The following is a 63,660-nucleotide window of genomic DNA, read 5'->3' on the forward strand; positions in this document are numbered from 1 at the left end:
ATCTAAAATATACCTGGAACTCAAAATATTAAATCCCTCAACAACAAATCCTCAAAGAAACAACTGCCCAATAAATAAGTGGGCTAAAGACTTAAAGAGAAACTTTTCTGAAGATGAAAGAAGGATGGCCAATAGATACATGAAAAAATGCTCAACCTCTCTGGCCATAAAAGAAATGCAAATCAAAACAACATTGAGATACCACCTCACCCCAGTTAGAATAGCTATAATCAAGAACTCTGATAACAACAGATGCTGGAGGGGATGTGGACAGAAGGAATCCTACTGCATTGTTGGTGGGAGTGTAAACTTGTTCACTTTGGAAAGTAGTATGGAGGTTCCTCAAAAGATTCCACATAGAGCTTCCCTATGACCCAGCAATCCCACTTTTGGGCATTTACCCAATGATCACAAACAAGACCATACTAAAGCTACCGGCACAACTATATTTATTGCAGACTCCGTTTCTGATGGCAGCAGGCACTGGATTCCCACCCAGGGTCCGGAGAAGAGAATGGAAGCCAGCAGGGGGCAGCAGAGGCTCAGGCAGGTAGGAAGTGTGTGGGTCCAGCACCACCTGCCTCCCTCAGTCTGAGTATTTCCTCCTCCGTCTCCCTCTGACTGGATACAATTCTCCTGACAGATGTGCTAGAACACCCGAACTTTCTGCATGTCACACAGTAAGTAGGTGAGTTTAGGAAGCTCTCCAAGTGTTGTCACTTGAAAAATAGAGAATATTGTACTAACTCACAAGATTAAATAAGTAAATCTCTGGGAACTACTCAGAGCTGTGCCTGGCACATAGTAACACTACAAATACAGCAGCTATTGTTCATAGTGTCATTGCTTATTGAGCACTCAGGATAGAAAGATGGCGTGAATAAGATGAATTAAGATAGGTTTGCACAGAGAAAGCTGGCAGGATCATGAGAGGTAGATAAGGAACTACTGCCTAATTCTGAGAAGGAAAAAAGAGGCAAGTGGGGGTATGGACAGTATCTGGAGGCTGAAGCAATCCAAAGCAGCTTCAGAGGAGGGAAATGGTTAAGGACTGAGATATAGAGACCTTCTGAGTAAAGAGAACAACACATAGAAAGTTAATAGGTGTAGGGAACTTTGAGTTTGAGTCCTTCCATTTGGACCACAGTGCTAGACGCAAAAGAGAATGTAAAAGGGAAGAGAATGGAGAGGTAAGTAGGGTCCAGGTCATGGCAAGAGTAGAGGGTCAGGGACTTAGGGCTTGGGTCTGTGATCTCCCAATGCACATAATCCCCACTGTGGCATACGGGAATAAAATGATCGGTTATGGGGCCTGAACTCTGAGCCTGGGCACAGTCTCTCAGCTCTTCAGCTAGCACCTTGAGCCACAGCACCACTTCCGGCCTTATTCTGCTTATGTGGTGGTGAGGAATCGAACCCAGAGCCTCATGCATGCACGGCAAGCACTCTACCACTCAGCCACCTTCCCAGCCTGAGAAAAAAAACTAACATTGGTATTCAGTTGCGTTTAGGAAATCAGTAAAGCAGAGCTCTGGGTGTATCTGTGAGGCATTTTCAGAGAAGATTAGCTAAGTGGGAAAGAGTTGCTCTGAATATGGTTGAGACATGGTCTTGTTTACAATTCAGACTGGCCTTGATCTTGCAGTCTTCCTTGCCTCTGTTTCCTCAGTACTGAGACTACAGCATACACTACCATGTTCATCACATAGTAGGCGTAAGGGGCAGATCCTGGATTCAAAACCTGCTTTTAATATTAAAGTCTATGGTTTTAACTTTTAGAGGATACAGTCCTTATCATCCCTCCCCGCCCCCCAATCCCATATATTTCTTTGAAATAAATTCTCAGGCATTGCGATTCTTGGGACCAATGAATAAGGATTGGGGTGTGTGTGTGTGTGTGTGTATGGTTTGTCACTTTGTTTTTCCAAATGAAGGAAACTTTGGGAGACTCTGCAAGATAATGACAAATTCAAGTCCTATGTAACTATTTGTGTTCAAGGCTTTTCTGAGACTTTGTGTACTTCCTGGTGTTCTGTGAACCACATTATATTTTTTTCCATTATTGTACTGGGCAATGAAGTCTGGGAGCTCTACAGACAACCAGCAGTTCTCTCAGCGTTCTGATCAGGAAATACCCATGCCCAACAGCCCCAAACAGGTTCTTCCGGTATTTCCATCTCAGTGAATGTCCAGTGAGCCTCCTTGAAAAGAAACTCCTGGTCCTGCGGGGCACTGATTTCTATGGCCAGTGTGGCTTTCTCCATGCTGACATCAGCTCTGTGCCCTGTCATGTTCTCAGCTCTACCTTGACCACAAGTACCCTGTAGTTGGTAATTTCCAAATTAGGTTACAAAATGTCCCAGGAGAGGTGATTAAACAAAAAAAAAATACAGATTTGGCTCATGGAATGTTAGAATTCTGACTCCAAGAGCCAGTTTCTGGTGGAATCTAGACACAAAATGTGATCTGCTTACCACCTTTAAACCTCTGCATTGAGAGGCTCATGTTTTCCTCCCCAGCCAATGGCCTGTTGCAACTTCCATCTCCAGATTTGCTATTAAAAGTGCTCAAAGTTAACTTGGACACACAGGTACAAAAAATAAATAAATCCGGGGCTGGGAAGGTAGCTAAGTAGTAGAGTGCTTGCCTTGCATGCATGAGGCCCTGGGTTCGATTCCTCAGCACCACATAAGCAAAAAGAAAAAAGCCAGAAGTGGCTGGCTGTGGCTCAAGTGGTAGAGGGCTAGCTTTGAGCTGAAGAGCTGAGGGACAGTGCCCAGGCCCAGAGTTCAGGCCCCATGACCGGACCCCCCAAAAAAATCTATTCCCAATAACATCATTGCAACTCCTCCCTACCCCCTGCCAGTGTAAGTTCCGTAGGGCAGAGTCTCTGGTTTTCATTTCTGTTTGGCATGTAGTACTTAACAAATGTGCACTGAACAGAGGAATAAACTTATTCCTCTCTCAAAGCCGCTATTACAGCTGGGCACCAGTGGCTCACGTCTGTAATCCTAGCTACTCAGGAGGCTGAGATCTGAGGATCATGGTTCAAAGCCAGCCCGGGCAGGAAAAGTCCTTGAGACTATTATCTCCAATAAACCACCAGAAACCCAGAAGTGACGCTGTGGCTCAAGTGGTAGAGCACTTGCCTTGAGATGAAGAGCTCAGGGACAGCACCCAGGCCCAGAGTTCAAACCCCACAACCTATTTTTTTTAAAAAAGGCCATTTTTGTTGCTTGGGATCATCAATAGTCCTGTTGTTCTGACACTTGAACTCAGGACCTCACAGTTGCTAGCAGGTACCATTTGAGCCATATGTCTAGCTAAATATCTGTAGATATACAGTAAAAAAAAAAAGTGAAAACAAGAGAAAAGTATAGAGAGAAAATTTAAATCACTTCTAAGAAACCACTCATGAATCTGCAGCCATTAACATTTCCCCTAGTGACTTTGATAATAAAAGTGCTTCAAGGTAGCTCAAGGTGAGAATAAAAATTACAACTTAGTGATGCACTGGTAGCTCACACTTATAATCTTAGCTACCCAGGAGGCTGAGATCTGAGGAGTGCAGTTCAAAGCTAGCCCAGGTAGAAAAGTCTGTGAGACATTTACCTTCCGGTAACCACAAAAAAGTCAGAAGTGGAGCTGTGGCTCAAGTGGTAGAGTGCTAGAGTTGAATGAAGAATCACAGGGACAGTGCCCAGGCCGAGTTCAAGACCCAGGACCGGCAAAATAAATACATAAATAAATAAGTATTCCTAAAAATAGCTCTTGGTATGGTCCTCATGCCTTCACACTTACATTTCTCCTGGTACCAAGTTACCACCTGCTCTGGTCCACATCTTTTTCAAAGAGGTTAGCGTTAGAATACGGTAAACTTTTTGCATAACAAAATTAATTTTTTAAAAGCAAATCTTGGTCTGGCAGTTGCTCTAGGCTGCTGGAGGAGGTAACTGGTGTCACAACATCAAATAAACAAGCACAATGGGTTGGGTGATGCAACCTTAAAAGAGCTGCGAAGGTTCCCAGCATGTGAGCATCATCCCAGTGATTGAAATGCACGGGTCCTGTTTCTTCTGTGCTGTGTCTCTCTACACCACAGTCCTCTCCGAAGCTCTGTCTTAGTCTGGTCTGCATTACTGTAACAGAATACCTGATGCTAGCTACTGTATAGTACAATTTATTTGACTCACAGTCCTGGTGGCTAGAAAGTTCACATCACCTGGGGCCAGCTCTGTAAGCCTCCTTTTCTTCACCAACAACATAAGAACATGGAGGAAAAGCAGAAAGAAGGATAATTTTGTGCAGAAGGGGCCGAGTATATGAAATGGAGTGGCCTTGTTTTATAGCATATTCTCTTAAGATTTGTCTGCCTGGACTGGCTTTGTCAACCACAATCCTCAGGTCTCAGCCTCTTGAGTAGTTTAGGATTATTACAGATGTGAACCACCAGTATCTGGTGAGAAGTGCTTTTTGTGTGATAGAAATAGTGTGTGAATTGGACACTGGTGGCTCACACCTATAATCCTAGCTACTCAGGAGGCTGAGATCTGAGGATCATGGTTCAAAGCCAGCCTGGTCAGGAAAGTCCATGTGACTCTTATCTCCAGTTAACCATCAAAAAACCAGATATGGAACTGCAGATCAATTGGTAGAGTGCTAACCTAGAGCAAAAGAGCTCAGAGATAGTGTCTAGGCACTTAGCACTTACTTCAAGCCCCAGTACCTGCCTGCGTGCACGCACGCGCATGCGCACGCGCGCGCGCACACACACACACACACACACACACTATTTTCCTCATTCAAGTTTTTGTTTGTTTGTTTGTTTGTCGGTAAGGGGCTTGAACTCTGGGCCTGGGTGCTGTCTCTGAGCTCTTCAGCTCAAGGCTAGCGCACTACCACTTGAGCCACAGCGCCACTTCCAATTTTCTAGTGGTTTATTGGAGGTAAGATCTCATGGGCTTTCTTCACCAGGCTGGCTTTGAACTGCTATCCTCAGATTTCAGCCTCCTGAGTAGCTAGGATTACAGGCATGAGCCACCAGCACCCAGCTCATTCAAGTTTTCTTTATGACATACTTTTTAAATCTTTTCTCCATAATGATAAGTTTGTAACTATTTTTATATCTATTTTGATATTAATATGAAATCATAAATGCATTATTTTTACATTTATTTACCACATCCATGTGGAACCAAAGCTATGGGCTCAGGGCTGGGGGCACAGAGGTAAAACACGAACTTACAATTCAGTGAGAGAAAAGATGGACAATAAAGGAAAGAACTATGCCTAAATGTGAAGTTGCCCTTACAGCTAGTGCCAACAAGTAAACTATGGTGGGATCACACAGAGACAGAGTTTCTAGAAAAGTTCCCCAGAGCAAATGATATGATACTGAAATCTATAGCAAAAGAATCACTTTTGTAGCCAGAGAAAGGACAGAGAAGCTCAAGGCAGAAGGAAAAGCATGAGCTGGGAGCTGGTGGCTCACACCTCTAATTCTAGCTACTCAAGAGGTTGGCATTTGGATGATTATGGTCCAAGGCCAGCCTGGACTAAACGTCTGCAAGACTCCATCTTCAATGAATCAGCCAAAAGCTGGACCATAGACATGGCTCAAGTGGTAGAGCACTAGCCATAAGAAAGAAAGTCAAGCTAGTGCATGAAAGGAAAAGCAGAAGCCAAAGACAGGAAGGAAAATGAGGCAATTTCACAATAAAGAGAAAGCTAATGGAGCAAGAAAATAAAATTAGAGAGGTAGGCAGTCAGACGGCACATGGTCTCCTAAGAAGAGTTAGGGATCTTTAAATATTGATTTTCGGAGCAATGAGAGGTCAGCGGAATTTTATAGGCAAAGGTGAGAGAAAGGAGTGTGACTTGATCAGAAAAGCAGATTAGGATGAGTGACCGATGTCCTACTAGTTCACATAAGGTAATGAGAGCTAGGAGGAGGCGGTAGGGATAAAGAGAAAGGTAGAAACATGTAGGAAGTAAGTTTGATGGAACTGGGTAATGGATTAGGTAGGGGAGAGATGGCAAGTGACTTCTGTGCACAGCTAGGCGAATCCCTTCCACACAGCTGCAATGAAGCTGAACAAAAAATAAAAGATTTTAGGAATGGACAATTGCATTAGGTGGATGAGTATGTATTTGGGAAAACTACTTAATCTTAGGCATAAGAACTGGAGCTGTGAGATTCTCCGTAACACTGCTTTCAGCTCTTCATTCTTGGCTGGGTATTTCCACCAGAGTGAGCCTGGCTCTGCAAACAGCTTCTCTACAAGAGGGGACTGATGTGGTTTGGGAGGGTAATGCTAGGGAAAACCCTATGCTCCAAGTGTGATTAAAAAAATAGAACAACCAAATCCCCCCCAAAAAATACAGTTATGAAGCTAAGTGCCAATGGCTCATGACTGTAATCCTAATCGTTACTTAAGGAGGCTGAGATCTGAAGATCATGGTTTGAAGCCAGCTTGGGCAGAAAAGTCCATGACATTCTTATATCCAATCAACCAACAAAAAAAACTAGAAGCGGAGCTGTTGCTCAAGCTGATCAAGAACTAGCCTTGAGGAAAAAAGTTCAGGGAGTTTAAGCCCCAGGATCAGCACACGCCAAACTAAATAAAAGGAAAATAATGATACAATGCTTAATTTTGTCTTGTTGTGCCGTGGGGTGCCCAGATATTTGGTAAACATTATTCTTGTTGTTTCTGTGAGAGTGTTTTCTGAATGAGATTTAGCATTGGTGGACTAAAGCAGAATGCCTCTCTCCCCCATTGTTGATACAGCCTCAACCAATCAGTGAAAGGCATAACTAGAACAAAAAAGACTCACCCTTTGGCTGGTAACTTCTCTTACCTAACCAATTTGAGATGGGACATTAGGGATTTTGTTTTCTTCTCCATTTGACTTCAATCGGAAACATCAGCTTTGTTGGGGCATCTTGGTCTGCCAGCTCTTCTGGGTCTCCGGTTTCCTTACTGCAGATTTTGGGACTTGCTAATTTCTGTGATCATGTGGTCTGCTTCCTTACAATGAAATGTCTTCATCTGTGTATGTGCATAGATCTATGTCTTCTATTGGTTCCTCTGTAGACCATGGCTTATGCAGAACTCACTGAATAGATAAATTGCATAAAAACATAGAAATGATAACTTCTTCAGTTGAAGAAAACAGATGAAATTAAAACATTTACTAAAAGATGAGATAGTAAAATAATGTCATTAAAAAAAATCAAGATCAGCCAGGCGCTGGTGGCTCATGCCTGTAACCCTAGCTACTCAGGAGGCTGAGATCTGAGGATTATGGTTCAAAGCCAGCCTGGGCAGGAAAATCCATGAGACTCTTATCTCCAATTAACCACCAGAAAATTGGAAGTGGCGCTGTGGCTCAAGTGGTAGAGCGCTCACCTTGAGCTGAAGAGCTGAGAGAGAGCGCCCAGGCCCAGAGTTCAAGCCCCATGGCTAACAAAAAAATAAAAATAAAAATCAAGCTCTATATTTTAGTTGGGCCATTTGGTAGTAATAAATCAATATTGCAACATTAGCATATATTTGTTTTCTTGTTGTAAAAGCTTGTGACATGTAGGACATGTAGCTCAGCAGCAGAGCACCTGTCTGACAATCATGATGGCCTGAGCTCAAACCCTAGTACTGACTGCCAATTTTTTAAAAATAAAGAATAAAATTAAAAAATGGTGTAATGTGCTTGTATTTTAATTCTCTCAGAAATACACAAATGCCTCTTGATTCTATTGTTTAACCACCTTCCGGGGCATGGCACCATTTAACTGTGTGTAAAACAAGCTAAACAAATATGGCCCCTGCCCCTTGGGAAATGCACAAACAGAAAAAGAAACAGAGAGGTTCATTTTTCTCCGAGTCTGCACTTGGGCAAAAGCACAAGCCAAGAGCACCTTGATCAAATATTTACAAGACCATAATCTTCACAGTTAATAATTTTCACATTGGGACTCATTGATATGTAAGGGAGACCTTGGTGCTACAGAATCAATAGGCTAGCAGATGTCAGGAACGTTTGTCAGCAAATATACCAATTATTTTGGTAAAAGATATAGATACATATATGTGTGTGGACCCATACGTGGTATCTTGTTTAGTAATTATTGTTATTTTCTTTTTTTACAAAAAGGAGACAAGAGTTCCTAAGAGAGCTGAGGAGGTTGGGGGTTGGGAAGATAGGTCCACCACTGTGACACATGCAATACGGTGCAACAGTGAAGTCACTGGGCCAGAAATTTCTCAATATTTGCCCTGGCAGAGATAGGGAGCTAGGGTTGAGCTCTTGGTCCCCGGAGACTGGGAGCCATTTTGTTAAGAGAGGGGATGGCTGCAGCTGGCCTCAGGTCTGGAGGGCAGGAGGGCTGCAGGGCAGTAAGTCTAACACTTCTCCTCCGCTGATCCACTTAGAAAATTGAGAGTCCTTCAGGTTTCAGTTCTTCCTGGCTCATCCTGAATGCCCTATAGACCTCTTGGGCGATGGGCACTTGTCCACCAGCCTCTAGCCTCTGTATGGAGAGCATCTTCTATCTACAGATGCTAACAAAGGGTTTGTCCACAGAGAAGACACCAACAGCGGTCAACAAACTGGAAAAAATTGGCTCTGTCTCTTTTTGACCTCTTGATGTTTATCAGCTAGAAAATTGAATATTCCAATTAACCAGGGCTAATTTGTGCATAAGATTTAATCTTTTTGGATCTAAATTCCAATTCAATGAAATAAACTTCTTTGTTAGGAGAAAGTTCTTTAATCTTTTTTTTTTTCCTTTCTCAATACTGGGGCTTGGAGGTTTGAACTCAGGCCTTTGTACTTATTAGGTTAAGCACTCTACCACTTTGGCTACACCTCCAACTCCTTCCCTCCCTCAAGTTCTTTAAACTTTCTGTACTTGGGCTGGGAAGGTGGCTCAGTGGTAGAGTGCTTGCCTTGCATGCATGAGGCCCTGGGTTCGATTCCTCAGCACCACATAAGCAATAAAGAAAAAAAGCCGGAAGTGGCGCTGTGGCTCAAGTGGTAGAGCGCTAGCCTTGAGCTGAAGAGCTGAAGGACAGTGCCCAGGCCTAGAGTTCAGGCCCCACGAACGGACCTCCCCCCCCCCAAAAAAAACTTTTTGTACTTGAGTTTGCTCATTTACCAAACAGGCTTTAACACAGAATCAAATGAAGTAATGAAGTCATTTGAATGAATTAATGTATGGAAAGTGTTTAGAACTTGCAAAAGAATATAAATATAATCAGTATTTGTGGATAAATTATTTTTATTTTTAAGTTTTCCATTTCCTGTTAAAGTTAATAATCATTTTCTTTGTTCAGTTATATAATTTTATATTCTGGTTAGAAGAGGTATTGAAAAGCATCACTGGGTATTTTCAGTTTTCTTACTAAGTTACACTAGATTCTCATTCTTATAAAAATATTCAACACAATTCAAATAATTCAAAGAATTAATACAAGTACAGTATTAATTCAGTGCCTGGCTCAGGTGCTCACCAAATATTGCTAGTATTAGCTACCTTTCATTTGTATATTTTTGGAACATTTACTCTATGCTAGCTAGCAAGGAGCCATCATGGGACAAAAACAAAAAATGAGCCTTCGTAGACTCAACATTCAAATTAGGAAAAATAGAAAAATGGAAAATAGCATACAGAAGGCTGACACAGGAGGATTAAAGTTCAGAGCTACTCTGGGCTGTATAAAGAGATCTTGTTCATCAACAAACTTTCAGAATTGGAGTAGTTTTCATTTGGTAGTTATACATGCTGGTATTTTTTTCTTTGGTACAGAAAATGACAATCAGTATGTCAATGCATCTAAGACTCGATGTAATGTGCTAGCCGATATAAACAGTCATACCAAAAAAATAAGAATAAATTAAGCTGGGGGGGAAGATGGGCAGCTTGTGGAAATTTGTAACTTAAATATGGCATAGCTCTGCGTCTTTTTACATTAATGTATTTTAGAAAGAAAGGGCCACAATGACCTAATAAAATTATAGATGGGATATTAAAAGAAAAGATCTCTTTCAGCACAAGTGCTTGGTTTGGGTCTTTTGAAGGTGAACTTTATCTTGTGTGGTTGTTCCACTTTTGTTGTTGTTGTTGTTGTTGGTCGTGGGGCCTGAACTCTGGGCGCTGTCCCTCAGGTCAAGCCCCAGTATTGTACTGTACTATACTGTACTGTACTATACTATACTTTCCATCTCCCTCACACACACATACACACACACAAACCTGATGAGTTGTACACTAAAAATAGTACATATTACTGTTTGCACATTTCACTTTAATTAAAAAGTGGAACAGGGGCTGGGAAGGTGGCTCAGTGGTAGAGTGCTTGCCTTGCATACATGAGGCCCTGGGTTCGATTCCTCAGCAACACATAAGCAGAAAAAGCCATAAATGGTGCTGTGGCTCAAGTGGTAGAGCTCTAGCCTTGAGCTGAAAAGCTGAGGGACAGTACCCAGGCCCAGAGTTCAGGCCCCACGACCGAAAAAAACCCAAGTCTTATGGATTTGTCCCCTGAGCTGACTTGTGATCTTCAGATCTCAGCCTCCTGAGTAGCTAGGATTACAGGTGTGAGCCACTGGCTCCTGGGTAACGATGAAGTTTAGTTGATCAATTAGGCATAGAAAGAGAGGAACAATAACAACTACTAACCAATCGTCAAAATAGATTGTAATGAAAGTGTGAATTACGGCCTTGCACCTTCTTTACTTAACAGTCCTGAGCCTTCCTTCACATTTCCTGCATTCGTGGATCCTCTTCCTCCTGGAAATGTCAGCACAGCCAAGGCAGAGACTGGGTTTGTTTCTTTCACTGCTGTAGCTTCAATACTTAGAGCAGAGTCTGGCTCACAAACCTTTGCTGGATGAGTTTGTGAATGAAACTAAATGGCCAAACTAGGGGACAATGTCTAGGACAGTAGTCCACCTCTTCATGTCTGAGTTAGTTCACGCTCATCCTCTTTCATAGTCTCTCTGCCAGTCTTCCCACTGAAAAAGGCTCTTTCTTCTTAACTGTGGCTGTTTCTTGGGTTCTAACTACAACCCCCCTCGTTTCCTCCCCCCAGCCACATCTCATCTTTGTTTTGCTCATGGTCCCAAGGGAACTTGGTGTTCTGGACTCTGGGTAACTCACTGTGGTTTGGCCTCTATCACTGGTCCTCTCTGCTCTGTAGGGCCCAGCAGTGAATCTAGATAAAGGTTGTTTAGTTACATCACTACTGGCGTGTGTTTGCTGGCAGGATGGGTAAGGAGTGACCTTGAGGCCTTTGGAACATTCTAGCTTCTTGGCTATGGGCATGCTTCAGACCTGCAAACTCAAGACTTCATGTCAGCAGGAATCCAGAAGGCAGACCTGCTTTTACCCATGAAGGCACAGAGCCGGGGAGCTCAAGTCTGCATCAGTTACTCTACTACATGAGAAGGCTGGCTGGTATCTCAGAGCCCACCCCCTGCAGGGGAAATGGTGTACTAAAACCACAGGCAGAGGGCTGGGAAAGTGGCTTCGTGGTAGAGTGCTTGCCTAGCATGTATGAAGCCCTGGGTTTGATTCCTCAGTACCACATATACCGAAAAAAGCCAGAAGTGGTGCTGTGGCTCAACTGGTAGAGTGCTAGCCTTGAGCAAAAGAAGCTCAGGGACAGTGCCCAGGCCCCGAGTTAAAGCCTCAGGACTGATAAAAACAAAAACAAAAACAAAAAAATGTAAGAAAGGACTCCTCAGAGACCCCCAAAAGCATCTGCAGGGCGAGAAATGGGTTTCTACTCGTGTGTGTGTGTGTGTGTGTGTGTGTGTGTGTGTGTGTTGGTCCTGGGGCCTGAACTCAGGGCCTGGGCACTGTCTCTTAGTTTCTTTTTGCTTAAGGCTGGCACTCTACCCCTTGAAAGCTGCAGGTCTACTTCCAGCTTATTGAAGAGAAGAGCCTCATGAGCCTGCCTGGGCTAGCTTCAAACCATAATCCTCAGATATCAAACTCCTGAGTAGCTAGGATTCCAGGTGTGGGCCATCAGCATCTGACTTCATCTGCTTTCTACTGACAGAAAACATTAGCTATGGATGATGGGTATTACCAAAATGTATTTGCTCTGTCTGTTTTCTCTTCTGATCTAAGTTCTGATGGGGCCACCCAAGCAGAGGTGAGGGTATGTATGTCTATGGGGTCACAGGTAGCTGTGACCGCCCCCCTCCTCCCCTCCCATGCCCTCCACACTCCCCCCTCTGCCTGTAAATTCTGCGTCAGAGGCTCTATTTGCAGGACCACCTGCCTGACCCCGTGCTGCCCGCTGCTCTTTGATCTGTAAACCTGAATCTCGGCCAGTTGGGTTGAGACAGAGGAAGCCACCCACAATCCCACAGCTGCTGTTTTGTTACCTCACAGTTCTAGGCCCAAGGTCTTAGAAAAAGAGGAATCCCCTGTAGAGAGATGGGCGAGAGCCATGTACAGACAATTCCCAAAGCATAAAGACCTAAGAAACATGAGAGGTGCCCACCGAGGATAAAACCCTAGACATGTAGTGACTCAGAGCAACTTCACGGCATACATATAAGAGAACTGAGAATCTCTTTATACAAAAGTTTGTACTCAGATGGGGCGGGAAATGTGGCTTCGTGGAGAGCGCTTGCCTAGCATACATGAAGCCCTGAGTTCAATTCCTTAGTACCACATATACAGAAAAAGATGGAAGTGAGTGCTGGGGCTCAAGTAGTAGAGCGCTAGCCTTGAGCTGAAGAGCTGAGGGACAGCACCCAGGCCCAGAGGTCAAGCCCCACGACCGACTAAAAAAAAGAAAGAAAGAAAAGGCTGGAAGCGGGTTATAGCTCAAGTGGCTCACCACTTGAGCAAAAAAGAAGCCCAGAGACAGTGCCCAGGCCCTGAGTTCAGTCCTCAGGACTGGAAAAAAAATGAATAAATAAATAAATAAAGGTGTGCACTCAGAGATTCATGGCATCATTATTCATGATAGCACCCCCCTAGATATGGAAACAAGGCAAATGTCCATCAGCTGGTGAGTGGACACACAAATTATTGTCTGTGTATACCACAGGATGACATTCAGCTATAAAAAGGAAGGAACTTCATCTCCTAAGTAGTCCCTTAATTAGATTTATGTTTTGTGGGTATCCATATATTCATGTATTATATGTAGTCCATATATATCATAGATGTGAATGTACATGTTCATGAATATGTGTATCTTTTATGTCTGGCTTCCACAAATGAGTGTAACCATCCAATTTTTTTTGTGTGTGTACGAGTCCTGGGGCTTAAACTCAAAGTCTGAGTGCTGTTCCTGAGCTTTTTTGCTCAAGGTTAACACGCTACCACTTGAGCTATAGATCCATTTCTGGGTTTTTTTTGAGGGGGGTAGGTTGGTGCTTAATTGGAGATAAGAATGTCATGGACTTCTCTGCTTTGGCTGGCTTTGAACCACGATCCTCAAATCTCAGCCTCCTGAGTAGTTGGGATTACAGGTGTGACTCCAATATCTTTCTTTCTTTCTCTCTCTCCCTCTTTCTCTCTTTCGATTTTTCTTTCTCTGTCTCTCTCTTTCTCTGTCTCTCTTTCTTTCTTTCTTTCTTTCTTTCTTTCTTTCTTTCTTTCCTTCTGCCAGTCCTGGGCCTTGAACTCAGGGCCTGGGCACTGTCCCTTAGCTTCTTTTGTTCAAGGCTAGCACTCTACTATGTGAGCCATAATACCACTTCTGCCTTTTTCTGCTTATGTGATACTGAGGAATCAAACCCAGGGCTTCATGCATGCTAGGCAAGCATTCTACCACTAAGCCACATTTCCAGCCCTTTTTTTGTTGTTGTTGTTGGTCATGGGGCTTGAACACGGCCTGGGCACTGTCCCTCAGCTCTTCACTTCAAGGCTAGTGCTCTACCACTTGAGCCACAGTGACACTTCTGGTTTTCTGGTGGTTAATTGGAGATAAGAATCTCCTGGACTTTCTTGACCTGGCTGGCTTTGAACCTCAATTCTCAGATCTCAGCCTCTTCAGTAGCTAAGATTGCAGGCATGAGCCACCTTTTTTTTTTTTTTTAGCTTGGCTTATCTCACCAGGTATGAAGTCTAACAGTTGCATCCATTTTCTTGTGAAGGACATAATTTCATTTTTAGAATTTATGGCTGTGTAATATTTCCTTCTCTATATCTTTGGATAGTCCAGAGATAGGGCTGTGTGTTCACCTCTCTGAGACCGAGTAACTCTGGTTATTGAGCTCAGGGTTCAGAGGTTCTACATTATAACCTTTGAAAGACAAGGTCAGCTGTCTGCTCTCACCTGATGCTTTCCCCCTATGGGTAAAATGAAGGGCTAACTTCTTGCTTCACTGGAGAGGCAAGGTGGGTACATGAGACAAGGTCTGGAGAATGCTAAGAGATGAATAATCCAGAAAAGCACAAATTGTTATTCAACCCCACCAGACACTCTACTCACAAACAAAAGATGGAGAACAGAAGAGGTTGGGTAATACTGTGTCCCAACAAATGAACAGATGAGATCTGAACACTGGAAGGTAGTCTTGTCTTGACCTTTGAGTGGGTGATGTTTTTATAGGCTCATCCTGAGTGCTGGGATTTCCAGCTGTGGCTCTCCTGCTTTGTTTGTGTTTTGTCTAGATATCATTTGACATCATATCCTTGCAATCTCTCGAGAGTAGGTAAATGCCCTGTACTTTTAAGGCATTGTTGATGTTTAACTTATTACAACTTGCCCAATTTGTTCCAACTGGGATCCAAAACTTTGTGGACTGAGGAACTTCGTGGGCTGGAAAATGGTGTTCAAGATATAGAGAAAAGAATGCTGTCAAACAAGATGTGGGACATGATCTTATGTGGTTTGAAAATCAATAAAATTGCAATCTGTCTATTGATCTAGCTATCATCTATCTATCCCGTCTTGGTGAATGGATAAGATTTTCCTTTGGTTTTACCAGGAGTTCTTGTGGAGATTACAGTTGTATGCAAAAAACCCACTTCTCCATTTAACATTAGACAAGTTTTCAAGCAAATCTATCACCACCTGCCCCTGGGAATGAGAATGCAGTCCACAAACACAGAGGTTCAAGAGAGGACTCTCACATTTTACTTCATAGACTTTTTTTTCTATTGCTAGTTGTAAATACTTATTTCATGATGACAACAGAATGCTGTGATGCTGGAGACGGAACCTGGCGGTTTGCCCGTGTACCGGGGCACTCTTAAGTGCCCCCAAATCTCTTGCTTTTCATTTTTAAAATTTTTTTATTTTTGCCTGGGCTGGCCTCAAATTTACAATCCTCCTTTCTCTGCCTCCTGAGTAAGTAGGATGTGCTACTACCTCCAAGCTACAAAAGGGATTTAATAACTATTATTGGCTGAAGTGTGGAAATATCACAACAAAACCTGCCCCATCTTTGTGCAATTCAATGCATGCTATTACAACAAAGTGAAGAATAGTGACTATCATCATATTTGCCCTCCAATAATATTCTCTGCATCTCATCAAGTGACTGAACAGGGTTAACATAGACTTTCAGAAGTTTAGCTAGAAGACAGATTCTGATTGGAGGGCGGCTTAGGGTTGGGGTGAGAAACATCAGACTGGGGAGAGGAAGGGAGGAAAGAAGCCTGGGGGTGGGATTAGCTCTTATTGCAACCAATAGCATTAAAGGTCCAGGCCCAACACCCATGAATGTGGACTACTTCAGGAGTCAGGCTTTGTACCTGAGTCCATTCTGGTTAGAGAACTGGTGAGCATTCAGGTTTGGCTCATTAGAACTGCTTCTCCTATTTGTGGAAGGTAAGCCCCAAGCCTCAGCTGGTTCTGTGGTGTTGACTGGGTTTGAGTTTTTCTTTCTGATGAGTTGGCTTCTTTTTTCCTGTAGGACTGTGTGGTGCTTATGGACTAGGAGTTTAGTTTTAATAGTAATATTGTGTGTGTGTGTGTGTATGTTTGCTGGTACTGGGGCTTGAGCTCAGGGCCTAGGCACTGTTCCTTAGCTTTTTTGCTCAAGGCTTGGCACTCTATCACTTGAATCACAGTTCTACTTCTGGCTTATTGGTGGCTATTGAAGAAAAGAGTCTCATGGACTTTCTTGCCCTGGCTGGATTTGAACTATGATCCTCATATCTCAGCCTCCTGAGTAGCTAGGATTACAGATGTGAGCCATCAGTGCCACACTAGTTCTACCAGTAATATCAATACTATAATAATTCTAATGCTTGGGATGGTTTTTGCTAGTTCCCTGTAGAGGGTAAGACATAGAGAGTTGAAGAAGCACCAGAGACGAGCTTTCTTGAGGTCTTTGTGTGTTCAGGAGGGAACACGTGTGCCTTGATTGTTGAGTGAAGTCTTGTCATCTTTGACCTTGGTTTTACCTAGAATGTGGTAAGCCTGTAATCAAAAACTGTAATTTAGGATTACAATTGCATATCACAAGTCTTAATTAAAGTAAGTATTCCACCGCATGTTCTGTGCAAGGATTGCAGAATGGGTTTTTGCTTTATTTCTCATCTTCGCCAAATGTGTAAAAATGCTCCTTATTCATAATAAAAGTACTTTTCAAGAGAAAGCAAAGAAGGGAATTTGGAAAGACATCCTATGTCCCTGCTTAGGGCCGGAGGGCCGATGGAGCCTGGATCTGGACATCACAAAGACCCTCTTCTTTCCCCCACAGGGCTTCGTGGGGATGGACTCCTACACGATTCAGATGAGCAGCAATGGCAGCCTGCCTCCAGTACTGGACGTACCTGTCAACATCGGGGGGAGAAGCTCATTGCCAGGAAAAATGAAAGGCAGGAAGCCCCGGTGGTCTGTGAGGCCCTCTGACATGGCCAACCAAACTTTCAATCCCATTCGGGCCATCGTGGACAGCATGAAGGTCAAGCCGAATCCAAACAAAACCATGATTTCTCTGTCCATCGGTAAGCTGGGGAAACTTGATAGAGAGGTACCATCGCCCTGCTCCTGTCCTCATGGGCTGCTTGGGAAAGATGGGAGAAGGGAGTGAATCTGAGTCTTGGTGGCTTGTAAGAGCCTGAAAAGTTAAACTATGAGACCCTGAAAGGATTGGGAGTTTGGAAGGCCTTCTCCCCACATACTTTCAGAACACTGAGGATGTCCTGGACAGGTCAATCAGTCCCGCCTTTGTGGGAATTCAGATTTCTATCTTGGGCTAACTCCACCCTAAACTGTGTGGGAACAGGAGGATAGACCTAGATTTATGCAAATGGCTCTCCTTCCCAGAAGAGAGGCCACCTACCACTTGTATACAAAATATTGTCACCTGTTGAAGTTGGTACCTTACTTCCTGCACAAGACCAATAAAAACCTGGGTGAATGGAACCATGGTATCTGCAGCTGGTGAAAAGCTACAGGTCCTCTGGTACCCCAAACCTCAGTTCCACGGTGTGGTCCAGTCTCCATCACTTCCTTGCTTCTGGTCAGGGCCGGTTCAGAGGCCCTGAACAGGTTGCAGCAGTGACTCCTTTTCCTTTTTTCCTTCCCATGAATAGGAGACCCTACTGTGTTTGGAAATCTGCCTACAGACGCTGAAGTTACCCAAGCAATGAAAGATGCTCTGGACTCGGGGAAATACAATGGTTACGCCCCGTCCATTGGTAAGCTTCTCCTCACGTTAGACCTGATGGGGTCCAGATCGTTTAAGTATTATTATTTAAGTATTTATTATTAAGTAGCCTGGGCTGGCTTCGAACTCATGATCTTCCCGCCTCTGCCTCTGTAGTGCTGAGATTAGAGGTGTTTGCCACTAGGCCTGGCTTTCTGTGTTCTTTTCATAGCCCTATAGGAATTCTGCTAGCTAGTCTAAAGTGTAATTTTGAAGGAGGGGCAAAGATTGAACAGTCATTTGGGATTGGGGAGAGGGGGTGTCACTCTGGATGCTTAAAGGCATCCAAAGAACTTCTTTCCTGGCTTCCACTGGCAGACTGCCACCTCCCCCTAGGTTCTCAGACATACTTACTCCATACACAGTGCTCCTACCCTGTTACTATTTATTCTATGAGGAAGATCTTGAGTCTGGCTGCCTGTTTACCTAGTTCTTGAAGCCCTACATTAATGTCTGCCCTATGTAAACAGCTCTTTTTGCTTCATTTCTTCTCTTGTATGCATTGAGGGTCTATTTTTATTACAGTCCAGATCACTTGGCAACACAACTTTGTTTAAAATAAGGAGTTCACAAACAATAAAAGTCTGGAATCTTAGCAACTTGGCTCTGAGGATTATGGTTCGAAGCCATTCCCAGGCAGGAAAGTCTGTGAGAACTCTTATCACTAATTAACCATCAAAAAGCTAGAAGGGGAGCTATGGCTCTCACAGTAGAATGCCAGCTATGAGCAGAAAAAGAACAGGGACAGCACCCAGGCCCTGAGTTCAAGCCCCAGGACTGGCACAAAAACAACAAAGGACTGGGAAGGTGGCTCAGTGGTAGAATGCTTGCCTAGCATACATGAAGCCCTAGATTCGATTCCTGAGTACTACAGAAAAAGCTGGAAGTGGTGCTGTGGCTTGAGTGGTAGAGTGCTAGCCTTGAGCAAAAGAAGCTCAAGGACAATGCCCAGGCCCTTAGTGCAAGCCCCAGAACTGGCAAAAAAAAAAAAAAGGAAAAAGAGAAAACACAACAAAGAATGGGCTATTACATGGAAGGATCAAGGGTTGTTTTAGATAGAAGGAAATTATTCTTATTTAGATGTAACCCTATCTGTTAAAAAATTTCTCGCCTAATGGTTTTGGTGAAATAAATGATTGGTTGGCTTTATTTCTGTGTTGCATATTTTCCCCGTGTGTGTGTGTGTGTGTGTGTGTGTGTGTGTGTGTGTGTGTAGTATGTGTAATAAAATACATGTATTTATCATAATACTTATTTAAAATATAATGTAAATATATGTATATGTAATGAGTACATACATAATAAATATAAAGATATTTGGTGTGTGTGTGTGTGTGTGTGTGTGTGTGTGTGTATGGTGGACATTGAACCAGGCCTCAGGCTAATTGCTACCACTTCAGCCACGCAGCCTTAATCCTTTTTGTTGTTTTACTTCAGATAGAGTCTTATGCTTTTGCCTGGGCCAGCCTCAGACTGTGATCCTCCTATTTCATCTCCTGAGCAGCTGGAATGGCAGGCTGTGTGCCACCATGCCTGGCACAAACATATTCTCAGCCAATAAAAACCTAGTTTCAGCCGGGCGCTGGTGGCTCACGCCTGTAATCCTAGCTACTCAGGAGGCTGAGATCTGAGAATCGCGGTTCAAAGCCAGCCCGGGCAGGAGAGACCGTGAGACTCCTATCTCCAATAAACCACCAGAAAACCGGAAGTGGCGCTGTAGCTCAAGTGGTAGGGCGCTTGCCTTGAGCTGAAGAGCTGAGGGACAGCGCCCAGGCCCAGAGTTCAAGCCCCACGACCGACAAAAAAAAACAAAAAAACAACCTAGTTTCATGCTAAAATCAAAATTTACAGAGCCTGCAAAGAGTTGTCAGGGATGTGGTGTTTAGGTTGATTGTTTATATATTAGAAAGTTTCATACAACAAGAGTCATATTGAAGACCTAAAATTAGATTAGAAAAAGTGTATAATGGCTGTAATACGCAAAGTACTAGGGAAGTGGTTCAGGCTGGAAAAGTGAAAGGTAATCTCTGCTAGACAAATGTTCAGAGGCCTAGAACCTTGTGTAGTAAGGTAGGGGAGTAGTTAGAAGTAGTTAGGGGAGTGCTAATTATGTAATTCTGAGGTACTCATTTGTACCTGCTAACAAACATGAAATATTGCCTCTGATTTTGCTAGTTTGTTTTTTTTTTTTTGAGTAGAATTTTTTTTTGCAAAATATTATATTGGACATGAACCTATCAAGACATCAAGGTTAGAAGTCAAATTTGGAAAAAATGTATAAGAAAATGATTCAAAAGTAAAAATGTGTACAAAAGTCAAAGTATGTTACAGGACATTAAAAGAAAGCCTTTAAACTAGACTATAGGTATTGAATTAAATAATGACAACTTTTCTAGTATACATGTATATATCTATAAAATGAACTTAAATATAAGTCCTTTATCCTACAGCGGATTAAACTAATCATAATACGCTAATCAAGACACTGCAGAGTATTTTATAGTTAGGGGGACTATTTCATTTTATTATTTGTATCCATACATTTGTTTTTATTATTTGCGTCTGTAATAAAATTTAAAGTTATTCTCCTTTGTCTACTGTGTTTGAAAACTCAGCTGAGTAGACTGCGCCCTGAGCACTGGTAGGAGGCGGCTGAAACTCATGCTCGCTCTGGGCATAGATGCCCAGTACAGGATGAGAACCTCCAGCTTCCTTTGCTCACTCTCTTTCTCAGGCTACCTGTCCAGCCGGGAGGAGATTGCTTCCTACTACCACTGCCCCGAGGCACCACTGGAAGCTAAGGTGAGCGCTGCTCAAACCAACCTCCCTTCCTCCTCCTGCCCGCCCTCCCTCCCTCTCTCCCTCCTTCTTTCTTATCCTTCTCCTCCTCCCTCTCACCCCTCTCCCTCCTCCCCCTTCTTTTCCTCCTCCTCCTTCTCCTCTCTCTCATTTTCTCTCTCTCCCCTTCCCCTCAGAGTAACTGGGTTCTGTCCCTTGGCTTTTGCCCCTCAAGACGGGTGCTTTACCACTTGAGCCACAGCTCCACTTCCAGCTTTTAGGTGGTTAGTTGGAGATAATAGTCTCATGAGCTTTCCTGCCTGGTCTAGTTTTGAACTGTGATCACTCAGATCTCAGCCTACTGAGTGGCTAGGTATGAGCCACTGGCACCTAGACAAACTTTCCTTGTTTCCATTAATCCACAAAGATTAATAGTCTTGAAGAGGGGAAACATCAGAATTCCCTGCTATTAAGTTGAGGATTTCTTATATACTTGGGGCCACTAATCAGTGATTATAGTTAATATCAGTGTACTATATGGAAATTTATAACTTACATAGTATCTGTCACAGGAGGCCTACCCTAGGTTTAATTTTCCTACAAAAGATCACTTAAAATTCAATTCATTGGGGCTGGGAATGTGGCTTAGTGGTAAAGTGCTTGCCTAGCATGCATGAAACCCTGGGTTTGATTCCTCAGTACCACATAAACAGAAAAAGCTAGAAGTGGTGTGTGTCTCAAGTGGTAGAGCACTAGCCTCGAATAAAGGAGCTCACCACAGTGCCCAGGCCCTGAGTTCAAGCCCCAGGACTGGCAAAAATAAATTCAATTCATAAACACCAAATAATATTGCCAGTAGAATCTTTTTTATTTAAATTTTATTGTTAAAGGTGATGTATGGAGGATTACATAAGTCAAGTAATGACCTTCCTTCCTTCCTTCTTTCCTTTCTTCCTTCCTTCCTTTCTTTTCTTTCCTTCTTTCTTTGTCCTGGAGCTTGAACACATGGCCTGGGTGCTATCCCTGAGTTTCTTTGCTCAAGGCTAACACTCTACCACTTGAACCACAGTGCCACTGCCAGCCTTTTCTGTTTATGTGGTACTGTGGAATTGAACCCAGGGCTTCACTCTGGGCCCTCTACCGTGAAGCCACATTCCCAGCCCCATGACTTCCTTTTTGAACACTGTTACCCTCTCCTTCTAGAGTCTGTTTTTATTTGTATTTTCCTTCATTTGCCTTAGCACATTCACATCTAATATTGAGAGGTCCTGGGGCAGTAGCAAGGTCAGATGCTACTCTTTCCTTTATTGTCCACCGTGTGGGGCAGACATTTGCTAACATCTCTACATCAGAGAGAAGCCAGGCTTTAAATCTTTGGCCAAAAGTAAATAAATAACTAGGGGAAAAAGTCCAAGGACAGTCCAAAGTCTCCTGGAAATTGACTGACTCATAGCCAATGTGTCCTTTATTTAGTGATTTATTTCTCTTAAGTGGCTGACACTTTCAACAATATTTAAATAGACAGATATAGACAAATCATTTCATTTGGTGGAGTATTTGATTGAGGCTTAGGACTGCCCCTGCAGTTCACATAGAGGTTTTAAAAGCAAATTTATTATGACTCCTAATTTACCACCCTGATAAGCTCTTTTCTCCTGAGAACTATTATTATCTTCACAGGATGTCATTCTGACAAGTGGCTGTAGTCAGGCTATTGAACTTTGTCTAGCTGTGTTGGCCAACCCAGGACAAAACATCCTTGTTCCGAGACCTGGATTTTCTCTCTACAGGACTTTGGCTGAATCTATGGGAATTGAGGTCAAACTCTACAATCTATTGGTAAGTGACTTTTTAAACTTCATACTCAAAGGCTCCATTTTCTACTCTATAAAAAAGCATGACCATATATTGGGTGCTGGTGACTCACACCTGTAATCCTAGCTGCTCAGGAGGCTGAGATCTGAGGACTATGGTTCAAAGCCAGCCCAGGCAGGAAAGTTTATAAGACTCGTATCTCCAATGGAGCACCAAAAAGTCCAGAAGTGGAGTTGTGGTTCAAGTGATAGAGCATTAGCCTTGAGCAAAAATGCTCAGATACAATTCCCAGGCCCTGAGTTCAAGTCCCAGGACTGGGGGAAAAATACACCCTCCCCCTCTCTTTCAGCATTACCTCACAGAGAAAGGTCTAGAATTAGGTAGTTGAGGCCCAAATCAAATTTTAGCACTGGCTCTGCATTGTTAGGTTGCATGTCCCCCTCGAAAAAATTTCCTAAATCATCTGAATTTCATCCTTTCTTCTTTCCAGCCTGAGCAGTCTTGGGAAATTGATCTGAAACAACTGGAATCTCTGATTGATGAAAAGACAGCTTGCCTCATTGTCAACAACCCATCAAACCCCTGTGGGTCGGTGTTCAGGAAGAGTCACCTTCAGAAGATCCTGGAGGGTAAGTCCAGCAGATAGCACATGCCCTGGGAGGAGGCAGAGAGGGCATGCTTCTTGTTTCCTAAGACTTTTCCCTAAGTTCCTAAACCTGAGTGGGTGGTACATGAGCGCCACTGGCATTTCAGAATGACAGCACTTGCATAAAAAGGAAAAAAAGAGAAAGAAAAGAAATACCACCTGTCTCTAACCCCCAAATCCCAAATTCAGAACACTCCACAAAGGTGCATTTCAGATTCTTTTTTTTTTTTAGATTAGGAATGCTCAACTGGCAAACTAGTGTGACTATTCTAAAATCTAAAGCAAAACAAAAAAAATCCAAGATCTGGGCTGGGCACTGGTGGCTCACGCCTGTAATCTTAGCTGCTCAGGAGGCTGAGATCTGAGGATTGTGGTTCAAAGCCAACTGGAGTAAGAAAGTCCATGAGACTCTTATCATCAATTAACCCCCAGAAAACCAGAGGTGGTGCTGTGGTTCAAAGTGGTTGTAGGGTGCTAGCCTTGAGTGAAGTAGTTCAGGAACAGCCTCTAGGCCCTGAGTTCAAGCCCCACAACTGACAAAGAAAAAAACACCAAGATCTGAAATGCCTCTGCTCCCCAAACTTTTTTTCTTCCCAGTGGCATCTTAGGCCTTGAACTCAGGGTCTAGGCCCTGATCCTGAGCTTTTGTATTCAAGGGTAGTGCTCTACCTCTTGAGCTACAGTTTTTTAAGGTAGTTAATTGAGGATAACAGTCTCATAGACTTTCCTGCCCAGGCTGGCTTTGAACCTTGATCCTCAAATCTCAATCTCCTGAGCAGCTAGGATTGCAGGTGTGAGCCACCAGTGCCCAGCTTTGCCCAGATATTTTGGATAAGAGATCTTTAACCCATCCACAGCTGCCTCTGTACCCCTCCCATTATGTGGAAGACAGGGTTTGGAATACCTAAACTAATTAAACAGCAAATTTAGGCTCTCAATCCTAGAAGAGTTTCAGAAAAATTTACCATTCTTCTTCTTTTCTTCTTTTTTTTTTGTCTGTCATGGGGCCTGAACTCTGGGCCTGGGTGCTGTCCCTCAGCTCTTCAGCTCAAGGCTTGCGCTCTGCCACTTGAGCCACGGTACCACTTCTAGCTTTTTCTGCTTATGTGGTGCTAAGGAATCAAACCCAGGGCCTCATGCATGCAAGGCAAGCACTCTATCACTCAGCCACCTTCCCAGCCCCCAATTTACTGTTCTTACAAGAGGACCAAACATGCAAACATGAACTGTGAAGCATAGTAAGCCCAGGTGAAGATGAAATGACAAGGCACCTCATTTTAAACATAATTCCATGCTGGGCATGGTGGTGCACATGGTAATTTGGCCTCTCAGGAAGCTGAGGCAGGAGCTTCACAAGTTTGAAGTTAGCCTGGGCTACCATGACAACAGCAACAAAAGATTCCATCATGTTTTTCTTATTTTCAGTGGCTGCAAGGCAGTGCGTTCCCATTTTGGCCGATGAGATCTATGGAGACATGGTAAGTGTGGGACAGGATTCATGACTTCTATCATCTCAATCCCAAATGGACTCTAGAGTCAGTTCTAGAGACCTCTAAAGTAGGCAGCTGGAGTAATCAGAAGGAAGTCCTAATCACGTCACTACAGCAAAATCAGTTCCCTTGCACACTCCTAACACATGTGCGGCCCTACAATTCTTTTCTCTTTTGACATCCAAAAAGCTTTTGAAAATCTGAACATGTTTGGAATGGAATTGCAGAGCCTGATTGACCTGTTATGAAGACATTTGTAGACTTTTTACTTCTGTCACTGGTAGATGAACATTTAGTGTGTGTGTGGGGGGGAGGGGTTCAGCCAGGAGAAGTGTGCAAACACACAGAATAGAATGGTGGAAATGTTACTATTCTTGATTAGGGGTGCTATCCTAGCCTGCCCTGGGAATGTTACATCGTGTAGGATGCTTGATGGCGTTTCTGGAATCCAAGCAGCTCTCTATTCTATAGTATCAGTGGGCCCAGGAATTTTACCTAAGAGATGGTGCACCCCCATTTTATTTTAAATTCTATAATAACTCCTACAGTCATGAATCCCACCCAGCAACCTACATGGAGCTAGATTCGCTTCCCTCATTTAAACTCCCTCTAATCCAATCCAGACACCAAAGCCAGCGCACTTGCATCAAAGGGGTTTGATGCTCCCTGGAATTCCAATTATGCTTCAGTGTAGGGAGCCCTGTGAGTCTGGTGTCCTGTCTACCCCCCTCCCCCACTCTGCCCCTGAGATAGAAGGGGGGGCCATGGGATCCAGAGGAAAGTAAGCAAGAAAACTCATTGTCCCCAGGTGTTTTCGGATTGCAAATATGAACCCTTGGCCACTCTCAGCACCCATGTCCCCATTCTGTCCTGTGGTGGGCTGGCCAAGCGCTGGCTGGTTCCTGGCTGGAGGATGGGCTGGATCCTCATCCATGACCGAAGAGATATTCTTGGCAATGAGGTGAGAGCAATTTGGTGAGCCAATCTGTGGGATTTAGGATGTATATCTCTGGGCTGTGTGTGGAGTGGTGAGGTGGTAGTGTTCCATCTTTCCTTTCCACACTGGCTTTTCTTCTTGGCTTTATGGTTCACTAGAAAAGTCAGTTGTTATTATTTCCTCTCCCAAATTCAGTTTTCATGGATTTTTGGATCTGTGAAGATGCCCCATGCACTTCCTATTTTAGAGCAGATAAAAAAAATTAAAAAACTGTAACAGTCATAACAATGAAGACCAAGGGCTTACCACGGGCTAGTGTTTTATGGATCTTATTTTAATTCAGTCCTCAAACCCATGAGGCTAGTATTTGTATTGTCTCCATTTACACCTGAGCAAAACCAAGATGCCGAAAGGTTCTATCTATTATCTGTCCACCGTCACGGTGGGTTGGAGGCAGAGAAGACTGTAGACCCAAGCTATCTGATCTGCGTGCCACAAGTCCCCCTTACTTCCTGAAGTCAAAAACCTGATAGGAAGAAAGGTCAGGAAAAGACTCACCCACATAAGTGGGGATACTTACACAAGGCTCAATGGCTGTGTTTCTTGGGGTGGGGTTCTAGATCCGAGATGGGCTGGTGAAGCTGAGTCAGCGAATCTTGGGTCCCTGTACCATCGTCCAGGGAGCTCTGAAAAGCATCCTCCGTCGTACCCCTCAAGAGTTCTACCACAACACCCTAAGTTTCCTCAAGGTAAGGGCAGCCTGTGGGCTTTGACTTGGGGACTCTGAATGTCACCAGTAGAATTAAGAATAACTAGTCCAGGGCACCATTCCAGGATGGGGTTTCTCTCTGAAGGATGTGGCATCCGTAGAGCGACCCACACATCCTCACTTTCTGGCCTCACAAACTGGAAGACAGTGAGGTTTTTTTTCTTGTTGACTCCAATGCCAGAAGATCGATGACATCGAAGGTGTGTGTGTGTGCGTGTGTATGCATGTGTGTGTGTGTGCATGCACACACGCTCCAGTCCTGGGGTTTGAACTCAGGACCCACTGTCCCTGCTTTAATTTTTTTTTTTTTGCTCAAGGTTAGTGCTCTACTACTTGAGCCACACCTTCACTGGTGACTTTTTGATGATTCTTTGGAGATACAGAGTCTCACAAACTTTCCAGCCGGGGCTGGCTTTGAACCTCAATCTTCAGATCTCACCGTCCTGAGTAGCTAGGATTACCAGCTTGAACCACTGTCACACAGTTGTTGCGGTTGTTGTTGTGTAAACTTAAAATCTGATTGTCGGTGTTCTCTCTGCCTCCTCTTCTAGTCCAATGCTGATCTGTGCTATGCAGCATTGGCGGCCATTCCTGGACTCCAGCCAGTCCGCCCCTCTGGGGCCATGTACCTCATGGTAAGCACATTGGAGGCTGGGCATTAAATCAATGTGTGTCATAAAACCTGGGAGGTGGGTTGCTGGGACAGCATGGTGGTGTTAGGTAGGCTATGCCGCGCCATTTACAAAGACACATATGGGCTAGGTTCCTGAGCCAGCCAGCTGAGGCTTTGTTCTGAATTGGCTCACTGACGTCATCTGTTCTCAGTGCTCGTAAAACTCTTCAAATGACTTAATTTCTCAGCACAGCAAATCATTTTTATACACACACACAGGGAATTTATGAGACATGGAGAAGATGTCTTCTATTCTTCATAGCTCATGAATGGGAATGATATGTTCCCTATGGATGCTTGTGACTGGTAGGGGAATTCCACTTGTTTTCAGGATGGCTGTGGGGTACTGTCACCATTTTGTGGCCCAAGGATGATAAATATTCCATGGTTCCTGCAGTGTGTTGAACAGTCTCATGCAATAAGGAATGACTTGGCCTGAATGCTAATTGAACACAGGCACACTAGCTTTTCTTCCTGTGTATGTGGAAAATGCCATGAATTTTCTTTCTTTATTCCCTCCCTCCCTTCCTTCCTCCTCCCTCCCTTTTTTTTTGTAGTACTCAAGGTCTTGTGCTTGCAAGGCAAGCATTCTACCCCTTGAGTCACACTCCCAGCCTTTTTTTGCCTTAATTTTCTTTTTTTGTTTTTGGTGCCAGTTGTGGGGTTTGAACTCAGTGCCTGGGCTCTGTCCCGGAGCTCCTTTGTTCAAGGAGCTGTGGCTCCTTGAGCCACAGTTCTACTTCCAGGTCTTTTGGCAGTTTAGTGGAGATAAGGATCTCATAAACTTGAGTTGGCTTTTAACTGTGACCCTCAGATCTCAGCCTCCTGAAAAGCTAGGATTACAGGGGTGAGCTACTGGCCCCCTGCCTTAGTTTTCTTTGAGACACGCTCTTGTTTTATGCTTGAGCTACAACCCTCTATGTCACTGGAGACGACAGGTTTCACATCACTGTGCTTTTCCTGTAGCTGGAATGTCAGGTGTGTGCCATTGCACACAGCCATTGATTGAGATGAAGTCTCATGAGCTTTTCTTTTGTTGTTGATCATGGGGCTTGAACTCTAGGCCTGGGCACTGTCCCTCAGCTCTTCAGCTCAAGGGTAGCACTCTACCACTTAAGCCACAGAGCCACTTCCGGTTTTCTGGTGGTTCATTGGAGATAAGAGTTTCAGGGACTTTTCTGCCCTGGCTGGCTTTGAACCACAACCCTCAGATCTTAGCCTCCTGAGTAGTTAGGATTATAGGCATGAGCCACTGGTGCCCAGCTAGTCTTATGAACTTTTATACCCAGGCTGGTTTTGAACCTTGATCCCTCCAGCTCCATCAATCAAGTAGCTAAGATTATAGGTTTGAAAGCCACCAGTTCCATGAGTTCTTAAGTGCTAGCACTCTTAGTGATCAATAATAACATTCCATGACATCCCTGAAAGTCGTCCCTTCCTTAATTTCTGGCACAGGAACTTAGCCTCCATCTTCTAAGCTTGTCTCCCCTTTGTATTCTTGGTATAGGTTGGCATTGAGATGCACCATTTCCCAGAATTTGAGAACGACGTGGAGTTCACAGAGCAGTTGGTGGCTGAGCAATCTGTCCACTGCCTCCCAGCAACGGTTAGTACTGCACCTCTCTCAAGTTTCTAGGGCCCCCAGAACTCTCCCCAGCTGCTTTTTTTTTTGCCGGTCATGGGGCCCGAACTCTGGGCCTGGGCGCTGTCCCTCACTCTTCAGCTCAAGGCTAGTGCTCTACCACTTGAGCCACAGCACCGCTTTTGGTTTTTTCTGCTTATGTGGTGCTGAGGAATCAAACCCAGGGCTTCATACATGCAAGGCAAGCGCTCTACCACTGAGCCACCTTCCCAGCCCTGCTGCATTTTTTTTTTTTAGCCTGACCTTTTCTCCCTTCACAAAGTGGATACTCATTTGATAAGATTCAGACTGATGTAGATACTTGAAAATGCATGGCATCTACCCCACCCTCATAATTACCCCATGTTGTAAACAAATATTGTAGCTAAGATGAGATCCAGTTCTTACGGCCCATTTTGTGATGAATTAGCTCAGTGACCGAACCCTATAGGGAACTGAGCAAACGGATTCCCTTGATAAAATGACACAACCTCTTCCAATGGATTATAGAATAGTCCACCAGACTCAATTGCTTCCCCCCACCCCCACTCCAGTGCTTCGAGTATCCGAATTTCTTCCGAGTGGTGATCACCGTCCCAGAGGTGATGATGCTGGAGGCCTGCAGCCGGATCCAGGAGTTCTGCGAGCAGCATTATCACTGTACTGACGGGAACCAGGAGGAGTGTGACAAGTAAGTTCTCGTCTATTCTGAACACCTGTCACATCCAAGGAGGACCGGACTGAACTCTGCTGCTCCCCAGGAAGTCTGAAGCCTTTACTGGAAGAAGGTTTCGACATGTACCACATGGAAGTTTCCAGATTGTTCTTGCTTTTCCCAGTCACATTCGCATTCATACTCTGAACTTCCAATTCTCTCCCTTACTGCATTCCACTGGAGTGACTCACTAATTCATTCAGGTGTCTCTTCCCTGTGACTTCCTCCCTTTTTTTCTTTTTCTTTAAATCCTGAGAGTACCTGATAGGGACAGAGTTTACTAGAAAGTCATCAAGACAAGAAATATAAGAGTTCTGGATGGGAGAAACCAAAAATTGGTGAGGAACTGTGTTCCTGGCCATTTCTTCAATGCTGTGAGTAATAGTATTCTCTCCAGTCAGGCCTGACGTCCAGCTCTTGTTACAGCCTCATTGCACGTGTATCTCACGTTGTGCAAGGGAGGTATAACCGGAAAGAAATTGAGGACACTCGTATTTGGTTAATCATACTCTAAACATTTTAGCAAAAAAAATTGTATTTTAAGGATCAGGAACAGAAACGTTTGTAAACTTTTTTGGTAAAGAATTATTTTGTGACACAAATAAATAACCTTGATCAACTTCCTAAATTTAGACTTGTATGTGTTAGGCCTTCTTAAAATAAAAGCACCTTTCATTTTTATAAGAAAAGAAGAATGTAGAGAACCTTCCAGAAATATTGCTGGATAAAAGCCAGAAATACCAGCCGGGTGCTGGTGGCTCGTGCCTGTAATCCTAGCTACTCAGGAGGCTGAGATCTGAGGATCGCGGTTCAAAGCCAGCCCGGGCAGAAGAGACCGAGAGACTCCTATCTCCAATAAACCACCAGAAAACCGGAAGTGGCGCTGTAGCTCAAGTGGTAGAGCGCTCACCTTGAGCTGAAGAGCTGAGGGACAGCACCCAGGCCCAGAGTTCAAGCCCCACGGTCGACAAAAAAAAAAAAAAAGCCAGAAATACCTTCAATTGTCATGGCAATAGAATCATTATTATTTTTGCTGCAGTGTTATATTGATTTATTAATATTTGTTATGTTATCTTTTCATAGTTTTCTAAGAAACATTTATATTACAAGATCTTTTATTTTGCCAAAGGTATAAATTATTATTCTTTTTTAAAAATAAACTTTATCAAGTGCATACTGTGATGTATTGGGTTTTTTTCCCCTCTTCTGCAGGGGAATTTTTTCCCCTAGGCATTGTATCTGTTAGATAATGTATCCATTGTCTATACATTATCTAAAGTATCTATTAGATGTATTATCTAATAGATCTCATTTATTTCTTGATAGAAGAGCTAATTTGTGCAGTTACTTACGAAATACAATTCGTAAAATATTGTATTTGGGAGCTCAATTTCTCAGTTTCCATTTACATCCATGCCATACTTAGAGGAACAAATTATATCTTGTGGTCTTTAACTTTTAACTTTTTAAAAATCCAACTTTGGGGTGTAAAATATTTATCTTTGCCTAGATGTAGTTTACTCATTGGAGCACAATATGCAAGTGGTTCATCTTGACTCAGATCTTCTTTTAGCCTGAATGTTTTGTCAAAAATCCTCTTAGGTACAGCTAGCTGCTTAATTTTGTCCTCAGCAGTTCCCTGAAAGGAGTGAACCAGAAGTTATTTTACAAGATTGGTGAGGGAAAGACTACCATAACCAGTTTGGAGATTTCTCACCAAGAGAAGGGTTCTTAATTAGAAGAGGATATTCAAGTTTTAACTTTGCTGATCACACTCAATTACTCCTCTATAAAAACAGACATTAAATGTATCCTTTCAAATTTAAGTTGGAGTTCCATGAGCTCATATAATCTTTTCAGCAAATCACAAACAAATATACAATGATTGAAATAATGACATCAGTTTCCTGTATGCTACTATTGCAGGGGAAAAAAAATCCCCAAATGTCTGTCTTCTTCCTGTATCCTGCCGCAAAGCTCTCTGCCCAAAAGTAAACAGGAAGACTTAGTTTTGTACTTTTAGCTTCCCACATACAGATAATTCTACCCAGTATTGCTAATAGGAACTGGGGTGTGGCTCAAACGGTAGAGTGCCTGCCGAGCCAGCACGAGGCCCCTAGCAACCCCAGATGGCAGAATTCTGCTCAGCCCTCTAAATTTCCAAATTTCCTTGGAAACTGGCAATTGAACCAAATGTACGCGTACATGTGAACAAAATCCAAACGATACAAAGCAACCAACTCACTGTCTTTCCCTATCCTTCAGCTATCTACTTTCTTCTCCCTTGAGAGGAATGCATCCAATTATCTGTTGATGGTTCATACTTCAAAATATTCTGTGCAGATGTCCATATATCTTATATATGTAATATATAAGAGTGTCGTCCTATTAAAATCAACTATTACTCAACTTTCAATTCTGAACGCTCTCTAGACAGTCAAAGGAGGGAAGACACATCTGAGGGATCCACCAAGTATGTCCTGGGAGGTGGAAAAATGAACCCTACGCAGAGGCCATTTCCAAATAAGCTTAAATTTCCTTAGATGACTTCCAGCTGATTTGCAGTCAGGAGCTAGGGAGCTTCTGGAGGCAATCCAAAGAACGCACAAAGAATAAAAAATGGGCCCCTGAGCTGTGAACTCCCCTTTCTAGCAGCAAGGGTCAAACTCTAGAACCTAGCGGTCCAATGAGAGACCCACTGCTGCGCACGCGTAGATGCGCGGAGGTCCTGAGGCGCCGCACGCCCAGGGCGCAAGCGCCGCCGTTGCCTGGCAACGCCGCACCGCTCCGAGCGCAGGCGCAGAAGCTGGGGGAGGCCTGAGGCGCATGCTCAGGGCTTTCCTGGCTCTGAGGTGCTGTTTCCTCCTTTCGCGAGTTACCGGCCTGAGCTCGGTGGCGGGAATCTCTTGCAGAAGGCTTCCGGGACTGCGGCACGTCCTCCCTGTAAACACTCCCTACTCTCTTCCTGCCGCAGGTCGGTCAAAGTAAGTTGTGAAGCAGAGTAGGAAACCTGGTGTCAGTTCCCAGAGTCTAGAACTTTCCTCCGCAGGGTCCGCAGAGCCTGCCAGAGGTGACCGACAGATTCCATTTTGGTTGTGCCGGCCCTGGGGTTTGAACTCGGGACCTGGGTGCTGCCCCTGAACGGCGCTCCACCGCTTGAGCCACAGCTCTACTTCCTAGTTTTTGTTGTTATTTTTGTCGGTCGTGGGACTTGAACTCTGGCCCTGGGCACTGTCCCTCAGCTCTTCAGCTCAAGGCGAGAGCTCTACCACTTGAGCCACAGCGCCACTTCCGGTTTTCTGGTGGTTCGTGGGAGATAAGAGCCTCACGAACTTTCCTGCCCAGGCTGGCTTTGAACCTGATCCTCCAGTCTCAGCCTCCTGAGTAGCTAGGCTTACAGGCGTGAGCCACTGGCTCCTCGCAGTTTTTGTGTTGTTTTGGTTTGGTTTTGGTGGTTAATTGGAGATCAGAATCTCATGGACTTTTCTGCCCAGGCTGGCTTCCAACTGTGATCTTAAGAGCTCAGACTTCTGAATAGCTAGGATTACAGGCCTGAGCCTCCTGTGTCCTGAGGAAGGGCAGATTTTAATCAGTAAGTGCTATAGTCATCACCACATTGGAATGCTGAGTAATATATGGGAATATACTGTTCAGCAGAAAGGAACTAATGTTTGTGCAGTGCGTTGTTAATGGAGGGATGATCTGGAGAGATTAGGAAGAAGGAAGGATTCATAGTGTTAGGAAAATGAAGTTACCAAAAAAAAGAAAGAAGGGAGAAAGAAAGATGCTTGTGAAATCAGTGCATCTGGGTTTGTTGTTGAATGGTGTCGTAGAATTTGTTCTACATTCCCCTGGAGACTGGGAGATGAGGACATTGTCTTCAGGAGTGAACCCAGACATCTTTAGGGGGACCTGGGTCTTCCTAGGGGATGTATTATGACCCAAAGGTCTTTATTTCTAGGATGCAAGATGGTCCAACATATAAAGACCATTCAGTATCATTCATTACATTAAGAGAATGAAAGACAAAAACATAACACATGATCATTCCCACAGGTGGAGAAAAAGCAGTTGACAAGATTCAGCACTCTTTCATGGTAAAAGCACCCAGCAACTAGAATTTAAAAAGACCATCTCTGACTAACATTCTGTTCAGTGAGGAAAGATAAAGTGTTTAACACCAAGAACAGGCTGTCACCATTTCTACTTAACTAAGGACTGGAAGTTCTAGCAAGAGCCCACTGGGTAGGAAAAAGATAGAAAAGACATTCAAACTGAAAAGGAGAAACTAATGTCTGTTTGTAGATGGCATGATCTTACATGTAGAACATCCTAAGTTTATACAGTCCTAAAGATTTCATAGAACTGTCATAACTATAAACTGAATCGAACCAAGTTTCAGGATACAATATCTGTGAAAAAAATCAGTTGCATTTTTATACACTAATAATGAACAATTCCAAAGGAAATTAAGAAAATAATTCCATTTATGGTAGCTTCAAAACAACAGAATACTTAATAAGCCCAACCAGCCTAGTACCAGGGGCTCACATCTGAAATCCTAGCTACCCAGGAGGCTGAGATGTGAGGATTGTGATTCAGAGCTAGCCTGGGCAGGAAAGTTTATGAAGACTCTTACCTCTAGTTAAGCTGGAAGTGGAGCTGTAGCTTAAGTGGTACAATGCTAGCCTTGATCAGAAAAGCTCAAAGACAGTGCCAGACCCTGAGTTCAAACCACAACACCAGCACAAAAAACGAACAGAACAACACCAACAACAACCAAAACACAAGTAAATGAAAGGCACGTACAGTGGAAACTATAAAATGTTGCTAAAAAAAATTGAAGAACTGGGAGAGAGCGAGGGAAAGGGAGACATTGTCCAAAAAGAAATGTACTCTTTTCCTGACTTATTTAATTGTAATTCCTCTGTATGTCGCTTTTGTAATAAGAATAAAGGACTTAAAAAGATAAATTGAAGAAGATGAAAATAAATGGAAAAGCTGTGTGTGTTTAGAAATTGGAAGACTTAATTTTGGTAAGATAGCCACAGAACGCAAAGTGATCTACAAATTCAATATTATTCTGATTAAAATCACAATGCTATTTTCTACAGAACACTCAATTCCATTCCTAAAACTTTCACACAAATGTCCACTGCAGCACTATTCATAACCCCAACTGGGAATAATATAAATGTCCCTTGTCTGATGATGGGTAAATGAAATGTGTCTATACAATGGAATATTATTTGCAAACAAAAAAGAATGGAATACTGATGCAACATGGTCACTTCTTGAAAACATTAGGCCACGTGAAAGAAACCAATCAAAAATACTACAAATTGAAATTCTATTTATATCAAATGTCTACAATAAACAAACTGCCCATAACACTTTTTAAAGAAGATGGAACAGTCAGACTTAAAAAGACCAACTAAATACTTACTGTTATTTAAATGAATTTTAATTCTTTTGGCTTTTGTTTTCTTTTGTTGGTATCAGGGTTTGAACTTGGGACCTTGAGCTTGCTCAACTTCCTTACTTCCTTGCCGGTACTATACTACTGGAGCAACACCTCTTGCCCAGCTTTTTGCTAGTTATTTTGGAAAGGAAGTATAAGATTACAGGTGTGAGCTACTGACACTGGCACGTAGTTATTTTTGTTTTGCTTTTTTGCTTTTTGAGACAAGGTTTAGCTGTGTATCCCAGTCTGCCTTCAAACCTGCAATCTTCCTGCCTCAGCTTCCCAAGTTCCTGGGAGTGCATGCTACCACATGCAAGCTACAAATATCATTTGTTTTTAGTTGATTAATTTTGTTGCCTATGGGGCTTGAACTCCGGGCCTGGCCACTGACCCTGAGCTTTTCTGCTCAAGGCTAGTGCTCTAACACTTTGAGCAGCAATCTACTACCATTTTTCTGGAGATAAGACTCTCACAGACTTTCCTTCTTGGGCTGGCTTTGAATTATGATCCTTAGATTTCAGACTCCTGAGTTGCTAGGATGACAGGCATGAGCCACCAACACCTGGCTTGGAATTTCATATTTTTAAAAAGGAAAATCCTGGGGCTGAGAATATGGCTTAGTAGTAGAGTGATTACCTAGCATGCATGAAGTCCTGAGCTCTATTCCTCAGTACCACATACACAGAAAAAGGCAGAGGTGGTGCTGTGGCTCAGGTGGTAGAGTGCTAGCATTGAGCAGGGACAGCGCCCAGGCCTTGAGGTCAATCCCTAGGACTGGCAAAAAATAAAAAATAAAAATAAAAAAGGAAAATCCTGCAAAAGTTAGCCTTTTGCTGTATTCATCTCTTCAAAGTGTAAAACTTCCTTTTTCTCCTGTTTTGTTGGGTTCTATGAGTAGGGTGATGCTGCTTTTATTAGGGAGTATACAACTACAGGAAATCCGTGATTTAGGAACTAGAAGTGAAGGGTGTGACCTTGCTGTTTTGGTTTTATATCAGGACACAAAGTACTTACTTTCCTGACTCTGGCATTTCATGATAGAAATAGGGCAAAGTATCTATTGGGCTTCAATGCTAGGAAGAATAAGACTTTTCTAGAAAAACAACTGCAGTATTTCTGTAAGTAGCACCATTAGTATGAATACCAGACTAGTTCATGTGTTCTCTAAAAGGGGTTTTGAATTATTGACTGAAAATATAAAGTATACATAAATGTAGAAACAATATTAAGATGAAAATATATATATCACCTAGATTGAATGACTATCAGGGTGTTTTACCATATTCATTCTTGCTTTTCTTTTTCATTTTTTTGCCTATGGATTGTAAAGAAAATTCTAGACATCATGTCATTTCCTCTCAAGCACCTCAGGATGTATCTTTAACCACTTAATTTCCTACCACTGACATGGACCTCACGCCTGTATCCCAGCACTTGAGAGGCAGAGGCAGAGGCTGGAGAATCATGAGTTTAAGGCCTGCTTGGACTGAATAGTGAGACCCTGTCTCAAGAAAACAACAACAAAAAACCTCACACAAAAACAGCAACTAGCCAGGTGCTGGTGGCTCACACCTGTAATCCTAGCTACTCAGGAGGCTGAGATCTGAGGATCACAGTTAAAGCCAGCCTGGGCAGGAAAGTCCGTGAGACTCTTATCTCCCATAAACCACCAGAAAGCTGGAAGTGGCTCTGCAGCTCAAGCTGAAGAGCTGAGGGACAGTGCCCAGGCCCAGAGTTCAAGCCCCATGACTGACAAAATAAAACAATAACAACAACCGCCCCCCCCAACTAGCCCCTACCCCCCCAAATGTCATTTCTTAACCACAGTGCCACGTTGTCAGTTAATTAGGTGCCTTAAAAATGTCTTTTATGGGGGCTGGGAAGGTGGCTCAGTGGTAGAGTGCTTGCCTTGCATGCCTGAGGCCCTGGGTTCGATCCCCAGCACCACATAAGCAAAAAGAAAAAAGCCGGAAGTGGCGCTATGGCTCAAGTGGCAGAGGGCTAGCCTTGAGCTGAAGAGCTGAGGGACAGTGCCTAGGCCCAGAGTTCAGACCCCATGACCAGACCCAAAAAACAAAACAAAAAAAAGTCTTTTATGGTTGGCTTATTGAGAGCAGGATCCAAACAAGGTTCAAACATTATTACTTCGTTTTCTGTCTATTAAGTGTTTCTCAATCTAGAGAGAGATACCTCAAACTAGAAAGAGATCACTTCCTCCTCTTTACCCCACCAACCACCACCTTCTGTCATTGACTTTCAGGCATGATTGTCCTATAAAATATCCCCACCTTCTGGATGTGTTTGTTTGCTTCTTGGTGGTGACATTTAATTTGTTCCTGTAAACTCCACACTTGGACTAAATGGCTTTCAGTGCTAGAGTATGCATTTTCCATAAGGGTGAGATTGGAGGCTTATTTCCTTGTGTTTCGATTTCCTGCTCTCACCTTAGTTTATGCTAAGGGGATCCTTTTTGTCCTGCTTTATTGGCAGTCCAAAATACGGATGGACACGGCAGACTATTTGATGTTCCCCAGACCCCTTTCCTATAACCCCTTCCTATAACTGGCTAGGATCACTTTTCTTGTGAATTTCTCGCTTGGGGTTTCCCAGACCTTTCAGGTAGAATATACTTCTTTACTTGACGGCTAACCCCATGTGAAGGATGTTTACATATAATCATTTGTCTTGTTTTCTTTTTCCTTTTAAGAATACAGAACAAGAGGGTTTCTTTTTAATCCATGCTTTCATTTAGGCTTAACTTGGAGAGGAGCGTGAGTCATGTTGTCTACCTTCCAGCTCCTTCCCTTGTGAAGCCTAAAGCTTCTTCCTCTGTTGGTGAGCTTCAAACCCTCTCTGGTTACGACGGGCACTCTCTTGTCAAAGTTTACAGGTTCTCTGGAAAGCCTTTTTTATGCTAAGGATTTTCTTCCTCTCTGTCAACCTTGATCCTGAATCTTATCACCCAGCTTTACTACTTTATATCCTTTCTGTACACCCTTCTTTGTTTGAGCTGGACCTTAACACTTGGGAAATTTTAACTGTTCTGGGGGTAATGTGGTAACGCCCTAATCTCAGGGCCTCTTGCCTACTCAGAACCCCAGGAGAGTCATAAAATCTCCCTTCTGATGGCCATCCACTCCCAATGATACAGCTTTAGTCTTTGCCAATCACACAACACTGCTCTATTTTAGGATTATTATACTCTGGCAATTATACTCGCCTGTTTGTCCTCCAGCTCTCCTGTAACCTTAAACCTGGCCATCAGTTAGTCTGCCTATTTCTCCACACATTTGCCCTGAAGTCCATTAACTCTCTTGCATGGATAACTTCCTTTCCAATACACGGTGCAATAATCCATCGACAGTCTCTCCAGCTGCCTCAACTTCTCTGTTTTCCCCCAGAATCTACTGTACAAAGCCTCTACCTACCTGGGATTAACTAATTGTACTGTCTCCATTTCTCTACTTAAGTATAAAGGTAGATCAAGTGCCACTGGAGTATGGTCTCCAGCCTCATTTGTCCCGTAGTGCTGTTTTGAAAATCCTTTTACTAGCATTGAACTTCCTTGGAAATTCTGAGTGGAGGGGGCGAAGCCCTGTAATAAGAAGAGCCATTTACTGACCCTACTGTTTACTTTTCAACAAGAACCATGCTCACTTGTGTGTGAACCATTCAAAATCTGAGAGTTGTCTGTTGAAATACCAATACTTTAATACAATGTGGTACCATTGAAAAAGTATTCACTTTCGCCAGGAAAGTGAATAATTACTTATATGGAATTTTCTCTTGGATGTAGAAATAGTAATATATAATATGATATAGAAATTGTCACATGAACTTTGATTCCTTTGTCATAAAATATATCAGTGATACAATTGGAAACAGCATATGCGCATAGACAGTTTTCCAAAGGAACTATACAAATGACCAAGTACATAAAAAGATGTTTGGTGTCACTGGTCATTATGGAAACAGTGAAATAGTGCCCCATAGAAATCAAAAGGCTATAATAAGCTAGGCAATGGTGGTTTATGACTGTAATCCTAGGTACTTAGGAGCTTGAGATCTGAGGATCACGATTGAAAATCAGCCTGGGCAGGAAAGTCTGTGAGACTCTTATCTCCAGTTAACCACTGAAAACCCAGAAGTGGTTCAAGTGGTAGAACACCAGCCTTTAGCGAAAAAACTAAGGGATATAACCCAGGCCCTGAGTTTAAGCCCCAGCACACACACACACACACACACACACACACACACACACACACACACACACACACACACACACACACACACACACAAATAAGATGGGCATGGTGGCTCAAGCCTATAATTATAGCTACTTGGGAGGTGGAGCTCAGAGGATTGCAGTTTGAGGCCAGGGCAGGTAAAATAATCTCGAGGCTCTATCTCAATCTGTGGGTGCCTGTTACCCCAGTTATTGGCAAGGCACAATGAAGGCATGGTGCCATGTACTTGTCAGCTTCAGTGACACAGGGAAGAAAAGGTAGGAGAATTGCAGCCCAGGCTGGTCCAGGCACAGAGTGACACCCCACCTCAAAAATAACCAATGCACAAAGGGGCTGGAGGAGTGGTTTACGTGACGGAGCATTTGTTTAGCAGGCACCAGGCTCTGAGTTTCATCTCCAGTACTTCAAAAAAAAAAGTTGTAATGCACAAACCAGAGAATAATGCTGTTTGCAAAGATGTGGAGAAATAGGAAACATCACTAATTTCTGATGGGAATGGAAAATGGAAAGCAATTTATTGATCACTCAAAAAGGTAAATTAGCATAACCATTGACTCAACAATTCCACTTCTATTTCTATATCCAAAATAATTGGAAGTGATCTTCAAAGAAAACCTTGTACCTGAAGATTTCTAGAAACACCATGTATAATCACCAAAAGGTTGAAGCAATCTAAAGATTCAGTAATAAATGAGTGGAGATGTAAATTGTATACACATATCATGGAATGTTTCAATTATTTAAACAATGAAGTATCGATCTGTGCTACAATTTGGATGAATCTCCAAAACATTATCCTATGTTTAAAAAAAAAGCCAGAAGTCATACTATTCTTCTCTGGCATATCCAGAATAGGAGCATTTGTAGAGACCGAAGGCAACTAGTGGTTGCCAGGGGCTGGGTCGGGGAGGGGGACAGGGAGTAATGGGAAGATATTTCTTTTCTTTTTTTGATGGTTATGGGGCTTGAAACTCTGGGCCTGGGCGCTGTCCCTCAGCTCTTCAGCTCAAGGCAAGTGCTCTACCAGTTGAGCCACAGTGCCACTTCTGGTTTTCTGGTGGTTAACTGGAAATAAGAATCTCACAGACTTTCCTTTCCCATGCTGGCTTTGAACCATGATCCTCAGATCTCAGCCTCCTGAGTAGCTAGGATTACAGGCGTGAGCCACCAGTGCCCAGCTAAGAGGGTGGGGAGGAGATATTTCTTAGTGGATACAGAATGTTCCCCTGGAATGATGAGAGAGCTTTGAAATTAGAACGAGATGGTTACACAACATTATGAATGTACCAAATGCCACTGAATTATACATTCCAAAATAGTTGTTTATGTTTTGTGAATTTTTGCTCCCATTTTAAAAAAAGGAAGACAACTATGATACTAAAAGAAAAAATAAAATTAAACCACCCACAATGTTCAGAAATGACTACTGTTCCGCTTTTGCTGTGGAGGATTTTTATAGGTGGACTTAAAAACATGAAGTGAGAGCCGGGCATGGTAGTGCATGCCTTAGTCATAGCACTGCTGGGAGGTGAAGGTAGTTCAAGGATAGTCTGGGCTACATACCAACACCCTCTCTCAAAGCATACTGGTTCATAAAACTTCTTCTTCTTCTTTGGTCCCGTTGTAGAGCCTGAACTCTGGGCCTGGGCGCTGTCCCTCAGCTCTTCAGCTCAAGGCTAGCACTCTACCACTTGAGCCACTTCCGGCTTTTTTCTTTTTGCTTATGTGGTGCTGAGGAATCGAACCCAGGGCCTTAGGCATGCAAGGCAAGCGCTCTACCACTGAGCCACCTTCCCAGCCCCAAAACTTCTTCTTTTTTTTTTTAACCACCATATCCTCTTTTCCTGTCTTCCCATGTGTTTCACTTACTGGAATTGCTCATCTCCAAAAGAACAAAAGAATTGTGAAGGGTTGTCCCTTGTTTGCGTGAGCCGATGTCTTCATGGCAATATTGAGTTGTGATTACTTGGTGAACACCAGACAAAATGGATACTGGGCGTCTCTGTATTGTGTCTCATTGCTGAAATTGTGTCTCATAATTATCTAAACAAACTAAAAAAAAGAATCACACTGTCCCTGAGTTTTGTTTTATTGTTTTTTTTAAGCTCAAGCCTGGTGTTGTACCATTTGTGGCTTTATGGTGGTTAATTGGAGATAAGAGTCTCCTGGACTTTGCTGCCTGGGCTGGCTTCTAACTGTGATCCTCAGATGTCAGCCTCCTGAATTGCTAGGCTTACAGGCGTGAGCCATCATGCCTGGCTGCTCTTTCTTTTGAACAATGTCTACTGGGTGGAGGGTGGTAGGAGGGTGGGAGGGTTGGGGAGCTTTGTTATTGTTGGGGTATTCCATATTTGCATACAGAAATCTCTCTCTTCATGAATTGCTTAATAAGCAGACTGTGGCGCATTTTGTTTTGTAGCCTTGGGAAATGCCAGCAGTGAAGCCCAAGGCTGAGCAGCTCACATCAAGAGGCAGTAGCAGTAGAAATGGAGGCTGCTCGGCAGAGCATGTAAGTGAGACACCACCAGGTGGAGGAGCATGGAGCAGGGGAAATGGTCCACCCTGTCAGAAAGCTGGCGTCTCCAAGGTAACCACTCACCGCACGGGAGCCTAAGTCTTTTCTTTCCCAGAGCCTCTCCCTGACTCAGGAGCGGCCTCCCCTTTCACGGCCCGAGCTAGAAACCCGAGATCATCTTCAATACCTCCTTCTCCTACATTCCTTCACGTTCATCCTCCCCAATGAGCCTTAGGTTTGGCCCCTTCTATCTTTACCGATCACTCTTATCCAAGTTTCACTGTATGACTCCAGCTTGCCTCACCCGTATGCTCCTTCTGCTTCTGCCTCCTGCTGGAATGACAGGCGCGCACTACCACACCTGGCTTACAGTCTCTTAAGTGGTCCAAACCATATCTATTGTACCCACTTGCAACCCCTCCATCACTTCTAAAAAGTGATTTTCCAGCAAAAATACAAAACCCTCCATCGTTTCTAAAAAGTGATTTTCCAGCAAAAATGCAAAACCTCAAATCCGAGCTTATCACTTCTTAAATCCACAGAAAGCAAAGAACACAACTCCATTTACAGACTATTCTAGATACTCACATTTGACTGTGTGAAATAGGCCATGTCTTCTTAATGTCTCTCAAATTATATGTCCTGACGGGAGCAACTTTTATAGTTTTTTTTGTGATTGTGGATATTTTCCCTTGATTTTTATAACTTGCTATTGCTTTTAAAATTGAACAGAATTCCCGGCCTGACCTGCACAGTCCTGCGTGGTCTGCCCTGACTGCTTTCTTGGAGCTTTCCTGCCATAAGGCTGTGTATGCTTCCTCCTCCTATACGCTTCATCACTCCCAGCTGTCTTTAGCTCCTGTTTACCCTTTAAAAGCCAATTCAAGGAAGACCTGTGCAGCCCTTCTGCTTTGGACAGCTTCATTTCTTTATTGCTGTCATCTCGTTTGGTTAGCACACCTATTCCTTTTGAGTGAGTCCAATATCTAATCAACATCTGTCTTCTCCACTAGGTTCTGGGTGTCCCTGTGTGTAGGGATCAGCTGTTCTTGCATGCCATTGCTATCCAGCAATGATGCTGAGTAAATGAGGACTGGGAATGTCGTGACTTTTTATTACCCTTAGCCACTACCACACCCTTGGAGACACGTGGGCCACAGCCTCCCATTTCCTGGAGATGCTGCCAAGGAAGGAGCTTCTGCCAGCTAAGAGCTCAGGCTCTGGAGACAGGCAGCTCCAGGCCTTTTAGCCCTGCCATCACCACTATGATTCTTAGGCAAGTCTCTTTCCTGTTTCCTGGCCTCCAAAAGAAGATTTCCATTTACTTCTTAAGAAAGGTTCTTTTGGTCACAGATGATTCATTTAGTATATTATTATTATTATTACTGTCTTTAAGTGGTTGTACAAAGAAGCTTTAATTCACCATGTCATCTTGTGAGTACAGTGCATTTTGACCTACGTCACCCCCTCCATCATCCCCCCATTTTCCCATCCCCACCCATCCCCTCAAGTTACCTTGTTCCATCTTTATGTGTGTACATTGAATACCACGACTACATTTACCCCTCCTTCCTTTCTCTCTCTCTTATTTTGTCTGCCCTCTCTTCCCTGAACCTCCTCTCCCAGCATAAATTCTAGCTTCCTGGTATTCATTTTGCTAACCTGTAACTTAGTTGTTCAAAGGAGTTTCCACCACTGCGCTCCTTCCCTTTGTCAATTTGTCTGTGTATATTTGCATGTCAGGCTCAGAGAAACAAAGGGCCCATTTTTTCTCTCATATGTGGGAGTTAGATCTAAATGACAAACATTTATGAAAACAGTATTTAAAAATTATTATTGAGTATTCTATTCTCTGTCAAATATTTTAGTTGTCCTTATATTGACCCTCTTTTATCTTGTCAGTCTTGGGACTTGAACTCAGCTTGGGTGCTGGCCTGAGCTTTTTCACTCAAGGCTAGTGCCCTACCACCTTGAGCCGTAGTGCTACTTCAGGCTTTCTGGTGGTTAATTAGAGGTAAAAGTGTCACAGACTTTCCTACCTGGGATGGCTTCAAACTGCAATCCTCATATCTCAGCCTCCTGAGTAGCTAGTATTACAGGCGTGAGTCACTGGCACCCGGCTACACTGACTCTTTTTATTAGCCTTTCTCAGTTTCAAACCTAGTTTCCATAGGTGACCCATTGCATTTGCATATCATATCTCTTTAGTCTCCTTTGAGCTTAAAACAATCTACCTCTTCATCTGCCATAGCATTGGCAGTTTTGCTGATTCTTGTGGCATGCCCCATGTTCTTTATCTGACAGTTGCCTCCTGGTTAGACTCAGCTGAAACATTTCTCACACTTTTTCTTTTTTGTCCAGGTCTGGTGTATGCAGCCTACACCACACACATGTGCCATTGAGCTACCTCCCCAGTTGAAGCCTTTTTGACCAGAGAACTTGCACTTCCCAATGCATTCCAGCAGGGGCACACAGCCCCATTTTGTCACATGATTGATGTTCCTATTCAATCACTTGGTTAACTTGGAGTCACCCTATTGAGGTATGGTGGGAAGGTATCCAAAGGGTCTGGCTCATAAAAATTACCTTTGACCATTTCCCATCACTGTTGGCTTTCATGAAAATACGTAACATTCCTGCCTTCACAAATGCCTCTTCACAAATGATAACTGCTTATCACTAACTTTGGAATACTTGGGAAAATGGTTGTTTAAATGGAAACTTCGAGCCAGGCGCCTGTGGCTCACGCCTGTAATCCTAGCTACTCAGGAGGCTGAGATCTGAGCATCACGGTTCAAAGCCAGGCCAGGCAAGAAAGTCCGTGAGACTCTTATCTCCAATAAACCACTAGAAAACTGGAAGTGGTGCAGTGGTTCAAGTGGTAGAGCGCTCGCCTTGAGCTGAAGAGGGCAGGGACAGCACCCAAGCCCAGAGTTCAAGCCCCATGACCGACCAAAAAGAAAAAAAAAGGAAACTTTGAAATATATACAAAAGTAGACTAGTACACTGAATTGTGTATTATTTACCACCCATTTCCAATGATTATCAGTTCGTTGGTAAGACTTTGCTTTTTTTTTCTGGTGTATTCTAAAGCAAATCTAAGGTTTCATATGATTTTATTCATTGATGCTTTTATGTGAAATAGACTTGTTCATTTTAAAAACGATGCAGAACATGCTTGGAATAGCTAAATGTTTCTGATATTTTGGATATATATGAAAAAGTAAACATCTGCTAAGGAGATATTACATTCTTAGAATAGTCCCTTGGTCATGGTGTGTGATACTTTTTCTGTGTTGTTGGATTCTGTTGCCTACTATTTTGTGAAGGCTTTTGGAATTGGTATTCATAAGAGTTAATGTAGAGATATATAGGGTTTTTTGTGTGTGATATATTTTGTTTTTGCAAATCCATCATGGATGGATTGGATGTGGAAGGAAAGAGAAGAGAATTAAAGATGACTTCCTGAAAGCCATTTTTTAAACCATACTTTGCCATCCTGGGTACAGAGAGGCCACAAAAACTCGGCCAGACACTTTCTGCTTGGATAATTTGGCTCAAAACAGATTGTAATTGGTCATCAAGTTTTTTTTTAATGCTTGTAGAGTGATTGATTCATTCACATGAAACACTCCGTGAACACATGCAGCTATTTAGAAACCATAATTTGCAGCCTTTCTAGCCACAGTAATATCATGATTAAAAATACAAATCAACTTTTTCCATTTCTATGCCTCTCCCCTCCACTTGACCTAGCCCTCATGAGCTATTGACTTTAAGATCGGACTTCCTTTATTTCTCTTAAACAGGGAATTGTTAAATATTGGCTTGTTTCTTCTCTGGTTCTTCACACATGTACTGTGTTTTTCAGAATGAAAGGTTCTGTGATTGGTTAAAATGCTTTTAAAAATAAATATTATACAATGAGCTTTTTACATGTAATGCAGATGAGATCAAGGTCTTCAGTCATTAACAGCATTTATGAAAAGCCACTTCAGGAACGGTGGCAAGCATAGATATATCGTAGCGAATATGGCGTCTTTCCTCAAGGAGCTCAAAGAAGATATGAACTGGAAATTTTCATTATAGTGAAAGAAATGCTATAACAGGAACCTCATAGCACTGGCATTCAACAGAAGTTTCCAGAGATGTTTTAGTGGAGACTTGAAGGATTAAATAAAAAAACTAGAGCACTGGAGGTGGAACAAAGCAGGTTATTCCAAGTGGGAAAAATAGCATGATGTGACATTAGAAGAAGAAGTTGCTGTGGCACATTGGTAGACCTACGCATTTGAGAATGGTGGAAGGTACAGACTGAGAGGAGAGAGAATCAAGGACAAAAATCATAAGCTTTCTAATTACATTAAGGTATTTGGAATTTATGAAGGTTTAATACAGTGTAGCTGTGTGACGGAAGTGGAAGGCAGGAAAACGAGCCAGTGGTTTAGGAAAAGATGATGGGATGTGAATAGTACATTGAGAGAAGCCCCGGGGCGGGGGGATGATGGGAGGAAAAAAACAGATGAACTTAAGAAATTCTAACTGTGGGCTCGAGGTGGTGGTATACTCCTGTAATTTCAGCTACATGGAAGGCAGACATGAGACAATTATAGAGTTTGAGGACAGCTCAGGCAAAGTTAGAAAAACTATCTTAAAAACAAGAGGGTTGGAGCTGGGAATGTAGCTTAGTGGTAGAGTACTTGCCTAGCATGCATAGAGCCCTGGGTTCCATTCCTCAGTACCACATAAACAGAAAAGGCCAGAAGTGGCACTTGGCTCAAGTGGTAGAGCGCTAGCCTTGAGTACAGAGAGGCTCGGTGACAGTGCCCAGGCCCTGAGTTCAAGCTCAGGACTGGCAAAAATAAAACAAACAAAACCAAGAGGGTTGTAGTTGTGGCTTAAGGGGTAGAGTGCTTACCTAGTCTGGTTCAAGGGCTGGGTTCAATTTTCAGTACCAAAAACAAAATAGGTGGTAACCAGATAATTTTAAAGAATTGTAGAAGTTAAGATCAAAGTCCAGTTTTTTTTTATTTGGCACCATATTGAAGAATAGGAACAGACATAGGAGGGGTGAAGAGCAATAAGGTCTTATTGGTAGGCAGTAGTAAAGTGATGGAAGTGTAAAAAAGAAATCACATTGTAAAACACTGAACCAGAGAGTGGTCAAAGGTCAAGCTCACTCCAGTGAGAATTCATTCCAGGAGACCTGCATTCCAATGGCAGCACTTCTAATGACCTAGAAAACTCCCCACCAGCCTCTGCCTTTTGACATCCCTCCATCCAATACCACCTCACTGAGGACCAACCTTCCAACACAAAAATCCTTGACACTACAGCATAAAGAAACCACGCCCAAACTACAGCCATTCTTCTCCATCACCTTTTACTTTCTCCCATATTATGACAAATACATTATCAGACCATAGCTGTGGCCATTCTGGTCATCACATTGTTTAGTGATGGATCAAATAATCAAGCTCCCACCATGCACCATGGCACCCGGGAAGAGAACAAAAGCCTTTATTCCTTCTCAGGGAGCATGTTTACATTTTCTGAGGATAGCCACTTAATTCCACATTGATTTAGGGTGGGGCATTACTGATTTGGAAATGAACATGTATTTTTATGAGTAGTATACCCATGTAACCTATTACAATCATTGGTTCCTGTCATAAACTTAAAAAGTGAGCAGTAAACTAGCTTCCTTATGGTCCTTCCAGGGATATAAGAAGCCGACTTGAAAACGGGCCAGGAAAGCAGGACCACTGAGCACCAAAAAATAATTCAGATCAGGGTTAGTGGAACTTGGGTGAGGTTAGGGCAGCAGTCTGAGTTCGTTGCTTTATTAATCTTCTTTACTATTACTAACATATAGCTCTTTTAAGCTTAAAATTTGCTCTGAGGTGATTTTTTTTGGGGGTGCTAGTTCTGGGGCTTGAACTCGGGGCTTGGGCATTGTACCCAGTGCATTTTGCTCAGCTAGCACTCTACGTCTTGAACCACAGCTTCCTTTCTGGCTTTTTGGTGGTTAATTGGATATAATGGCTGAGAAGTACTAGGGACCGTGAATTAGACATACTCTCAACGTGGGAGCTGTTATTAACAAGGGGTGAAAAGTGATTCTTGGGCTGGGGCAAAAACTTAGATACTACAATGGTTGGTTTCCTCTAAAGGTTCACAGAACATAAACAGAAGAAAAGCTATATTTGTGACATTCACATTTCTTTGGGGAGCTTATGATAGGTAAAAATGACTTTAGAAGGTTTGCAGAGTGGTATTGAAGGTATTGAAGGAGGGGAGTGACCATGGCAGAGATAGAGAAGCTCGGTCTTGGTCCTGTGGAGAGCCTTCTGACATTTACGACTGGCCCTTGGTTTCCACACATATTAAACAAGCTTGCCAGCAATCTGCTTCCAGTTTCAGAAAGGACCCTCCCCATACCAAAGGCTGAGTGACCATGTTTTACCAGATCTGCCTGAATTTGCATGGACATGAGCCATGACCAGTTAGAGCACAGACTAGCCCCTGAGTCACCAGTCCCTGGCCATCCTTCATTTCTTCTCAGTCTCTTCTCTTTTCTTCATCTGTGGTACAGGAGTATAGTATGGTATGGTATGATATGGTATGGTATGGTATGGTGCACTATACTTTTAGAGTGCCTACCATACTACTGTCCTTTGGATATGGTACCCAAAAGAGTGGATACCAACAAAGGTTACAAAACCTCTCAAAGTGGGACATTTGGGCTAGTGGCATACCCATTTGAACAGGAGCGGATGAAATGAGAAACTCACTGGAGATATCACCTCTTTATCCTGGTTAATCTCGATGAGGATTTCTTAATAACTGTGCTATTTTGGACAAGTTAATTCCTTAGTTTGGGCCAGCAATCTCATGCTTTGGAGGGCTTTTTGCTGCCCCCCCTGCCATCTGCCTGATGCCCACAGGACCCCTCCAGGCAGAGTGTCCCCAGGTAAATGTATATATTAAAATCATTTCTAGACATTTCCCAGTGTCCCTGGGAGACAAAATCATTCCCAGTTGAGAGCCATGGATGTAGAGAACCCAGAGCGGTTGGAGAGAAGCCATCTCCTCACCACATCAATACGGGAGATGCCATCCAGGGCTCCAGGTCTGCTGTTAGCCTGGCCTTAATGAATATTCTATTTTCAGAAACGACAGAAGGTGGCTTGGTGACAGCTCACATTTAGTGAGTGCTTGCTAGAACATTCTAGTTTTCCTAGCAATGTGGTGTGTGTGTGTGTGCTGCTGTTTCCAGACACCCTACAGTTGAGGAAGTGCCATGTGGAACTGTTGAGGAATCTACTGAGGTCATCCAGGCAAAAGAGTTTTCAATGTCCCGCTATCCTTCCTGGAATGTTTGGACCTCTTTGTCCTTTATGAGACCAGCATAGAACCAAGCACACAGATAGCTTCTCGTTAGACCCATACTGACTTTATCTATGGTGATGTTGGCGTTTCCTGGGCCCCTCTGTCCCCAGATCTTTGCATGGCATGTGCTCCTTCACTTACATGTCTCTGTACAAGCATCCTTCCATAGGGATGGTCTCCTACACTGGTGTAAAAGGGCTTGCTCCTTCGTTCCCTAGCCTGCTCCCAGCTATCATCTTCCTTGCAGCAGCTGACACAGACTTGTTCATTTCTTTCCTCACCCCAACAAACAATATATATATAATATATAGTAAAAGACAGGGGCCAGGTGCTAGTGGTCACACCTGTAGTTCTAGTAACTCAGGAGGCTGGGATCTGAGGATTGTTCTTCAAAGCCAGCCCGGGCAGGAAAGTCTATGAGACTTTTATCTTCAATAAACTACTAAAAAGGGGTGGGGAGAGGAATGGAGCTGTGGTGAGTGCTAGCCTTAAGCAAAAAGAAGCTCAGGGACAGCACCCAGGCCCTGAGTTCTAGCTCCAGGACTGAAACACGTAAAACTAGATAGATAGATAGATAGAGAGAGAGAGAGAGAGAGAGAGAGAGATAAACAAAAATCTAAAAAGACCTGAATGATGACTGTGACCTTAGGTAAGGATCCTGAAAGACAGAGTATTTACTCCTAGTTACTAAAATATAAGGGGACAGTCCAAACTGTATTTTGTATTGTATTTTGAAATTTTAGTATTAAGGCCCAGCAGCATAATACATCAAAGTCTTGTATTGGCGAGAAGACGCTGAGAAGGAGTGATATCGAAAGGGGCCCAGCCACCCCTGTTACTCAGAACGTGCTTCGTGCCTATGGGCATGGGTAGCCGAGGGGGTGAAGCCCACAGGTCAACACCCAGCGCTGGTGGCTTCCTGCCTAGAACCCACAGGGAATCCTGAGGGCTCGGCGCTCCTGTCTCTGTGGGGTGTGCTGGTGAATTCTTTGGTGAAAGGAAGCCCGCTCCCTGGTTTTTACCCTCTCTCCCCTTTTCCCCTGGGCAAGCGGTTTATGGACTTGTTCATTCATACTGCTTGGCGTTTTGAGGTGTCCAGACCACAAAGTCTCTGAGGTATGCACATTTAGGAAGGTCAAGAAGACAAGGTAGGCTGTGCCCCTATTTCATGGGGGGATCGTGCTGCTCACGGAAGCTTCTGGAGTCCTTTTCTAGGCAGGAGCACACTTGGCTTCTCTGCCTTCTGGCGGGATTCCTCTGCGTGAATGTGATCGAGGCCCAAGGCTCCGCACACGAGGCTGCGGGCTCACGGTGAAGGCTCGGGTGAGGGCTCTGCAGCATGGGGTGCGTGTGGCTGGGGCCAGGGCCGCCTCAGCCCTCCCGGGAGACCTTCGTCCAGGGGTTCTCGGAGGAGAGGACTTCCAGGGACAGGTTGGCCTGCTCTTGTTTGGATCCCACCCGAAGGTAGCCCAGCAAATCCATGGCGTCGCCGCAGACTTCCTGGAGTCGGGAGACCTTCTCGAAAGGCAGGGACCAGCGCCAAGCCTGGGAGACATTCACGGCGTCCCTGGCGTTGGTTTGGAAGGCGCTCTGGCCCAGGCCCTGGCCGCGGGTGATGTTGTGCACCCAGGTCCGGAGGTGGGGCAGGAAGTCCAGGCCCGCGAACTCGTACATCCGGCCGGCCTGGGCCAGGGGCGTGCGCGCCAGGTCCTCGTAGCGCACGAGCAGGTAGCGGCGCCGCAGCGCCTCCGGCAGGGCCTGCGCGGCCCGGAGGATGTCCCGCTGGCTGTTGCAGATGATCTGCATGGCGCGGTAGGCCTGCTCCTCCCCCCGGAGCTGCTGCCCGCGCGGCCCCAGCACGATGCGGCTGTCGATGCTCAGATCCCCAGCCGTGTGCTCGCGCGAGCGGAACACGGCGCGGGGGTCGCGCACCAGGTGCACCAGGCGCAGGTCGAGCGCCGGGTCGGTGAGCAGCGGCTGCAGCACCCGCAGGTCGAAGAAGCGGACCTCCTTGAGCACCACGTGGCTGTAGGTGCGGCAGGCCTCCCGCACGGCGGCGAAGGGTTGGCGCGCGCACAGCGGCCTGCACACCGACCCGCTACTGATGGCCCCGCGCGGGAAGGCGCCGCAGGCGGGCGGCGAGCACAGCGCCCGGCTCACCGCCCACTGGAACAGGCTGGACTGCGCCCGCGGCCCCGGCGCCAGGTAGGCGTCGAACACGTCCATGTCGCACAGGAAGATGGAGCGCACCAGGTCCCGCACCGCCATGTGCAGCGTCCCCGCCGTGCTCTGCGTGAAGGTCATCCACACGTGCCAGGCGGGCTCCATCAGGTAGAAGACGTCCGGGTGCTGGCTGAACAGCTGGCCCACGAAGGACGAGCCCGAGCGCCAGGACGACAGCACCAGCACGTGCACGCGCTGCGCGCGCTCCCGCTGCCCGCCGCCCTCGCCCTCGCCCCTGTACGCGCAGAGCAGGAGGAACAGCAGAGCCAGCTGGGACGCCAGGAAGAGCAGGAGCCTCAGTTTTTTGGACAGGGCCATGGTGCCACCTGGGACCCTGCAGGGAAAAGCAGAAGGGGGCGAGTTAGGCCATCCCGGAGCCCATCTTCCCTCCCTCTTGTGTCGCTAGGCCGCGACCGTGGGCCGCTCCGAGGGCAGCTGTGCCCTTTCCTCCTATATGCGTTGAGGTCTCTGATTCCTCCCTCAATTCTCTCACCCACTGCACCAGCAATGCCAGCTATGTCCAATGGAACCAAAGGAATGACCACATCTTGGACCAATGCCTGTGATTCCCCTGAAGTGGAGAACGAGCCACCCCAAATTTCCCAACCCTCCTTATATTTTCATTTTTGTGTGGGTCTTGGGGTTTGAACTTAGGGCCTGGGTGCTGTCTCTGAGCTTTTGTGCGCTCTACCACTTGAGACACAGCTCCACTATACTGGCTTTTTTTTTTTTTTTTTGGTGGTTAATTGGAGATAAGTCTTATGGACTTTTCTACCCGGGCTGGCTTTGAACCATGATCTTCAGATCTCAGCCTCCTGGCTTGCTAGGATTACAGGTGTGAGCCACCAGCACCCACCTCCAGCCTCTATTTTAGAGGCACGATACTTATCATTTCAATCCAAGTGCCCATGACACGTGCCACTGAACATCATCTCCCCTGACTTGGTCTCATCCTGTGTGATTAAGTAATGGAGGAGCTGTCCAATGCCGACTTTGTGACTGAGTAGATTCCCAATTCTTACTCTCTTTCTGTGGAGGTATCCTCCTTTTACCAGATGACTCTGAAAGTATGGTCAGCTACAGCAGTGAGACTTGTGCCTTTTTTTTTTTTTTTTCGGTCGTGGGGCTTGAACTCTGGGCCTGGGTGCTGTCCCTCAGCTCTTCAGCTTAAGGCGAGCGCTCTACCACTTGACACTTCCGGTTTTCTGGTGGTTTATTGGAGATAGGAGTCTCACGGTCTTTCCTGCCCGGGCTGGCTTTGAACCGCGATCCTCAGATCTCAGCCTTCTGAGTAGCTAGGATTAAAGCATGAGCCACCAGCGCCTGGTGACTTGTGCCCTTTTTATCACTGTGCTGCTACTCGGGAAATGGTCGCTTGACAGTCCACCCAGGGCTGTTCAGTATCTATCACTGAACAACCTTAGGGAATGCCATCTCATCAGGAATTTGGATATTTATTACAAAAAAAATCCTGTAGATGACAGTAAAACTATCTTGACCCAAAACATTATACATGGCCTTTAAGAATACATTATAATGGCCTTTAAGTTATTACATTTTTTTAGAGAAAGTTTCCATCTTCTAATTCACACAGATTGGTAGAAACCTTTAACTTATCCCTTCTATAATCAGGGCTTCTGAGAAGACCAGGTTCCCAGGGCCATACTGGTGTGATTCCTACAGATATCAGCCCTCCTTCTCCCCTTTGGGGTGACTTTCTGACATAAATAGCTACCAAGAATTATAATAGCTATTAACCATGATATAAATATTAATAACAGCAAGAACAAATTTGCTTATCATTATATGCCCCAGAATTTCTCCTTTACAGTTTTCATAAAGAAGAGAAAGGAGGACTTGGGAATGTGGCTCAAGTGGTAGATCTTGCCTAGCAAGATCAAAGCCTTGAGTTCAATCCCCAGTACCTCCAGCAAAAAATGAAGAAGAGATATAATGTTTTCAGACAGTAATCAGAATTGAATATAGGGTTTACTCTTTTCTGGTGGCAAACCTTATCACTTTTTTTTAAAGGGTTTTGGTTTTTGAGATCTGTCCATTTCTCAATTTGTCCCTACTAGTCACTGGCTTCAATTACAATGTATACATATTCTTAATTTCTTTCCCCTTTTGGGGACAGCCCCCCCCCCAAAACCCCAAACCAAACCAAACCAGTAAGTTTGCTCAGCTTGCTTTATTTACTTGTCAACATGTCTTGAGGAACTTTCAGGACAGTACTTAGAGATTTCCTTGTTCCTTTTATCAGGTTCGTTTCTACGGTGAGGAAATTCAATAGTATATTTAATCTAGATGCTTCCTCATTGATCAGCTTTTGGGCTTTTCCAATCTGGTGCCATTCCAAATGCTTCAATTATGATCTTCATGTTTGTATACCAGTGCACATTTCTACTGGGATAAATGCCCAGTGGTGGAATGGCTGAAGAGTAGGTGCGTGTGTACCTTGGAGACCCACCACCCTGGGAGCCTTCATGCTACGCATGAACCTTTCCACGGCCAGGGCACCAGAGATCTGTCCCGGTGGATTTTAGAGGAGGAATCAGGCAGCCACAGATGTGACTCTTGAAAGTTTATACCTTCCTCAAGAGGTAGACCATGCGTTGCCAGCTCATGGGCTTCCTTTGGAAGTCCCCCAATGTGTCACCACCGAGCCAGATCCTGTGTGGCAGGGGCCGGATGCCCTCCCCCACCCCGTCTCTCCCGTTCATCGCAGTACTTTTCCTCTGGGTGTGCCGGGAGGATCCAGTGAGGGGGCCACTTTGCCATCTTCCCCCAAGGATGGCGATGAGTGGTCATTTCTACCTATTCCAGTGAATGAAGAGGACCAGCGAGGATATGCTCCTAGTCCAAGAAGAAAGGATGTAGGAACAACCCCATCATTACTGATACTATCCCAAGGCTGCCCTCCCTACCCCTCCCGTCCCAGAGATAGAAGATGTGACTTGAGCAAGAGCGCTGCTCCTAGAGGGCAGCGTGAGCATGAGAAACCCAAGTATGGAGTAAAGACAGGAGACCAGGGGACGGCAGGGAGAAGAAAATGAGAAGAAAAGTTGATCTGTGCACACACTTAAGGAGACTGTGATAAAACTTCACAAGCAGGGCCTGTAGTCTCTTTAGGACAAAGCTAACATTTCCTGGGGATTAGGAAAGCAGATCTTTCAAAGCTTACCTTCCCTCTCTGCCCTACCCTCCCTCCCTCCCTGCCCGTCTCTCTCCCAGCTCAAGCCAACTCTGTCCTGCCGGGTTGGCTCCAGGAACGGTGCCCTCCTTGTGTGCAAACTCTTACTCTCCCGTCTGTCCTTCCATCAAGCCTGCGCTGGGCCTCCTACCATCCCATGTTGCTCTTGGGAGTTCCTGTAGCCACCCTCTGACTTCTGATTTTTCTTACCATGAGCACCCTCTCTGGCCAGAGAAATCGAATCTGTGAAGCACGTCCCATCCCTGGGCACCGGGCTCTGGACAACATTTGGTGGGCTGTCTATGCAGGCGTAGCCCATCTCTGCAGAGACTGCCATTGGCAGTGGGGGTGAGTGCTCTTGGGCCCTGGCAGAGGAGAGGAGTGTGGGGCACCTAAGGAGGCTCAGGGAAGAACAGGAAACACCCCAATCCATCACATAATTCATTGTGCCCTTCCATAGGACCAGTTCCTAGTCTGCTCCCCTCCCCTCCCCTCCTTTCCTCTTTCTGTACTGGGGTTTGAATTCAGGGCCTTGAGCTTGCTGGGCAGGTGTTCTACCACTTGAGCTATGCCTCTAGCTCTTTTTGCCTTCAGTTAATTTTCAGAGAGGGTCTTGCCTTTTCTTTTCTCAGTCAACCTCAGATTATGCCTCAGATTATGATTTTCCTCTCTCTGCCACACAAGTAGCTGGGACTACAGGCAGGCATTATTATGTCTGGCCTCTCAAACTTTTCTCTCTCTATTTTTTTTTTTGTCGGACTTGGGGCTTGAACTCTGGGCCTGGGCGCTGTCCCTCAGGTCTTCAGCTCAAGGCTAGCACTCTACCACTTGAGCCACAGTGCCTCTTCCGGTTTTCTGGTAGTTAACTGGAGATAAGAGTCTCACAGACTTTCCTGCCTAGGCTGGCTTTGAACCATGATCCTCAGATCTCAGCCTCTTGAGTAGCTAGGATAACAGGCGTGAGCCACCAGTACCGGGTCAAACTTTGCTTTTTTAATGCACAAGTCTGTCGTTCTTTTGCTTCAAAAATCCTTCAATAACTTCGATAACAGACAGGATGAAACCAAACTTGTCAGCTTTGTTCGAGTCCTCAATGGCCGCGCTCAGGTTTCCTGCCACTTCCCTCCTTTTGGTAGCTCAGGCTTCAGACCCAAGCTCTCAGTTCGTCTAAATCTGCCATTTAGAACAAGGGACATTCAACAAGACTGCCTCTCAAGAGGCCCCCACAGGCTTCCTCCTCCTCTAAATAAGGTAATCTTCCTTCCCTCAAACATCCCATTCGTGTCCGCCTTACTCCATAGGAAGCAGCTGTTTCTGAACCTCTCTTCCCATTAAGTGGAGAAACGCTGTGTCTTATCTCATTGAAAGGCACATGACAATTCTATGAGTGATTGTAGCCCCTTAAATACTTGCTGGATGAATGAAGTTAAGAATTTGAGTGTAGGAAGAGAGATAGTCATTTTTAGAAAATAGAGAAGCCCTGGCCAGGCATAGTGGAATTCATCTGTAATCTCAGCCACTCAGAAGGTAGAGAGGGGAGGATCATGGTTTAAGGCCAGCCTGGCAAACACATTAAGAAGACTCTGTCTCAAAAACCAGGGCAGCCAGGTGTTTGCTGTCTATGATCCCAGTTATATGTATGCGGAGTAGACAGGAGCATTACATTCTGCCCCTACCTACCTACCCAAGCAGCAGTAACAGGGGGCCTGGCTCAAGTGGTAGAGCTCTTGTGTAGCAAGCATAAAGCCCTCATGATCTCCATTCTCTCCCAAATAGAAAATTTCATGAGCTCCTTGAAGAAATGGAAACTTAACCTTTTCAAATCTGCACCTGGACAGTCATTAAGCTTTCAGTGGTGTCTTTATGCACTGAACCTGACAACCATTGGGCCAGGTGCCAGTAAAAAGATGCATCGCTTTGCTGCATAGGATCTAGCATGCTTCACCTCACTCTAAAACGTGGTGTGTACACCAGACAGTGATATTTAAAACTAGGAGAAAAACCCATAAAATAATTGAAGAAACTTTCCACTAAAAAGAACTAAAGATCTCATTGCAGGTAATAGCAAAAAGCAAACAACCCCTCCTCCCCAACCTCAGCCCATCCCGTTGCTCCCACCCAAAACCGTGTTCTGGGCACTGGTCTCCCTGATGGGAGATTGGCATCATCTTGGAACTCAAAGCATAGCCCATTGCTGAAGAGTCATGAGAACTTTAGGGTCTTGAAATACATCACCCAGGGGGTGGCCAAAAGGAAGAACCAAAGGTAGGGACTGGGGCCCCGTGAGGCCTTTGTCTCCCAGCCTCATCACAGAGAGCACAATGCTAGAAAGCCTGGGTTGGCTTTTAGAACCAAAATGGAATTCGGAGAGGAAAAACCAAATTGGAATCAATTTGAGAAGCTTGGATTGTTTGGTACATTCCCAATTTAGATTCCATGGTGAGATTTAAGCCTTGCATAATCAGAATTGGAGATGACAGAAGATAACCTTGCACAAACAGAGAGACCAGAGCTAGACTATGGACACCAGACTTAGCCACATAGCCCGTAGGTCAGGAAAACCTGGGGAACTGGGCTCCAGAGAAGTGAGTATCCTCAGAACAAACGCTTTACTAGACAGAGCACACTGTGCTCTTTGGCACAGTACTAAAGACAGTGCCTGGCACATAGTAGGTGCTCAGAAAGCTTCTGTCAAAGAAAGACTGTGTCAGCAAACACCAGCAGAGCATGTGCTACTGTGTGAAATGCCCTCATGACCCAGGAAGGAAGGCTCGGCACGATATCGTTACTGGTACACAGAAAACGATTTCCAGTTCCCAGTTAGAAGTTGTGGACTTGTTCAAAGTCATTCACAGTACAGGTTCCTTCTTCTGCAGCTAGAATGCCAGCCCCGTAACTTCATGGTATTTTGCATCTGCATTGGCAGTTTCCCTGCGTTTCACGTTTCCTTTGAGGGGCAGTTGTGAAAACAAGCCACGCATTATGGACAGCACCGTGCCACTTGCTCATTTTTGAGAATAAAGCAGCTGAGTTTTGCTTGTTTGATTCATCAGCTGTCGTAGCCCCACCCAGATCAGAATCCCAGGCTTTGGGGACCCCCCTACCTTATCTGGGAGCTTTCAGTGATCACCCTCCTACTGCACCTGAGCCTCTACACTCCCATCCCCAGCAGAGAACAGGGGAGAAGGCCTGGGAAGGACAGAAACTTGAACCCACAGTCAGGATCTCAAGGCGTCAGATGTATTAACTTTAAACAAAAATGTATATCAACAGTCTCACGATCTAGGCTTTAGAAAACAATTTTTTTTTGGAAAGCCCTTTATGAATGGAGCCAGTGGGGTCGGGGGTATCTTTAGGCAGTTTCTTTTCTTCCCAAGACAATTCTTTTGGTGATTCAGAAATTCCTCCACCCCTCCCTGTCCCTCCAGCTATCAAATCCCCCCCAGCTTAGCTGTCAGAGGTTATCTGACACTCTGCTCCGGCAGCCCTGGGACATGCCTAGGCTGGCATGGCTGGCCCACCTGGAGAAGTTCTCTTCTTACCTGGTTTAGTGGCTGGGGCTCCCCTACTGCTTTTGAGAGAGGTTCACTGCTGGCCAGGCTGAGCCCTGCTTCTGACTCAACCAATGCCACCTCAGGCTGCTGCCTCCTCCTCCTCCTCCTCCTCCTCCTCCTCCCTCCCTCCCTCCCTCCTCCTTCTCCTCCTCCTCCTCCTCTTCCTCCTCCTCCAGTTTTGCATACCCATCCATTTCCTGCCCTCTCCCTTCTGCTAAGAAAGAAAGAAGAAAGAAAGGAAAGGGACCCATTTGAAAGATTTGCTCAAGAAAGTGGGGCTCCCAGAAGTTGAGAACTTAGCAGCTTTAACAACTTGAGACTCGGGGTAGCAAGAGGAAACTTGGAATCCTGGTGGGTCTGGGGAAAGCAGGGGAAGAAGCTGCCTCGCTAGCCTGGGAGGCTGTTGGAGTGCAGCTTGGGGGTCAGCTTCCATAGGGCAAACTGGAAGTAGATAAAGAGACCCCTGGAGAACCAGCAGGTAAAGTTGACAGAATATTGCCTGAAGGATACAACCCGAATGCCCATGAGACTTGTTCTTATCTCTATGGAGAAGATAAAATGTGGTTTATTTTTCCATGGCACCTGCTCGCTCACCCCACCCTAGGGAGGTAACATTTCTCAGTTTATGTGTCATGTCTAGCATCTTCTGCCTCTCGCCCGATGTGGTAAATAATGTTCTAGGAGGACCCAGATGTACTGGTATTTGATTGAGCAATGGGGGAGGAGGGGCACTCTCCCTTAAAAACAGACAGTTAGCTGGGCAGTGGCCACTTGGTTTATGTCTTAGGAGGCTGAGATCTGAGGCAGAGGTTTAAAGCCTGCCCAGGCAGGAAAGCTCATGAGACTGTTAGCACCAATTAACCACCAAAAAAGCTGGAAGTAGAGCTGTGGCTCAAGTGGTAGAGCACTAACCTTTAGCACAAAAGCTCAGGGACCAGCACCCAGGCTCTAAGTTCAAGCTCTAGGACCAGTACAAAAGGAAAGACAGAAAGAGGGGGGCAGGGGAGGAGGGAGGATGGAAGGAAGGAAGATGTTAATAAAAAACTGTAGGAGAAATCACACACCCACTCTGAGCTACTCTATGTGGTTGTTATTAGTTTAGAAGGAAAGATGTACACAAATGCAAATTGTCATGGGTATTATAGCCACAAACTTTCAAATCAGAGGTTCTGTTAAGTCATTGCATCTTTGAGTCCTAGAACATCTGCAAAATAACGGTGACAATATTCACCTTCTAGTATTATTGTGGATGTCAGCGTTAATATACTAAGCTTTTAACACAATGTTATGACAACAATAGGAATTTAACAATATTAGTTATCATTGAATAATAACAATACTTTTCTTTTTCTTACATTGCTGCTGGGCTGCTGGCTTATTCTCCAGGCTTTGGAAGAAAAAGAACAGCTAGCTGTAAATGAGGTCTGAGCTACTCCAGGTTCTGACTGATTCCCATCAGCTGAGTCCCCTACAGCCTTGTCTTCGAACAAATGAGGAAAAGCTGGGGCAGTTTCCCTTGGGTTGCTCTCCCTTCCTGTTTGTGCCTGGCAGAGAGAAGAGAAAGTTCTCTTCTGAGTGACTCTTCTGTGCAGACTTAAATCAAAGAGTGAGAAACAGGTAGCTGATAGTTCTGCTTTTTTGTGTATGTGTGTGCGTGGGTCATGAGGCCTGAACTCTGGGCCTGGGTGCTGTCCCTCAGCTCTTCAGCTCAAGGCTAGTGCTCTACCACTTGAGCCACAGCACCACTTTTTTTTCCCTGCTTATATGGTGTTGAGGAATCGAACCCAGGGCTTCATGCATGCAAGGCAAGTGCTCTACCACTGAGCCACCTTCCCAGCCCCTATTCTTACCTTTTTAATGTAACTTCTTATTCAGTATAAAATATTTTTGAGAATATTCTGGGAAAGTTAGCTCACATCTGCAGGCCTAGCTACTCAGGAGGCTAAGAACAGGAGGATCATAGTTCAAGGCCAACCTAGGCAAAAAGTTCACAAGATTCCCCCCACCATGCCCCCATTTCAACAGAAAAAGTGGAGCATAGTGGCAGCAGGCTCCTACTGCCCCAGCTATGCAAATAGTATAAATAAGGAGGATTGAAGTCTAGGCTTCAAAATAAGCAGGGGGGGGAAGGAGGGGAGGGGGGGAAGGCAGCTGCTCACAGCTGTAATCCTAGCTATTCAGGAGGCTGAGATCTGAGGATCACAGTTCAAAGTCAGCCCGGGCAGGAAAGTCCATGAGACTCTTATTTCCAATTAACCACCAGAAAACAGGCACTTTGGCTCAAGTGCTAGAGCGCTAGCCTTGAGCTGAAGAGCTGAGGGACAGCACCCAGGCCCAGAGTTCAAGCCCATGACTGACAAAAACAAAACAAAAAAAACCTAAGCAAAAAAGGTCCTTTCTGACTGGGTTGGCTTCAAACCATGATCATAGCTGGGCACTAGTGGCTCACACCTATAATCCTACCTACTCAGGAGGCTGAGCTCTGAGGATCATGGTTCAAAGCCAACCCTGGCAGGAAAGTCCATATGACTCTTATCTCCAATTAACCACTAGAAAACAGGCACTTTGGCTCAAGTGGTAGAGTGCTAGCCTTGAGCTGAAGAGCTGAGGGACAGCACCCAGGCCCAGAGTTCAAGCCTCTCATCTGACAAAAACAAAAAACACCGCCCCCCTGAAAAAAAAACCCTGATCCTCAAATATCAGCCTCTTGCACAGCTAGGATTACAGGTGTGAGCCACTGGCACCTAGCTATGAGACATGTTTTAAAGGTAGAGTCAAAAATAATTCACAGACTAATCAGATGTGGGAATGTCAAGGTCAACTCATTTGTCATTTGTTATTTTCTGACATGGGAAGAGTGAGGTTTGGAGATGGGAAATTCAGAAGTTTGTTTTTTAGGTTCAGTGTCCATTGGAGTAGAAGTGGCAGATGGGAAGCTGTAGGAATCAACTCAGAGCTCATAGGAGAGTCCCTGCTGGACAGTTGTCCCCATGGAGATGGTGTGCTGAGCCACAGGGCTGGACGTGAGCACTCTTAAGTGACAGGAGGAAGAGAAGGACAAGAAACAAAAGAGCTACCAGCTCTCTCTGGGGAGAGGGGAGGGACAGTGTGGGATCCTTGAAGGCAAGGGAAGAAAGCATTTCAAGGAGAAAGGAGTAACTGACCAGGTCTTAAACTTTAAAAAAAAAAAAGCCCAGATGAGGGACTCACACCTGTAATCCCAGCAATCTAGAAACTTAGCCGAAGGATGGTGATTTCAAAGCCAGCCTGGACTGCATAGTCTGACCCTGTTCAAAACACAAAAATAAAAACAACTCCTCCCTCAAAAGAGGGCAGAGGAATTTGAGATAGGGTGGAGAAGGGAGTTCTGAGACATGGGGCTGTGGTTGGTTGAGGAATGAGGTCAAGAAAGTTTTTCTAGGGCTAGAGATGTGATTTAAGCAAATGCAAGGCTCTAAGTTTAAACTTCAGTACTCAGAGGGAAAAGGAGGAAAAAGAGACACAGAAACACACACACACACAGAACAGATAAAGGAGGGAGAAAAAGAGGAAGAGAACTTCTTTTTGTTGTTGTTGTTGTTGATTGTGATGTTTGAACTCTGCCTGGATACTGTCCCTGAGCTTTTTCTTTTTTTTTTCTTTTCTACCCCCCACCCACCCCCAAGGTTAGCACTGTACCACTTTGAGCGCAGCTCTACTTCCAGTTTTCTAATGGTTAATTAGAGATGAGTCTCGTGGACTTGGCTGCACAGGCTGACTTTGAACCATGATCCTCAGATCTCAGCCTCCTGAGTAGGTATGATAACAGGCACAAGCCATCAGCATCTGACTTGGAAGAGAAACTTCTTGTAAAAGTTGGGAAGATAAGAGAGAGAAGAGTCCTGAGGTAACAGAACCAGGCACACAGAGAATGAGTTGGCCTGAGGTAGGAGCACACAGGCCGGATCAGGAGCTCACCCCAGACACTTCACCAAATCAGCAAGAAACATACAGGCAACCCCCTTCCATCCAGAGACATTTCGTTTGCTGTAGACCCCTGGTGTCATGTTGTTGCTCAGCACTGTGGTAACATCAGATAACCAACATGGTCCCTTCCGTGTAGCTCTGTTACAGTTCTTAGCCCTGTCCCTCCAAATAATGCTAGGACAGATGCCTTCCCTCTGTATCCACCTAGCCCCCTGCTCTGTAGGTGTCCAGTGAATGCCTGGCAAAGGAATGAATGAATGAACCTTTGTTTAACCTTTAGAAAGGAATTCAGTGCCTTGTATACAACAGGTACAACTTTCCCATAACCAAACACTGTAATCAAATGAACATACTCACAGAAAACCTAGCTCAATAAGATATGCGAAGCTCCCACATAAAATAAATTCACATCCAGATTAAAGTGCTTTCTTACCTCAAGTACAATGGCTATTTCTTAAACAGAGGGCCCTTCATATTGCATTTTATTTTATTACATGATTCAGTCTAACGATAATCTACATCCCATAAACCCTTTAAAAGGTAAGAGTGTAAATAAGTCGATATGACTCAGTGTTCATATTCTTCTATCTTCAGTACACAATATTAAACCATGGTAACGACGGGCATTTCCTAAATGTAATGTCAAGAAACTTGCATTTTTGGAGAAAACAAAAGAAAACCACGTTATTTGTACTAAGATTGAAAAGAGAGAAAATTTCCACTAGGGGTTTAAAGAGAAAAATATATAGAATAGTTTTGTCAGTATAAATAAAGGTAGAAAGGTGAGACGATCATCAGGAAAGTTCTGAGGTCACATGGAATGACATGTTTTGGGGACACAGAGGAAACTAGCTTTGTTTAAGAAGAAGGCTTCTACAAAGAGTCAAGGGACTGGAGGTGGAGGGTGTGGGTTGCGGGTGTACAATTAGATTTTAGCACTATTTCAGGAATACACATTTTGAGCAGGATGAGGCCATCAACCAATTATTGGGTCAGTTCTAGTAGTGCATACAGGGATCGTCTTGTATGTTTAATAGTCCTGTCAAATGAAAGCCAAAATGCTACTTTGTAGATGACATACCCATGTATTTAAAAATTCTAGATTTTTTTTTGTTTTGATCAGATGACAGTCCATGACCAAGGGCTTTATCTTGAAGGCATAATGTTGCTTCTTCTCTTGATTGTCACTAAGCCTGTAGCCCATGTGCAGTGCAGGAATAATTTTCCTCTGGCTACTGGGCTGATGCCATTTTCTTTTTGCTCTCCGCTGGCTACTGCTGGTCCAGTTCCGGGACAGAGTGACTGGAGGGGCTGGGAAGATGGCTCAGTGGTAGAGCGCTGGCCTTGAGCTGAAGAGCTGAGGGACAGCGCCCAGGCCCCGAGTTCAGGCCCCACGACCGACAAAAAAGGAAGAAAAAAAAAAAAAAAGCGTGGCTGGAGCCAGGAGTGCAGGTGGGAAGTTCCGGTGCGCACGGCCCTGCGCAGCCAGAACCAGAATCAACACGGGGATCAACCGTTCCGAGCTCCCTTTCCAACACAGCTCCCCGCAATTACGGTTTAACATTTACCTTCTGGGTGTAGGGTATCATTTTATCCTTAAAGCGTGTGTCACAGCCCACTGGCTTCACACGACTCGCTGCGGTTCGTGTCCCTATTGTCTTGTGTTTAATTCTAGAGGAGCTTAGCGTCGGGAAGGATGCATGACTGTACACAGATCTTCGTATCCCGGGCCGCACCCCGGGCCTCCAGGCCGGTTCCTCCCCACCTCGGTCAGTTGCTCCCGATCAACTTCATTTCAGCCTTCCTCTCCCCCCCACCGTTCCCTCCCACCACGCCCCCCCCGTGCAGGGTCCCCCCCAGTGACGGGGAGGGGCCCCAGCATCCAAGAAGTGCTCCGTTCAGGTCCAATTCATGCGGAGAGAATTTTTTTTTTTTAAAGGGAATTCTAAACTCGCTAAAATCGATCTACAACGGAAAACGCTTAAAAGACTCCCCAAAGACGTTGTTCTTCTTTAAAGGGTTGGGGACTGC

At 44.6% G+C, this 63,660-nt stretch overlaps 2 protein-coding genes across 2 annotated transcripts; one reads left to right on the plus strand and one right to left on the minus strand.

The window, feature by feature from the left end:
• Nucleotides 1-16,692: 16,692 nt before the first annotated feature.
• Tat (tyrosine aminotransferase) lies at nucleotides 16,693-29,316 on the plus strand. The gene is made up of 11 exons (XM_013012787.1): nucleotides 16,693-16,927; nucleotides 17,519-17,623; nucleotides 20,366-20,433; nucleotides 22,090-22,248; nucleotides 22,715-22,853; nucleotides 24,296-24,348; nucleotides 25,169-25,321; nucleotides 25,918-26,046; nucleotides 26,618-26,701; nucleotides 28,247-28,345; nucleotides 28,915-29,316. The coding sequence occupies exons 1-11, from the start codon at nucleotides 16,693-16,695 to the stop codon at nucleotides 29,053-29,055; spliced, it is 1,365 nt and encodes a 454-aa protein (XP_012868241.1). The 3' UTR covers nucleotides 29,056-29,316.
• A 20,748-nt stretch (nucleotides 29,317-50,064) lies between these two features.
• Nucleotides 50,065-51,234, minus strand: Chst4 (carbohydrate (N-acetylglucosamine 6-O) sulfotransferase 4). Its single transcript, XM_013012680.1, has one exon. It carries the CDS (start codon nucleotides 51,232-51,234, stop codon nucleotides 50,065-50,067), a length of 1,170 nt encoding a protein of 389 aa, XP_012868134.1.
• Nucleotides 51,235-63,660: the final 12,426 nt, after the last annotated feature.

Source organism: Dipodomys ordii, unplaced genomic scaffold (genome assembly GCF_000151885.1).
Source record: "Dipodomys ordii isolate 6190 unplaced genomic scaffold, Dord_2.0 Scaffold18, whole genome shotgun sequence".
NCBI lineage: Eukaryota > Metazoa > Chordata > Mammalia > Rodentia > Heteromyidae > Dipodomys > Dipodomys ordii.

What these genes read in the sequence shown, in the direction of transcription:
- Tat (XM_013012787.1), top strand. Translation starts at nt 16,693, where the DNA reads ATGGACTCCTACACGATTCAGATGAGCAGCAATGGCAGCCTGCCTCCA. An exon ending in CATGATTTCTCTGTCCATCG is followed by an intron (nt 16,928 to 17,518) that starts GTAAGCTGGGGA and finishes TCCCATGAATAG; the next exon opens with GAGACCCTACTGTGTTTGGA. An exon ending in ACACCCTAAGTTTCCTCAAG is followed by an intron (nt 26,047 to 26,617) that starts GTAAGGGCAGCC and finishes CTCCTCTTCTAG; the next exon opens with TCCAATGCTGATCTGTGCTA.
- Chst4 (XM_013012680.1), bottom strand. Translation starts at nt 51,234, where the DNA reads ATGGCCCTGTCCAAAAAACTGAGGCTCCTGCTCTTCCTGGCGTCCCAG.